The following is a 72089-nucleotide window of genomic DNA, read 5'->3' on the forward strand; positions in this document are numbered from 1 at the left end:
CCCTGCTGGCGCTCTGGGCTTCTCCCCCCTGCTGAATGCCCGCTTGCAATGGGGCCTCTTGTGTGTGCTCGTCCCGAGCCCTGCTCTCTGTGTCCACAGAGAGCATGGCTCAGCCCCACTACCACCCCACTCCCTCCTCACTGGCTGTGATTGATAGCGAGAGCCAATGACTCCTGCTGTTGCATTTCAGCCAATGACCCAGAGACCCAGGAGAGCATCTGCTCTCGTGCACATCGCTGGATGGAGATTGGGATTAGGTAAGAATTACGGGGAGGCTGAGGGGAGAGCTAAACACTGAAGGTTTTTTTTTTTTTTTTGTTCCAAAATGTGAAGTTTTTTTTACCTTCATGCATAGGATACATGTAGGTTAAAAACATTCAGCCTTTAGAACCACTGTAAATTATTATTTTTTCTACATACTGCCACTAGTGCAGTATAGTGTCATCATATGACTGGTGTGGTGGTGATCAGACATACTGACTGGTGACAGTATGTTAAAAAAGAAAATTAATATTTTTTTTAATTCAAATTTTTTAACTTTTTTTTTTTTTCATTTTATTAATATTTTTTTCACAAATCACAATCCCATATTTAGCCACACCCACAAAATCACAGCCCCATTTTTCACACATCCCCAAGCAATTGGTCACAGACTTTTGGAACAAGAGTCAGACATTCAATGTATAAAAACAAACTATACAAAAATACAGTTCCTGCCTTCACACTGCCAAACAGATCTATTTTATCACTCTCATTAACACCCTCTCACACAGTCCCTGTCAACTCTTTTCTACCTTCAACACTCTACTTCATCCTCCATTACTTCCACCCACTAACTTACTCACTGCCCAAGAGATTGCCAATCACTTAAAAAATAAGATTGATACATTTAGTGAAGAGATCTTTACACTACAGATATCTCCCTCACCTTACAAACAAAGTCCTCCTGCACAATCAATACTTCCCTTGTTTAACCCAACTACTGTAGAGGAAGTCACTAAAATTTTTTCTAATGCCCACCTAACTTCCTGCCCCCTGGACCCTGTTCCTTCTCAAATGCTACGGTCACCCTCCTTACTCCCTTTTGCTTCCAAACTCCTTGAGCGTTTAGTCTACAACCACCTGAGCAAGCACCTCATTGAGAATAACCTTCTTGATCCCCTTCAGTCTGGATTTCGCTGGCAGCACTCCACAGAAACTTCTCTCCTAAAACTTACAAATGACTTACTAACAGTTAAAACCAATGGTCACTATTCAGAACTCTTACTCTTGGACCTCTCTGCTGCCTTTGATACTGTTGACCACCCCCTCCTTCTCAAAAAACTCAGTTTGCTCTGTCTCTGTGACTGTGCTCTCCATTGGTCCGAATCTTACCTATCTCACCACACCTTCAGTGTCACTTACAATTCCACTTACTCCCCTGCAACTCCTCTTACCGTTGGGGTCCCCCAAGGTTCCGTCCTTGGACTGCTACTATTCTCAATCTATACCTCCTCCCTGGGTCGGCTAATAGCTAATAGACTCCCATGGCTTCCACCCAAATCTACCTCTCTACCCCTCAGCTCACCCCATCAGTCTCCTCCCGCATCACTGATCTACTAACAGACATATCAGCCTGGATGTCAATCCACTTCCTCAAACTAAATCTATCTAAAACTGAGCTCATAATATTTCCTCCTTCAGGTGCCCCTTCCCCTGAATTCTCTGTCAAGATCAATGGAACAACTATCAGTCCTTCCACACATGCCAGGGTGCTAAGGGTAACCCTGGACTCTGCACTGTCCTTTCAGGCTCACATTAAATCCCTGTCCAAATCATGCCCCCTTTCCTCCACAACATCGCTAGAATACGGCCCTTTTTAACCAACGACAAGACCAAGCTTTTAATTCACGCCCTGGTTATCTCTCGCCTCGACTACTGCAACTCCCTCCTCATTGGATTACCTTTACATAGATTATCCCCCCTTCAATCCATAATTAATGCTGCTGCAAGACTTATCCACCTTACCAACCGTTCAGTGTCCTCCACCCTTATCTGCCGTTCCCTTCATTGGCTTCCACTCACCCAACGTATAAAATTCAAAGTGCTAACAATAGTTTACAATGCCATCCACAACTCTGCCCCCAGCTACATCACTAACCTGATCTCAACATATCAACCAAGCCGCTCTCTTCGGTCCTCCCAAGACCTACTGCTCTCCAGCTCCCTTGTCACCTCTTCCTATGCTCGCGTCTAGGATTTCTCCAGAGCTTCTCCCATTCTTTGGAACTCTCTACCCCAATCTGTCCGACTGTCCCCTAATCTATCCATCTTTAGACAATCCCTGAAAACCCTTCTCTTTAAAGAAGCCTTTCCGACTACTAACTAATACACTGTTTCACTTGCTCCATCAGCTCATCCCCCACAGCTATTACCTTTTGTATCAATTGACCCTCCCTTTTAGATTGTAAGCTCTAACGAGCAGGGCCCTCTGATTCCTCTTGTTCCAAATTGTATTGTAACTGTAATGTCTGCCTTCATTTTGTTAAGCGCTGCACAAACTGTTGGCACTATATAAATCCTGTATAATAATAATAATACAGAATTCAAGTAAGAGGCACCAAAATATGCATACATAGTTAGGAGGGACACTTTGAAAGTATTAAGAAGAAAAAAATGCATAACACGCTGCCAACTAAAATGAATCAGATGTACCCACAACTCACAAAAAACTGTGTGTTTTTTGGGATCAGTAAATCACTTACTGGGGAAGTAAGAATGAGAATGAGAGCCCCAAGATCATATATTCATAAACAATTAACAGTGGTAGCTTCTAAAGTTCTAAGGTGACTACAATTTGGCTGTATATATACTGGAGCTGGATAGAAAAAAAATCTAAGTTTTTGTGTACATAGGTTGCCACCAGAGTTGTATAAAGTACTCGAAACCCATACTTGAGTAAAAGTACAAGCGCTCGATCAAAAAGTGACTTGAGTAGAAGTGCTCAATCAAAAAGTGACTTGAGTAGAAGTACTAAAGTATTCAACATTTTTTGTACTTAAGTATTGCAAGTAGTTTTTTTTAAACATTTTGCTACTCAAGTACTGAAAGTAAAAGTACCAGTAGTTTTGAAAAAAAATTGCTACTCAAGTACTGAAAGTAAAAGTACAAGTACTGTGTTATGTAGTTATTAAAGAAAGAAGTTAAAAGTTTGAACATCATATTGTTTTTTATTATTTCAAATGCAGCTTTAATTTATACATAAAGTAGCATTTATTTTTGTATGTGCTGATAATACACATGTTTTGAGCTTCATGAAACCTGCCATCTACGGTTCTGGCAGTGGTAATTTTTATAATAGTAACGAGTAACTATGCAGCACAAAAAAAAATATATCAGAGTAGAAGTATTGAAATCATCGAAAAAATGTAGTGAAGTAAAAGTGGAAGTAGGAGAAAAAAATTCTACTCCAGGAAAGTACAGATATCGCCTTTCGGTACTTAAGTACAGTAGTGAAGTAGTTCTACTTAGTTACTATACATCTCTGGTTGCCACACCTTTGTTGTCCAAGCAACTCTCCATCTAGAACAGGGGTCTTCAAACTATAGCCCTCCAGTTGTTCAGGAACTACAATTCCCATCATGCCTAGTCATGTCTGTGAATGTCAGAGTTTACAATGCCTCATGGGATGTGTAGTTCCACAACAGCTGGAGGGCCGTAGTTTGAGGATCCCTGATCTAGAGAATCAGAAGTCAAGCAAGTACAAAGTGACACAAAGTTCAGAATACTCAAATTATGTACTGAGCCCTTTGGCAGCAGCTTGGCAAGCATTAAATACACACACAATAAGTCCCTTGTTTTAAAAGTAAAAAGAGAAGTATCGGTCATACTTCTTTAGTGGGCATTCCATTGAGCACTGGAGGGGCAGAGCAAAGAGCAGTGCAAAGACTGACAGTGACATATTAATATATGCTGAAAGCCGTGTGAAGAAAACCTAAATCCTCTCTTGGCACACATTACCTTGGAGATGTTCTGGGTGATCCAGGCCGCAGCCTCAGGGTCTCAGGACTCAATCTGTGGTTGTATCCCAAATAACAGACTCTCCCTCTGCTAGCTGTGCTCGCTGTTTTGGCTCCTCAACATACATGCCCAGCCTTTTTATTGTCCCACTGGAGGTGCCTTACAATTGTCAAAACAGATAATAGTGGTGGCTGCAGGCATAAAGGCAAGGTGTTGGAGAAAGCACATACCTGTGCAAAGGGGAGCAGGAATGGAGTGTAAAGGAGAGAGAGAAATAAATGTACCTGTATGCATGGCATAACAATAGCCCTCTCTGTCACATGCAGTGCCTTATTTCCACCTTATTCTCATTGTATCACCCTTTTTATTAAATGCAACATTTCACAATTCTCAATTACACATAGTGGTCTATGGCTATGTAATACATAGTGTAAACGATAATTTCATAAATAAACCACGCTGCTCTAAACTGTAATAGACAAAATATAAAGCTTGACCATAACAGACATGTTATAGCAATACAAAATAGCATTAAGACTAAGTAATAATATAAACAATAAAATACCGTATTTTCCGGCGTATAAGACGACTGGGCGTATAAGACGACCCCCCTATTACATGATCTACCAGTAATACTTATACTTAGGTTACCTTGGAGATATTATACTCGGCGTATAAGACGACCTCCCATTTTTGGGGGATTTTTTTGAGGTTCAAAAGTAGTCTTATACGCCAGAAAATACAGTAATCCAAGTAAAAAGTCCTAGATAAAAGAGTGCTCCTGCAGATGTAAACAAAACAAGCGCTCCACTTCTCAATGCCTCCAGTGTTCTTATACAGACAGACACTGACCACAAGTTTTTGACCTACTATTGCTTGCTAGTCAGGTCAGTAGCACTTGTATTTGGGGATATACCCCAAAGTTTCCCATGGCTTGTTCCTATGGGTCCTTATCATATAGTGTACCATCATGCATGCAAATAAAATACCAGGGTGGATCTCATAGTGTAAAACCATTCTATTTTTTTTAAACACACCGAAATATTGTAAGCAATTCACATTTGTAGGTACATATAAAAACCGCCAATGGGTATGTATGGCTGTGCATGTGTAGGAAACTAGTGAGTGATCCAACAGGAGGATATAACATCTCCAGAAATGACGTCAGTGCCTAGACCATACCTCAATAGGTTTCGTCCTGATTGGATTTCCAGTCAGGACGAAACCTGTCGAGGTGTGGTCAACGTGCTCATGTCATTTCCAGCAAAGCCATATCCTCCTGTTGGGGCATGTGCGGATTTCATACACATGCACAGCTGCGGCCATTTTTTCCTCCCTATGCAAGCCATACATACCCAGTGTCGGTTCTAATAGGCACCTACAAATGCGAGTGTGAATTTTTTACAAAATTTCTGTGTATTTTAATCAAAATGAGCAGCTTTACACTATGAGATCCTCCTTGGTATTTTATTTGCATGTATGACGGTACCCATAGGAACAAGCCTTTGGAGACTTAGGCTTAATGCACACAGGGCATTAGAAAAAGCAAGCTGCAAAGCCACTACCAACGCCAGGAAAAAGTGGCTGTAAAAACATACCTTTTGTAGCTTTTTGCATTGGCGTTAATGCGCATTTAGCAGTGTTAGCTTTTAACAGCATTTCTCTGCCTCCCTTCAAAATCAATGGTTCCCTACGAGAGCAATCTTAACTGATTTGAATAGAAGTCGCATTCAAGTCGGATCATAATAATCTGATTTTTGGTGCGACTTGTGCTCTGAGGATCTTAAATGGTAACCCCACGCCAAATTAAAAAAAAAAAACAGCGTGGGGTCCCTCCAAGATCAATGTAAGGCCCTTTGAGCCTTTGAGTCTGGTATGGATCTTTAAATGGAACCTCATACCATTTTCTTTTTGCCCCCCCCTCCTGGACCATACCAGGCCACACGCCCTCAACATGGAGGTTATGGGTGCTTTGGAGCAGGGGGGGCTCTGCTCCACCCACCCCAAAGCACCTTGCCCACATGTTGATGAGGACAAGGGCCTCTTCCCGACAACCCTGGGTGGTGATGTGGGGGTCTGTGGGCAGGGGGCTTTAACAAGGGGGCCCCCAGATCCCAGCCCCCCCATGTAAATAAGTATGGGGTACATTTTACCCCTACCCATTCACTCCAAAAAAAGGCAGTGTAGTGTAAATAAAAACAAGAGACGGTTTTGACAAGTCCTTTATTATAAATCTTTCTCTGGTCTTCTGCCTCCGGTCTTCTTCCTTCAGTGTTCTTCTTTAATAGGGTTTCCCCTTAAAATCCATATCAGACCTAAGAGTCTGTTTTTTTGTAATTTTGGCATGGGGTTCCCCTTCAAGATCCTCATAGCACAAGTCGCACCACAAATTGGATCATGATTACCCGACTTGGATGCATTTTCCATTTGAATGAACGGGCCGAAAATCTGATTAGTTAAGATGGCTCTCATAGAGAACCATTGATTTTGACATGTCAAAAAAATGATGATGCGGCTTAACACTGTATCTTAACGTTTACATGCATTTACCAGCAGTTAAAAGCATTTGGCGTTTGAAATGCTGGTAAACTACAGTACTGAACGTGATTTATCTGCTTTCAAAAACACTAGTAAACTCAACTGCCTCTAAACTACTATAAATGACTAATAGTACATGTCCACATAAGTGTAGCACCACCCCCGCAGGAGCTGCTGATTATATTATTGGGTCTACACCCTGCCTAACAACCCAATCAAATTGGCTCGATCCCTCCTCAGGCACAACTGACCCAGAACAGGACTGGACTATCAAATAGATACACAGGTTGGAATACAATACTTCACTATGCAACAATACCTTGTTACCTTCTTGAATAGTAGTCCTTCTGGGTGACACAATGGAACAACGCACAAGATTGTAATTAACCAAACTTAGTTTACTATGTATCAAATTGAATAGGGGAGATACAATACAATACAATACAAGTCCATAAAAGGTTATTTAAAACAGCTTTAAAAAGGTAAAAGAATACCCCCACACTCCTCCTGCATTAAGGCTAGACACAGTACCAGGTAGGTGGGCCTATCTGAGTCCCTCCCCCAGAGTTCTCTTCTTTCTTGTTGATCTTCGCTAGCAAGGTTATTGAATAGAGCTCATTTGTAATCCAGATTAGGAATAAAGATCAAGAGAGAAAAAACAACGAGCTGTTAGTTGTCACCGCAGGGTGTCTGCGTAACTGAGCAATAACTTCTGCAAGAGAGATAAGCCTCTGGCGACTCCTTTACAGACCTTATTGTTTGTCTATGAGTCTCCTGAGAGAGTATGGTGATAAACCCCGGGGTTTTATCACCTCCTGCTGCGCTACCGCTATCTGTAGATAAAACTGTCTCTTCAGCAGATAAAGTCAGTTATTGGGCATGTGCCCTCTCACCAACAGAAGTTTCTCCTTCGCGCGCTTCCACTGCGGTCTCAGTCCTTTGGCTATATGCCAGCCGCGCGGGGTCCTTCTGGCGGATGACTTCCGGTCTCGGCAAACAGCAGTATGACCTCCAGGAATGTGCCTCGTGCTTGAGATGGGACGGTTCCACGTCGTCCCTCCAGGCTAAAAGGCTCTGGCCCAATATCCAGTGTCAGTCCTTCACTCTCGCTCGCTGGTTCCTCAGAGTCCAGCGCAGAAAGGCCCCCCCCCCCTTCGCGCGCTTCTCTCTTCCTTTAAATAACCTCCCCCATAGTGCCGTGCGGTGCAGCCGTGCACCCTGGATCTTGCAAAGCAGCCTGGGAGATGTAGTTTCTTCATCTTGTGAAAAGGAAGTCACAGCCCGGGAAATTCCATGCAGCTACCACTAGAGGGAGCCTAGTTCCTGGATCTTGCAAAGCAGCCTGGGAGATGTAGTTTCTTCATCTTGTGAAAAGGAAGTCACAGCCCGGGAAATTCCATGCAGCTACCACTAGAGGGAGCCTAGTTCCTTCCCACATATCAAACAGTGTCTTTAGGCATGTTTAACCCCGCTACACACACTCCCCCCACTTGAGAAACTTTGGTCCCCAAAGAGGTCAACAGTATGTACCCTAGTGCATAGGTTGGCATTATACAACAAAAACATTAACATTTTGCTGAAATAAGTCAATCTGAATACATCCAATTTTGTATTCTAATAGCAGTGCAACAGTAAAACGATAAAGTGCAATTAATAAACAAATAAGTGATTTCTACAGTGTTAATATAGTGCTGATTTCTAGTGCTTTTATATAGTGCTCCTTTAAAAAGCACATGTGCCTTTGCAATTTCTTAAACACTTACATCTTAAAGTTTGTGTTGAAAAAAAAACATCAAAAGGTGAGAAAGAGAAAAAAACATATAGTGAGGTCAGAGCAACAAAATGTGCGCAAACATTAACTCACAAAGTAAACCAAATTGTGAACATCAAAAACTGTGCTTATTATAATGGCCAAACCCAATATCCTTATGTACAAACTTAAATGCAAACGTTTTCTACTTCAATACTTTGTTCTCATGATCTCTCACAGACCCCCCAAAACTTGGGTGGCTTGTACAGTTGTGCCTGGGGGTGAGCTAGGGTTGTCCCCCACCAAATCTACAGTGGAGGAACTAGGCTGGTCAGGAGATCTTTTGGAGGTAAAAACAGCTTCTTCCGAACATTCACCCAATTGATCATAGGTCAGTCTCTTAGGTGGGTGAATGACTCTCCTTTCCCTCTGTTCCCGTGGAGGCATGCTCTCAGAGGTGCTAGGATCAGGCACTTCTGAGGATTCTTCAATGTCCCCCTCCTCATGTTCCAACACAGAGGAACCTGATGGTTCAAGAGAGGTCAGTTCTTCTTCAGAGAAGGGTGCAACCTCCTCCTCAGGATCTTCATCCTCAGCTGCTTCTTCTGGAAGCATATGAAAGGGTATGAATTCAGGGGCTTCTGCCCGAAGGGCTCCTCTATCAGCCAAGTCAGATGAAGACAGGGAGGCAGGTGTGGGTTCTGGCAACTGAGATGACCACAACCAGTCGGGTACCTCCTCTTCATCTTCCAAATCTTCAGATGGAGAACTTCCCTCTCCCTCATCTGGGAGCGTCGTCTGAGATCTGGTAACTGGTCTGGACCGGCGAGAAGTCGAAGGGGCCTCTGACAAGTCTTCCACAGGGGGCATACGAACCGCTTCAGAGAGAGGCAGCAAATGGTTCCGATGCCAAGCCTTCAATGGACCCACACTTCCTTCAGGCCGAATTTGGTACACAGGAAGGTTTGGCAGTTGCTTGCAGATAACATAAGGTTGGGACTTCCAGCGGTCTGCCAACTTGTGTTTTCCCGGGACACCCAAGTTTCTCAACAAAACCCTGTCCCCTGGTTGCAGGTCATGGATCCGAACTTTTAGGTCGAAATTTTTTTTATTCCGCAGTCCACGTTGATCAGATGTGGCCTGAGCCTTGTCATAGGCCGCTTTCAGACTCTTCCGCAGTCGGTCCACATATCCTCTATGCGATGCTGAAGAGGTATGATCAGGCGAAATGCCAAAGGCCAAATCCACTGGCAACCGAGCCTCCCTTCCAAACATCAGCCGATAAGGGGAATATCCAGTAGCATCACTGACAGTGCTGTTGTAGGCATGCACAATGGCAGCTACGTGCTTGCCCCAATGCTGTTTCTTCTCTGAGCTCAAAGTCCCCAACATATCCAAAAGAGTCCTGTTAAATCGTTCAGGCTGGGCATCCCCCTGTGGATGGTAGGGAGTGGTTCTAGTCTTTTGAATGCCTAACATATCTAACAGTCTCTTGATCAGTCTGCTTTCAAAGTCCCTTCCCTGATCAGAATGGAGGCGTTGTGGTAACCCATAATGTACAAAGAACTTCTCTACAAGAACTTTGGCTACCGTTGAGGCCTTCTGATCCCTTGTTGGGAATGCTTGAGCATATCTGGTAAAATGGTCTGTTACCACAAGGACATTCCCCTGGCCACTCAGATCAGGCTCTAAGCAAAGGAAATCAATGCACACCAGCTCCATGGGTCCCTGACTTTGTAGATGGCCCATTGGGGCTGCTTGACGTGGCAGAGTCTTCCTCTGTATACACCGGACACAAGAATGACAGTATCCTTCAACTTCGGCCCTCATACAAGGCCAGTAGAACCTGTCCCTGACAAGCTGAAAGGTTCTTTCGGGCCCCAGATGGCCATGATTATCATGAAGAGCGGCCAGAACTCCCTCTCTGTATTTAGCTGGTAAGAACAGTTGCCACTTCTCCTCCAGATCTTCAGATGGACCTCTCCGGTAGGCCACTCCTTCTCTGATCTGTAACCGGGTCCACTCTCTATGCAACAGACGGGCCCCCTGAGGGGAGTCAGTTAGAAGCAACTCAGGGCTCTGGATCTCCAGAGCTTCCAAGAGAAGTTTTCCCAAAGGGTCTTCCAACTGCTCCTTCCGCAAGTCCCTTTTGGACAGCCGGGGCAAACCCTCCCCTTCAACTTGGGTCACCTGGCAGTAGCATTTGGGTACTCCGATAGCCGAAACCCCAATCTCTTCTGCTCTTGACCCTCCTCGGGATCGAAATTCAGTTCCCTGATATAGGGCACGCACCCCTTCTGGAGCCAAATGAGTCCATTCTTCCGCAGGTTCCTGTGGAACATGCAACCTTCTGGATAGGGCATCTGCATCCCTATTTCCGATTCCTGGCCGATACTTCAGGCTAAAATTGAAGCTAGAGAGGGCAGCCAACCATCGATGTCCTGTTGCATCCAGCTTGGCCGTAGTCAACAGATAGGTGAGGGGATTATTATCTGTCTTGACAATGAATTCAGCTCCGTACAGGTAGTCTTTCAATTTGTCAACCACTGCCCACTTCAAGGCCAAGAATTCAAGTTTGTGAGTAGGATAATTCCTTTCAGCAGGCAATAGGCTTCTGCTCACATAGGCAACAGGTCGCAGATGACCCTCATGCTCCTGATAAAGTACCCCCCCCAGCCCATCTCGGCTGGCATCAACATGCAGTTCATATGGTTTTGTGGGGTCCGCATAGGCCAACACAGGGGCAGTGGTTAGGGTTTCCTTCAGCTGGACAAAGGCCCCTTCGCATTCCGGGGTCCACTGATCCTGGATGGATTCCTTAGCCTTCCGGGGGCCTATGGTGGACTTCGCCGGCTTTACCAACTCAGGGACATCATCTTCTTCATTCTTCAGGAGCTCATTTAGGGGTCGGGCAATCTGGGCGAACCCCTCCACAAACCTCCTGTAATAGGAGCAAAAGCCCAAGAATGACCGGAGTTCGGTCACATTTGTGGGTCTCGGCCAGGAAGCAACAGCATCCAGCTTGTCCGGGTCAGTGGCCACCCCTTCTTCAGACACGATATGGCCCAGGTAATGGACCGAGGACTGATAGAATTGGCACTTCTCAGGAGAAAGTTTCAGACCTTCTTCATGTAGCCTCTTCAAGACCTTTTCCAACCTCTCCTCATGTTCTTCTAAAGTTCTGCCAAACACGATAACATCATCCAAGTATACCAGTACCTCTATCAAATTCATATCTCCAACGGTCCTCTCCATCAGCCTTTGGAAGGTAGCAGGGGCCCCGGACAACCCCTGAGGCATGCGATTGAACTCAAAGAACCCCACAGGGGTGATGAAGGCTGTTTTCTCCCGATCTTCAGGGTGCATGGGGATCTGATAATACCCACTCTTTAAGTCCATCACACTGAACCACTTCGCCCCTGACAGACTCTGTAGGGCATCTTCGATTCGAGGAGTGGTATACTGGTCTGGGATGGTTCTTCTGTTCAGCGTTTGGTAGTCGATACAAAGCCTCAAAGATCCATTTTTCTTCCGGACTACCACTATCGGGGAAGCATACAGGCTCCTGGATTCTCGGATAATCCCGATCTTTTTGAGCTCTGCCAGCTGTTGACGTAGATCTTCTAAGTCACCTAAGGGGACTCGCCGGACTCTCTCCCTGAAAGGCTTGTCCTCACTCAGGCGGATCTTATGAGTAGCGCTCCTGGCACATCCCACGTCAAACTCGTCCTTAGAGAATATTTCCCTACATCGAGCAAGTTGTGCCTTGGCCCTCTTCACCCATTCCGGCGGGAGGGCAGCGTTTCCAGAGCAAAGCTCCTCTATAACCGCTTCACCCTGTTCCTTTTCTTTGAAATCAATGGGGGCAACTGGGGTAGCCGGGTTGACTTGGCCCAGGAGCACTCTGGCCGGTACCTTCACTGGTGTAATAGAGGTGTTTCTGACACTCACTAAAACCCTTCCACGGTTTTCCTGTAACACCTTCAAAGGGATCACCTCAGGGATCACTTCTATCCCTCTCTGTCTCTCCTTTTGACCTGATTCAAAGATAATGAAGGGACCCGGCTGTTGCCATGTGAGTTTAACAGAAGCCTTAAAACAGGCCACCTCTCCTGGCTGTAAGACCTTTTCTGCTCTATCCAGCTTCCAGAGTCGTCCAACTCCTTCTGCGGGGGTCTCTTGCTCCAACACTAATCGTTGGTAGGCCTGCCGTAGCATGGGATGGATCCTTGGCGCCTGAGCATCTTGTCCCTGGACCAGTTGTATCAGAAGGCGCCTTACCAGGTCAGTGTTTGTTCCTACGATGAGAGAGCTTTTGTTGGCCCCTGGTGGACGAGGACAGACCACCGCTAAGGTGTCGAAGGTTTCCGCTTCACCAGCCACTGATGGATCAAAGGTCAACTTGATTGGCAGATACCCGTCATAGGGAAAACTTTGGGTCCCAATACCCCATATCTCCAGATCTTCCAACTTCTGCAAAGGTAGATGGGTAAGATATTTATCATAGAAGTCTCTATACAAAAGAGTCACCTGGGCCCCTGTGTCAAGGAGGGCTCTTGTGTAAATTCCTTCCACCTGAACCGAGACCACTGGGGAGGGCCCGACCAAGTTAGTTGGGAATTCTCTTGATGTAGCCTGGTTGTCTGATTCAGTTCTCTGTACCCTGGCCCTCTTCTCCTTTTTCTTCCTTGATCTGGGCCCCCGCTGAACCCGGCGTGCATTGACTTTCCTTCCCTCAGTAACCCGGAGTCTAGAACTGGGGGTATTATATTTGGGTCTGACCCCCTGACTCAGTTTCCCTGATCCTGCACCACTTCTGGAGTCCCTTAAGACTGGCGGACACCCGGTTGACTCCTTCACCGGTGTCCTCTGAAGTTTCCCGCTGGCTCGCGAGGTTTCGCGGCAGCATTTCCTGAGCTGGGACATACCCTTCTAACATGCCCAACTCCCCCGCAGTTGAAACAAGTTAACAATCTTGCAGGCCGTGGCTCTGGATCTGTGCTGAGACTAACAGGTTCATCTGGCCTCTCCGATATACTCCCCTTGGGTAGAGTGGATACCTGACCAGTCAGGATGGACACCATTTCTATCAACTGAGACACTTGGGTCTTTAGAAGTTCAACTTGAGAGTCACCCTCTTCCACACTTATCACTCCAACCCGGGCAGTTGAGTCAAACTGCCGACTTTTCTTCTTGTTGTCCAACATAACCTCTTCCTCTCTGACCATTCGAATCAGATCGGGGTATTCTAGAATGCCGCCATCTCGACGAGTTCGTAACAGTATGGCAATGGGATCTAAAGGTTGAGCCCCTTTCAGAACCTGTCGTGCACGAGTCTCATCTATTTTCCGGTGGTCTATTCCTTTCTTTAACAGAATCTGGTGGATAATCCTATCCAGACGTTTAATGAATTCGGACAACTTCTCCCCCTCTTCTTGATAACAGTGGTCCAACTGGTAGAGAAGTTCAGCCGCGTTCTCCGTCCGACCAAACACATCTTGCAGAATGTCCAAATAATCCTGTGCAGTGCAGTTCTTCTTGCTAAGCTTTAGATTACGTACAGCCTCTAATGCAGGTCCCCTTAAACTCTCTGTGATTCTCTGCTTCTTGTGCTGTTCTGGTACCTCCCATTCCTCCAAAGCCTGAGTGGCGGTATCTAACCACTCTTCGAACCCATCTTCTGCTGAAGGCACAGGCTGTTTCCCAGAGAATGTCCGGAGCTTCCTATATCCAGTCATCAAATAGCTCGAGGAGTCCCTACTACATTTTGCCACAATCTCCCCAAGAACAACACACAGTTCTGAGCTAAAAGTCGACAAAGGTGATGACTCAGGATGCCCTTCTTGGACACCTTTTTCTTGGCTGGATACCCCAGGGGTGGTGGATGAGGGACCCGCAATAGGAACTCCTGGATGTATCAGGAAAAGTTCTGTTTGGTCAGTAGTTTTTACACTGTTTCCGTTGAAATAATCAGGGACCCCCTTCCTCCACTCACACAGTGCATACGTGTGTGGGACAGTGGTGTCAGTTTTCATGTCAATCACCCAAAATTTCCTGTCTGTGGATAGTGCCCTCAAAACAGGGAGGAGCTTTTCTTCAGTCCAGGCTTCTCCCTTGATTTCAACCACCAGGCCATTTTCCACTATGACATTCTCTTCCTTGCACCACTCAGCAGCAGCGACAGGATCCATTTCTGCGTGGGAGGGGATTCTATGGCTGAGAGGGTTGTATTGCAGGACTGTAGAAATCCCGGACGAGCCCCCACGTGTAGCACCACCCCCGCAGGAGCTGCTGATTATATTATTGGGTCTACACCCTGCCTAACAACCCAATCAAATTGGCTCGATCCCTCCTCAGGCACAACTGACCCAGAACAGGACTGGACTATCAAATAGATACACAGGTTGGAATACAATACTTCACTATGCAACAATACCTTGTTACCTTCTTGAATAGTAGTCCTTCTGGGTGACACAATGGAACAACGCACAAGATTGTAATTAACCAAACTTAGTTTACTATGTATCAAATTGAATAGGGGAGATACAATACAATACAATACAAGTCCATAAAAGGTTATTTAAAACAGCTTTAAAAAGGTAAAAGAATACCCCCACACTCCTCCTGCATTAAGGCTAGACACAGTACCAGGTAGGTGGGCCTATCTGAGTCCCTCCCCCAGAGTTCTCTTCTTTCTTGTTGATCTTCGCTAGCAAGGTTATTGAAAAGAGCTCATTTGTAATCCAGATTAGGAATAAAGATCAAGAGAGAAAAAACAACGAGCTGTTAGTTGTCACCGCAGGGTGTCTGCGTAACTGAGCAATAACTTCTGCGAGAGAGATAAGCCTCTGGCGACTCCTTTACAGACCTTATTGTTTGTCTATGAGTCTCCTGAGAGAGTATGGTGATAAACCCCGGGGTTTTATCACCTCCTGCTGCGCTACCGCTATCTGTAGATAAAACTGTCTCTTCAGCAGATAAAGTCAGTTATTGGGCATGTGCCCTCTCACCAACAGAAGTTTCTCCTTCGCGCGCTTCCACTGCGGTCTCAGTCCTTTGGCTATATGCCAGCCGCGCGGGGTCCTTCTGGCGGATGACTTCCGGTCTCGGCAAACAGCAGTATGACCTCCAGGAATGTGCCTCGTGCTTGAGATGGGACGGTTCCACGTCGTCCCTCCAGGCTAAAAGGCTCTGGCCCAATATCCAGTGTCAGTCCTTCACTCTCGCTCGCTGGTTCCTCAGAGTCCAGCGCAGAAAGGCCCCCCCCCCTTCGCGCGCTTCTCTCTTCCTTTAAATAACCTCCCCCATAGTGCCGTGCGGTGCAGCCGTGCACCCTGGATCTTGCAAAGCAGCCTGGGAGATGTAGTTTCTTCATCTTGTGAAAAGGGAGTCACAGCCCGGGAAATTCCATGCAGCTACCACTAGAGGGAGCCTAGTTCCTGGATCTTGCAAAGCAGCCTGGGAGATGTAGTTTCTTCATCTTGTGAAAAGGAAGTCACAGCCCGGGAAATTCCATGCAGCTACCACTAGAGGGAGCCTAGTTCCTTCCCACATATCAAACAGTGTCTTTAGGCATGTTTAACCCCGCTACATAAGATAACATTGAGGAGAGTTCAGAGGCTTCTGGGAAAAAAAGCCCAACTGCTCCTAAGAGTGAGTTTAGCAGCTGTAGAGTACAAGAGGCCTTAGGGGTATATCCCCAACACAAGCCCTACTGACCTGACTAGCAATAGTAGGTCAACAACTTGTGGTGAGTGTCTGTATGGGAACACTGGCGGCATTGAGAAGTGGAGAGCCTTTGTTTACATCTGCACAAGCACTCTTTTATCTGGGACTTTTTACTTGGATTCATTCACTGTTTATATGATTACTTAGACTTAATGCTATTTTGTATTGCTATAGCATGTCTGTTATGGCCATGCTTTATATTTTGTCTATAAGGCTGCATTCACATGTCAGCGTATGATCGCGGGCAGAACCGCCGCGGTTCCGCCCGCGATTCGGAGATTTATTGCAAATCGTGGGACACCTAGCATTGCCGTTGATTTGCAATAGCCCCCCAAACGCCGAGCGATGTTGCCGCGATTTACGCCCGCCGAATCGCGGCAACATCGCGCAAACAAAATCGCGGGACGCAATACGCTCCAAAAAAGTACAAGAGCTTCTTTGGAGCGTATTGCGTCCCGCGATTTTGTTTGCGCGATGTTGCCACGATTCGGCGGGCGTAAATCGCGGCAACATCGCTCGGCGTTTGGGGGCTATTGCAAATCAACGGGCAACGCTAGGCGTCCCGCGATTTGCAATAAATCTCCGAATCGCGGGCGGAACCGCGGCGGTTCTGCCCGCGATCATACGCTGACATGTGAATGCAGCCTGAAGGTTTAGAGCAGCACAGTTTATTTATAAAATTATCTTTTCTAATCAGAGTTTTGATTATATAGCACTTAGTCTAATCCACAGCAACCAAATTCACAGGAATAATTTATTTACACATTTTATGCACTTTAACTTATTATTCTCTGGGCGCAATATTTTTTTTTTAGTCTTTCTTGATAATACATAGTGTGCTTCTCTGTTAGATGCTGGGGCACATTTCTGTCTTGCACTTGCAAAAACTAACACGTCTCTTAAACCACCCTCTACCAGCTGTTGAAATTAAATGGTCAATGCATTGATCATTTAGGCCCCTTTCACACTGGCTTTGTGATCAGGCCTGCCTGTCAGTTTTCCTGATCGGACACTCCATGTACCCCTATGGAGCAGCAGATGTCAGCGGTGACATCCCTGCTGACACCCGCTGCTACCCGATCCGATCCTGTCCATGAAACCCAGATGGATAGAAACACTATTTTCCATCCGTCTGGAGGATCAGATCGGATAAGATCGGACAGGCGGTCTGTTTTCATCCGATCTCCCATAGAGGAGAGCGGGGATCCAACAGGTCTGTCTCTGCAAAGTAAGTGGAGACAGACCTGGCATCCACCTGCTCTACTGGGATCGGCGTATCGATTCCCGCTGAGCAAAATGGCAGAAAGCCTGTGTGAAGGGACCCTTATTCTGACAGGCCATTTAAAAATTAGACAGAGGAGGCAATAGGCAAAAGATCACCTATGATTGTGAGTTTATTTTGGGAGATTATAAAGTGTCAGTGACCACCAATGATTGTGGGATTGCTTTGGGGTGGTTTAAAGGGTTTTGGGTTTATCCATGACATCTTGCCATAATACACAATGCAATTTCATCCTCCAGGGAATATTCTTCCACTATCAATAGAATACTTGCACCTGGCTTCAGTAGGTGAACTTCAATGGCTTAACAAACTCCTCTTTTTCACCTATCTGTTACATATAGGGCCTCACATCTTTCCATTATTTGCAGTGTCTGTTACACATAATGATTGGTTGGTAATGATGAATGGTTGATTCACTAACGGCAAATAGTCTGTGTACTTTGCAAAGTGCAGTTGCTCTCAGTAAGTACAGTTGATACAGAGTTTAGTAAATGAGCAGAAGCTCAGCTGACTTCCATCATCCAATCACATGCAAGCAAAAATACTGTTTTTTTTCCTTGCATTTGATTGGGTATTCTTTGCAAAGTGAAGCTTTACCTCATTTACTAAGTTCTGGAGCAACTGCGCTTGTAGAGTGCAACTGCACTTTGCAAAGTGCACCGACTATTTGCCTGCTGCGCCTCTTTCCTTTGTATTACACTGACTCCTTTCTCTAATCAATACCTTACGCTTCCCTGTTTCATTCAGTGCTTCACAATTCTTTTTTTAATGAAGTGTTCACACACTACGGAGCTGTTATGGTGCTGGCACTGTTGTTGTTCACCATGGAGTCCATTACTGCACCACAAAAGGAAAGCCAGTGAAAAAAAAAACTGTATGTTGATATAGATAAAGACCTTGGGAAACTTGTGTTTTTTTCCCCACAGTTCATGGGATAAAGTTTGGTATGGCAGCATCTTACTTTACAGTGGCTGTATGTAAGGGGAAATCTTGCTGTTGATGAGCAAGTAGAGGATCAGGATACACATCTTCACCCTGAGGTCATCCTGGTCAGTTGTCACAAGGTGATGTTACAAAGTTCACTGACTTCTCTCTTCATGCAAAGACATCATTGGTTAAGAAATTAACAAGCTGTGGTAAGGAGTGAATACCATGCTTCTCCCTACCTGAAAGCGATGGCTGTTTTCATCCTGGCAGCTGAATAAAGTTGCGTAATTTGTCTTCATCATTACCAACATTTATACTTGGTTTATGGAACATACAGTAGATGGGGATACCCCGAGGGAACAAAAACTGTATTTTTTTTTCATTACTTCTTATTTTCCTTCATTGTTAGCTTTCCTGCTCAGATGGTCCATATCTGCTCTTGGAAATCCATAACATTCGAAAAATAAATTAGACTTGTTTAGGGCCCGTTTAGGGCCCAACATTGTAGTTGTTGCCCATGGTGTCAAATCAGATTCCCTTTTTATAATGTGGAAATTTAAAACAAGAACTATATTGGTTTTAATAGTCAAAAGCTCTGATTTTGTCCCCCTTTTTTGTTTATTTTTATTTTTTATAAGTAGGCCATGTAGTGTTGTAATTTGTATTATTCTTCATTATCATTAGCCTTAGCAGCCTGATGTGGATGGTACTGATGCTACTATGGTATTGTTGAACCCTTCAAAAAATAAAAACAGAATTTTATTTTGTTCTATTCTATTTCCTTCTTTGTTGTCATCAGTTACCATTGACTGGGGTCTTGGAACTTCTTTTCCTTACTTGTAATTAGGTATCATCACAATCGCTGCCATCTCATTGCTTTCTTTCACATACAGAAAGCCTGAAGTGTGAAACTGGCAGTTCTATGTCCAGCTGAGCAGCTGCAACACTAATCAGATTTAAACTTCATTTAAAAATAAGAAGGAAAGCATAAGAAAGTTAAAGCAAGGATACGAGATGAAGACTTGCCAGGAGGGAGGAGTGGGCGGGGAAATTCAGTCCTCCTCCGTCATTGGTGCACATAGATGACTGATAGAGTAGGGGCCATGAACTCACTCTAGCAAGTATTTTTATTCTGCAGATATACGAAATGTCATCCTAGGGAGAAAGGTCTTTTAGAAGACGCCGGTTCACACTACCGCGACCAGAAAGTCGCCCCGTGACTTTGAAGAGACTTGTTTAGAGACTTGGAAGAGACTTGGAAGAGACTTGTGCACTACTTTGAAGAGACAGGCGACTTTGTCTGTGGGGAATGCCTGGCTAATCTCTTTCTTCTTCCTGGAAAGTCTGATAACAAGTCTCTTCAATTAAGATAAGGAGGCGACTCCCATTGAAGTATATGGGACAAGTCGGATCACAGGTCGCCTCAAAGTAGTACAGGACCCTTTTCTGAAGTCGGAGCGACTTCAGTAGTGCCAATTAAGACGGCACTGATTGATTAACATTGCTTTTGTTATGTCAAGCGACCTGGGGCGACACAAGTCGCCTCACAAGTCGTGCTAGTGTGAATGGGCTCTCAGGATTCTGGATGAACAACATGCTTTTCCTGGGCTGATCTTTAATAACAGAGACATCCGCACAGTTTAAAAAAAAAGTTGACTTCATCTAGGACTATGACAGCATTAACTTTGGAGCAATTATTTGTACTTGTCTAAGAATAAATGACTAAGGTAAAATTATTTGGAAGACTGAACCTGATTGAGGCTACATAAAACAGAGAGCCAGACAGAAACACACCAGACTCTGTGTAATAAATTACTGCATAGAGAAGGGTTTCTCAACAAGGGTTCCATAGAACTCTAGCCACTTTAGGACCGGAGGTCCTAAATGACCAGGCCACTTTTTGCAACTTGGCACTGTGCGACTTTAACTGACAATTGCGCGGTCATGTAATGCCGTACCTAAACAAAATTTACGTCCTTTATTTCCCACAAACAGAGCTTTCTTTTGGTGGTATTTGATCATCTCTGTGCTTTTCATTTTTTGCTATATTAATAAAAAAAGCACAAAAATTGACATTTTCTACTTTGACAGTTAAAAAATATCCAATATATTAAATTTTTGTCATATTTTTAGGCCAAAATGTATTTAGCTACATGTCTTTGACAAAAAAACTCTCAATGAGCGTATTTTTAACCACTTTAAGACCGGAAGATTTTACCCCATTCCTGACCAGGCTATATTTTGCGATTCCGCACTGCATTACTTTAACGGACAATTGCGCAGTCATGCGACGCTGTGCCTAAATTAAATTGATGTCCTTTATTTTCCCTCACAAATAGAGCTTTCTTTTGGTGGTATTTGATCACCTGGAAAAATTTTCCATTTAATTTTCATTTAAGCTTCATTTAAAGTCCCGCCCTCCCCCCTTCTATATCCCATTCAGGGATGGAGAGACATGACTTTGACTGACAGGTCTATATACTTTTGTTTCACTGTGCATTGACCGCACATGTTGGCTTACACCCTTTAGCCCAATGTGCTGTGTCAATATAGATTCCCTCCGGACCAGCTGGGGGTTTCTTTGCACTTTAGTTACATGTATTGGGATGTGCCATATATTTATACTTTTACATATTTTTCATACTCCACACATGCAATCATTGGATACATATTTGACTTTGTCTGCTGGCTGATATGTTGTTATATATTACACTATCCAGTTTGCTCTCATATTGCTAGCTGGTTGTTGTGGCTTTTCCCCTTGTTTTCCTCGGGAGCTGCGATTTGTGAAGGGTGCCCTCCCCTTCCCCCTATGCTCCCATCGAGCACGGTGGATCGGGTGGGCGGTCCCGCAGCACATCGAAGTCACGCCCTGCGCCGACGTGTGGCATCAATTGGCGCCACACGCCGATGGCTGTTGTACCATCTGGTGCATAAGAGGAAGTCCGCAAGACGGTGTGGCATCTTGCCTCCGTTCTGCGGCTCCGTGTCTGTGCATCTCGTGATGCTGGGTACTTGATGGTCGGCGGTCCATGGCGAATCTGTGCCACACCTTCTTCCTCCTCTTAGATCCATTCTCCTTTAGGTAACTTCCCATTCACCTCCAATATTGTATTTTCTTCCTTAGTCACCATTACACTGGTAATATTTTAGGCACAGTTGTCAGTCGGGTGTATCCGACTTCACTTATTCTTTTTAATCTCACTCACATTTTCATCAGTTTACCCTTACATTACCTTATCTTTACTCACAGCTCATCTTATGATCACATTCCAATCCCTTACTCCACTCCACTCATTTCCCAGCCTTTACATCACCTTGTCACCTTCCCTTTACCACGACAATTTTGAAAAAAAAAAAACAATATTTTTCACATTCTGATATATAACATTCCCCCAAAAAAATTCCCCTATAAATATGCACTGTTACTGTAATAATGACACTGGCAGGGAAGGGGTAATAACTACAGCGGTGTAGGAATGAGCTAAGGCTTCCGCTAATCTCTGATTAAAAAATGCTTCAAAAAGCTTAAAGCTATGTACTACTCACAGGGCAACAGGGCTGGAACGCTCTTAGCTAACCAACTTAGAGCTCGGCAGTTGCGAGCACATTTATCTTCCCACAACAAAAATCGAAAGCCTACCGCCCTAAAAAGAGCTAAAGGCTTTATAAAATTTTATAAACCCCTGTATAACTTACAGAACAATCCAAATACACCTCAGGCTACTGATGAGGTTATCTCTGAAATTGTTGGTAAGTTGAACCTTCCCAAAATAGATACTCACCTTTTGGATTATTATTAAATGCTGCAATAATTGATACAGAAGTAAGGTGTGTGATCAAGTCCCTTACTAATAATAAACCTTGTTTCCGCTGATTATAATATGAGCTTCTTAGATGAGCTGAAGCCCTCTCTGTAGCCTTGTTTAATAAAGCTGTGTCCTCCAGTTTTTTTCCCACAAAAAATGCTGAAGGCTGTAATTGTGATCCTGCCCAAACTGGAGAAGGAGCCTTACTGTCCTCAAAATGTTCACCCCATATCATTTCTTAACATCTGCAGATCTATGCAAAGATTCTAGCCAATAGGTTAGCAGAAGTTACACCTTCCCTTTAACAAAGTAGATCAAGCAGGCTTTGTCAAAAGCAGACAAGCTACTGATGGCCCTAGAAGAATGTTTAACCTCATAAAATTTGTAGAGTCACGTAAATCACCCACAATTTCTTTGACCTTGAATGCTGAAAGAACATTCAACAGGGTACATTGGGAATATTTGCATGCCACCTTACGTAAATTCGGTTCGTACACTCGGCCATATTCGCTTTATACACTGAAGATGCACGCACTCAGACCGTATTTATACTTCTAATGTACTGTCTGATCAATTTAAAAATAATAACGGTACCCACCAGGGCTGCTCCTCTTCCTCTCCTATTTTTCTTATATTTTTTATGGAACCCTTGGCAGAGGCAATTAGAACCCATTCTTTGGTTTAAGGATATGATATAGTCAACAATATGATTCTTACATTATCAAACCCAGCACCTTCCCTGAGTGTGGTACAGATGGTGATTGATCTTTTTGGAAAAGTGTCTTATTACAAGGTGATTGTATCAAAACCTTCCATTCCATTAGCATTAGCATTGACCGTAATATGATGAAGTCTTTGAAAAGGGAACATCCTTATGAATGGGGATGTCGCAGTAGTTCTTGTTTCGGTATCTACCTTACTGCCCCCTCTGCCAGAACATATGATGCCAATTTTCCTGCACTATTGCACAATATTAAATACATATTAGATAAAATTATTATTAAATAATATATACTCTATATAATAATATTAGATACAACAGTTAGAGACATTTAATATATCCTCTGTGGGTCGTATAGCAGCATTTAAATTTGTTACTCTTACCTACAATGCAATATTACTTCTTAACTATACCTATTATTATACCTTTACATTTTTTCATGATATAGATGCCTCTCCAACATTTCATTTGGCAGGGGAAAAAAACTAAAATCTACTACTCGATCCTTAAAAAGCATAGATCTTCTGGAGGCTTAGGACTTCCGGTAATAAAGAATATCTATAGAGATGCATTACTGGACCAAGCGAAAGCAAGGTTTACAGCAGAACCACAAAGATTTATGGGTTACTATAAAAAAAAAAAAAGCGATATTCACCAACTGGAACCTCCTATCGCCTAAAGCCTGTTTTTCTTCCTTCATTCTATACAAACTACAGTGTTAGCCTGGCAATCCCTGCTTAATTTTAAATCATCTGATAGACCCCTGGTATCTGGATATACAATATATAACGGCTTATTAATTTCTTATCCCATCACTGAAATGTTCTTTTTGGCACCTTAGGGGATACCATACTGTTGATGACATACTGTACCTCCTCATCCATCCAGGGAATATTCTTATAATCTTTTACGAATACGTTATTTTCAACAATGTTTTTCCAATATGCCTAAGTTAATGCCTCATTTTGCAAATTCCTAACTTCTTTCCCTTCTCCTAAGGGAGGGATTTTTATAATTAGCTTCAATATAATTTTCCATTTCCTTATCACTATACTATGATTAAATGGGAAAAAGACCTTGGCAGAGAATCTTTACCGAATGAGTTGCAAACAGCAATTCTTTATAATCAAAACACTACCCATTGTGCCAATCATTGGAGTAATCCCTTAACAAAACCTTCATAGAGGGTATATGACTACCTTTTGAGTTTCTAAAATATTCCCAGAATCATCATCACTATGCTGATGTCAATGAGGGAAGGTGGGCACTATTTTCCATATACTTTGGGATTGTAAAATTTGTGTCAGGTCGAGCGCATTCCACTGGTTAAAATGGTAGTCTGGGCCAGATTTTACAGAAAAGAAGCACACTGATGATTCAGGTGTGTGCTGCATTCATGTTAGCACAAGAGTTATAGGACCCCCCAAATGTTCAGCATAGGCGGCTCTCTAATTAGGCAAATTAGGCAGTCGCCTAAGGCCTCACACCTACAGGGGCCTCGCGGCCAGTGGTGGAGCAACAACATTTATAAGGGCGCAGTCAGGGAAATCTCCCAAGTAAAAGATTGTCTTAAATCCTCGGATATAAAAGTTGCAGCAGTGTGTTGCAGTCCCTTCACTGCGGCTGCCAGGTGTCTGTTGTCTACTGACACTTACCCCGCCTTCTCTGCCTGGGGATTGGCCGTCTGATCATGTAATCCTAAGATGTGGAGGAATCGGTGGGCCTGTACCTGCATCAGTAGGAAGTGACTGCCCGGTCAGCTCACTCTGCTATCATCGGCTGTTGTTCTGGGAGGAGAGCTCTGCCCTGGCCCAGGAACATACAGGTAACCAGGCCCCGACTTGTCACTCTGCAGGCTGGTCATAGATTTGTGCTGTCTACTACGCAAAGGGGGTGAGTAGCCCCAGGGAAGTTGGAAGAGTCCTAAAATGGTTGGTGGAGGAGGAGGAGAAGAAGGCGCTGGGTGGCTGGGGGAGGAGAGGGTGGCTGGAAGAGAAGGAGAGGGTCCGTGGGTGGCTAGGGGAAAAGGAGAGGGTCCGTGGGTGGCTAGGGGAAAAGGAGAGGGTCCCTGGGTGGCTAGGGGAAAAGAAGAGGGTCCCTGGGTGGCTAGGGGAAAAGGAGAGGGCCCCTGGGTGGCTAGGGGAAAAGGAGAGGGCCTCTGGGTGGCTAGGGAAAAAGGAGAGGGCCCTTGGGTGGTTAGGGAAAAAGGAGAGGGCCCCTGGGTGGCTAGGGAAAAAGGAGAGGGCCCCTGGGTGGCTAGGGGAAAAGGAGAGGGCCCCTGGGTGGCTAAGGGGAAAAAGAGAGGGCCCCTGGGTGACTAGGGGAAGAGGAGAGGGCCTCTGGGTGGCTGAAGGAGAAGGAGAGGTCACCTGGGTGGCTAGAGGGGGGCCCTGAGTGGCTGAAGGAGAAGTAGAGGGCCCCTGGGTGGCTGAGGGAGAAGGAGAAGGCCCCTGGGTGGCCGAGGGAGAAGGAGATGGCCCCTGTGTGGCTTGGGGAGAAGGAGATGGCCCCTGGGTGGTTGGGGGAGAAGGAGATGGCCCCTGGGTGGCTGGGGGAGAAGGAGAGGGCCCCTGGGTGGCTGGGGGAGAAGGAGAGAGCCCCTGGGTGGCAGGGTGGCTGGGGGAGAAGGAGAGGGCCCCTGGGTGGCTGGGGGAGAAGGAGAGGGCCCCTGGGTGGCTGGGGTTGAAATAGAGGGCCCCTGGGTGGCTGGAGGAGAAGAAGAGGGCCCCTGGGTGGCTGGAAGAGAAGGAGGAGAGGGACCCTGGGTGGCTGGAGGAGAAGGAGTAGAGGGATCCTGGGTGGCTAGGGGAAAAGGAGAGGGCCCCTGGGTGGCTAGGGGAAAAGGAGAGGGCCCCTGGGTGGCTAGGGGAAAAGGAGAGGGCCCCTAGGTAGCTAGGGGAAAAGGAGAGGGTCCATTGGTGGCTAGGGGAAAAAGAGAGGGCCCCTGAGTGGCTGAGGGAGAAAGAGAGGGCCTGGGTGGCTGGGGGAGGAGGAGAGGGCCCCTTGGTGGATAGGGGATAATGAGAGGGCCCCTAGGTGGCTGGGGGAGAAGGGGAGGGCCCTTGGGTGGCTGGAGGAGAAGGAGAGGGCTCCTGAGTGGCTGGGGGAGAAGGAGAGGGACCCTTGGTGGCTAGGGGAAAAGGAGAGGGCCCCTGGGTGGCTGGGGGAGAAGGAGAGGGCCCCTGGGTGGCTGGGGTTGAAGGAAAGGGACCCTGGGTGGCTGGGGAGAGGGCCCCTGGGTGGCTGGGGGAGAGGGAGAGGGCCCCTGGGTGGCTGGTGGAGAGGGCCCCTGGGTGGCTGGGGGGGAGAAAGAGAGGGCCCATGGGTATCTGGGGGAGAAGGAGAGGGCCCCTTGGTGGCTGGGGGAGAAGGAGAGGGCCCCTTGGTGGCTGAGGGAGAAGGGCCCTGGGTGGCTGGGGGAGAAGGACAGGGCCCCTGGGTGGCTGGAGGAGAAGGAGAGGGCCCCTGGGTGGCTGAAGGAGGAGAAGGAGAGGGACCCTGGGTGGCTGGAGGAGGAGAGGGAACCTGGGTGGCTGGAGGAGGAGAAGGAGAGGGCCCCTGGGTGGCTGGAGGAAAAGGAGAGGGGCCCCTGGGTGGCTGAGGAAGAAGGAGAGGGGCCCCTGGGTGGCTGGGGAAGAAGGAGAGGGCCCCTGGGTGGCTGGGGGAGAAGGAGAGGGCCCCTGGCTGGCTGGGGGAGGAGGAGAGGCCCCCCATGACGCCAGAGTCATTTGCCAGGAAAGAGAGTGGAGCTGAGCCAGTCCTGCATATCTGACATCAAAGCCAAACATGGTGGAGTTGGAGCCCTTTGCCCTACACAATGACAGCACCCAAGGTGGAAGGTGAGGGGTAGTGGGGCTTTGACATTATATAGCATATGGACTCTGTACATTATTGGTAGTTTTGTTTGGAGTTGTCCTTTAGATGTTTAACTCCAACTCTAACTTTTTTCCCCCCAGCTGTGAGGGACTGAGGAATGACAGCCCCCTATGCTGGGACTTATAGTGCCCTAGAATGTGGAGGACTGAGGAATCCTCAGTCCCACACAGAGGGCACTACAAGTTCCAGAATAGCAGGCTGCCATTCCTTAGTCCCCACAGAGGGCACTACAAGTCTTAGCATAGCAGGCAGTAGTTCCTCAGTACCCCTACAGAGAGCAGTACAAGTCCAAGCATAGCAGGCTTCCATTCCTCAGGGAGGAATGGCAGTGCACTATACTGGAATTTATAGTGCCCTTTGTGGGGACTCAGGTATGGGAGCCTTCTGCAGTGGGACTTGTCGTGCCCTAGACTGTGGTGGACTGAGGAAGGGAAGTGTAAGGGGGTCTCTGGAAACTCTGATGCAAAGGGGAGCTTTGGTGACCACAGAGTTCCCTTTTACACCAGCGTCCACAGCTTTCCCCCTCAAATCAGGGTTCCCAGAACTCTCCTTACATCAGAGTCTCTAGCATTCCCCCTCAAATCGGGGTTCCCAGAACTCCTCTTATATCAGAGTCTTTAGAGTTCCCTCTTACAGTGTAAGAGGGAAAATCTGGAGACTCTGATGTAAAGGGGGCTCTGTGAAATTTGATTTAAGAGGGGGACTCTAATTTAAAGAAGAATTCTGTGGACTGTGATGTAAGGAGGAGATGCTGGGGGGAATCTGATTTAAAGGAGAACTCCTATGTAAGGGGGGACACTGAACTCTGATGTAAGGAGGGACTCAGGGAATCATGACCTATAGGGAAATGCTGGGGACTGTGATGTAAGAGCAGACATATATATATATATATATATATACATACATACCCAATGTTTAATGATCTTTGATTAAAGAAGAATTGGTTAGAGAAAATTCTAGAAACTGTGAATTCATAGTGCAAAGGTTAAGGCTCTTAATATATGCAATTTATACAGTTAATTTTTATCGCTTGAATTATTTTTCCCATTATGGGCATGAGTGGGGCCTCATGTCCAAGTTTTGCCTTAGGCCTCACAAAGCCTAGAGCCGCCTCTGATTCAGTCTTTGAAAGGAACTGTGAGGTGCACATTGCACCACATTGTCCAAGTAAGGACAGACAAAGGCCTGAGTCTGTAAAGATAATGCAGCTTGGAGCTGCAGGAAAAACAGTCAAGCTGACAATGGTACAGCGTTTTGTGAACAAGCAATGGGACTGTGTGTGTTTGACAATCTGGAGGACCAAGGCATGAGGCCTGAGCAGTGAAGCTGCATAAAGAGTCACAAGGCTGAATTCTTTGTTGTATTGCATTGATGGTGAGAAGTTTGACAACCATCAATGCAACATATGCTTCTGCTGAAATTCGAATTGAAAATTTAATGGAACAGAACAGAAAAAAATAGAATAGAATAAATAAATAGAAAAAAATAGAATTAAAAAAACAATAGAATAGAATAGAAAGAATATAACCATTTCCCCAAATTCAAATAGAATCAATTAAATTTTGAATAGAATGGAAAATAATAGATTAGAATAGAATAGAAAAAAACTGAATAGTATGGGAAAAACAACGGAATAGAATAGAAAAGAATAGAATAGAAAGAATAGAAAGAATCTATTATAGTATATTCTATTATTTTTTTCCTATTATTTTCTTATGTATTCTAATTAAAAAATTTTCTATTTGAAATTCGTATTTCAGAAGATGGTTATATTCTATTTTATTCTATTTTTTATTCTATTCTATTCTATATTTTTATATTCCAATCCTTTACTTTTTATTCTATTTTATTCTCTTTGGAGATTGGAGAGCAAATTGAAAATTATTTGAATGCGAAAAGTTTTCTAATTTGAAAAGTTTTTGAATTCGAAATGTTTTTGAGTTTGAAAACTTTTTGAATTTGAAACCTCTGCGAGTTCGAATTTGAAAACTATTTGAATTCAAAATTTATTTGAAAACTATTCAAATCAATTCAAATTCAAATTTCGGGCGAATTTTTATTGTTATTTTTTGGATTTGTTTAAATTCGGTACTATTTAGAAAATTCGGATACATCTGAATTTCCGAAAAGGGGAAATTTGTCTGAATTTCAATACAGAACAAAATGAACTGCACATGTCTATTAAATAACCAATGGTCTAAATTCCCCATCTACAAAGTATACAATTGAGGACACAGCACCCTAGTGAACTTAGTAAAGCCTGCATTTGCAGCCTATTTAGGACTTATTCTATTGGGAAGAACATTCACACCAATGCCAGTGATACTGGTTATCCAAGTCTGTGTAAATATACAGTATATACACTGAACAAAACTATAAATGCAACACTTTTGTTTTGCCCCCATCTTTCATGAGCTGAACTCAAAGATCTAATAGCTCGGATAGCAGCGGGTGTCAGCGGACATGTCACCTCTGACATCCGCTGCTCCATAGGGAACATTGAGCATCCAATCAGGTCTGCCTGAAAAACTGACAGGCGGACCTGATAGAAAAGCCCATGTGAAAGGGGCCTTAGATTGGCCTTTTATTGTGGCCAGCCTAAGACACACCTGTGCAGTAATCATTCTGTCTAATCAGCATCTTGATATGACACACCTGTGAGGTGGATGGATTATCTCGGCAAAGGAGAAGTGCTCACTAACACAGATTTAGACAGATTTGTGAACAATATTTGAGAGAAATAGGCCTTTTGTATACATAGAAAAAGTTTTAGAACTTTGAGTTCAGCTCATGAAAAATGGGGTCAAAAACAAAAGGGTTGCATTTATAATTTTGTTCAGTGTATGTTAACTAATACATGCAAATTGACGCACATAAAGGATATCCATTTTGATGGGTGAAATTTTTTTAACTCTATGTCTTATTGTTTTTGTGTTTTTTGGTATGTTTTAGAAAAGCATCAGTAAAGGAACTTTGTAACCTTACCTGTTTAGAAATGCCTCATCCCTGGTAATACATCAATTCAACTAATGTTTATGGTACAGGAAAGGATGTTGAGTCAAAATCCAATTTTATCTATTGATTTTTTTGATTCACATATTTTATTTGCAGCAAAGCTAATGTTCACCAATGGATAGAAGGAAACCTCTGTTCCTAATATCTTGGAGGTTATACACAGAGTGAACATTTAATGTAGTTACATGAAATTCAATAACAAAGGTACCCATAACTTTCAATCTAAATGGTCTGCATGGCTGCAACTACACTATAACCCCAATATGTAATAGTTGATGCAGCTTTATGTCAAATTATATGATGTGCTTGTCCAGAATTATAGGTACATATTTGTTTTCTTTATTTAGTTTCAGTTGTACTTGTATATCTTCTTTATCAACTTAATTCCTTTTGTATTTTCACATTTGCCTTACAAGATTGGATGGCACTTTTTAGTCTTGTACTGGAATATTATAGCTGTTATTGTGTAAAGCTGTCCACATGTAAGCAATAATATTTATTGATATATAACTATAGCACTGGTATTACAAACATTAAAAATTCAGAGCTAATTGGCAATTACTGTATGCACAATAGTTATTAATTTACCGTACTTAGGAAGGATATTTATTTCCAATGCACCCTAAAGCAATGTTACAATCCTGGCATATCTGGTCTTATGGCAATGCACTTTAATGGATACAGACCATTCTAACTAACTAGTTGGTATAATTAGAGCATACATTATTTTTATGAACAGTTATAATGTTTAGCATCTGTTCTCATGACATTTGTAAACTGCTACTGTTTATAAAGCAATAAATATTGGAGACGGGGGTCAATTATCTTGATGTATATTAGATATAACTTGACGAATATTGCTATGTTGTGTTTTAAAGTCAAATTTTATAATCCTAACTATAGTGCTTTCCAATTCTTAGTTTTTTAATCTAGCAGCATATAAATGATGTTGTGTTAGACAGAAGGTTCACCGGTTAAAGCATTTGCATTCACAGAGCTGAATTTTGAAGAGATTTGTGTTCACCTCCAAGTGCTTTAAATCTTATGTTTAATTCAACATTGACACAACCTCATATTCCCTGTTTCTGTGCGTGTTTAAAATTGAATTTTATCCTTCTGAAACAGCCTTTTTTCTCTTTCATATATAGACATCATTTTTATAACTGTCTGACTGTTTTTTTAATGGCTGTGTTATTTAATTGCTTTGGGTATAGCTTTTCTCCAGCAAAAATGCTATCAAACAGAGCAGAAGAAAAATTGGTCTGATCTATTTTTTTTACCCAGTAAAAATCTAATTGCTTGCACTGCAAACTAGAATGATTTCTTGATTCATTTTCTGATTCAGTAGTATGGAAAATCTACTTATTACTCATGTCTGCTATTTATTCCAGAGATGCTTAATTCTGAAGGGGTTTTTTTTTTTAGATTTATTTTTACCAGTTTTCAGTTTATTATGTGACTCTAGCACCAAATATTTGATCAACTGTTTTTTAAACTTATAAATTCATTTAAAAAAAATAATAATAATTTGAGTGTACACAACACAATATAATTACAATGTTTTGGTATGCAAATTAAAAAGACAAGATTTAAAGATTTGTGAGTTTTGAGTAAATAGACCTACAAAATGTCAAGCCTTAAAATTGTGCCTATGAAATGGGATAAATAAAGCTACTTAAACGGCTGACACTTTTTAAACCTTTTCAGCATATCATTTTAGAGTTAGACAAGTTAATGGAGCTAGAAATATTCCTCACACTAACCTGTGTGCACATTGATACCTAATTTGTGTTACCAGATGGCTGTTTACATATAAATGTATGTCCTAGTTGCACATGCAAACGCATTTGTGCATCCTTGGTGGGGTCGAGGGTCTTTTAAGGGTTTTATTTATTTTTGTTAGATTTTTTTTTTTACTTTTCTTTTAAAGTTAAAAGACACAAATGAATGCACCTCAGTGATCATGATCAAAAAAGTATAATTTAAATGCAAGCAGTGTAGCTACCTGAATTGGAATTGGTGTTAGCCCTTTTGCAGCCAGCCATGATATGACAGCCATAAACCTAGAAGTGCTCAAAGCAGAAACACTTCTGGGATCACAGCACAGAGGGAAGATCAGTGAATGAATGTTCACCAATCCTCTTCCATTTGTTATCTGGTACCATTTAAAGAGATTGTACAGAGGCGCATGCGTGGTGACTTCCGGGATGGACGCGTAACCTGGAGGCTCCGTCCCGCTCCGGCCGTTTAACCACCCGATCCGCTGATTACAGCACCCCCTAGCCACAGGACTCCCCCACACTCAATCCGGCTCCAGCGGCGATCGTCATCGGAGCCCTGGATGCACGGTTAACAGGCCAGGAGAGATCTGTCCCGCCAGCTTCTTGTGGAGGCCTCCCGCTCCGGCTCCCCTAAGATGGCGTCAACCATCCATCACAGCGCGGGCCCTGGCAGGGAGGGTGACATTGCAGACATTTCTACGACACCTTCTCAGGCAAGGTCAGTACCAGACAGCCCTGTCACAGCTCCAGGACAAGCAGCCATCCTCTCCCCTGCTTCTACAGTGTCCCTCTTAGAACGGACACTGGATGAACTACTTCAGTCCCCGGCTGAGGCCTATACGGACCATCCAAACCTACCACAGGGTACCCACCCTTCATTCCCAACTAATCAGCAGGACTTCTCTTTTTTTATGTCCACATTTTCCAAGATGCTAGCTAAAGGACTAGCACAAACTGCTAATCAAATCACTTCTGCCATACACACTGATTTACAAAATATCGGTTCCAGAATTGAGGCAATTGAAATAAAATCTGATCAAACAGTACTAAGGGTTAATCAAAACTCTGCAAGGCTACAAGACCTCCAGGACCAACTTGATACAGCTTTAACCAAAATGAATGAATTGGAGAACAGATCTCGCAGATACAATTTCAGGGTGAGAGGACTTACCAAATCTGTCAAAGATATTGAGAAAGCCATCATCTCCTTTATTCAGGACTTGATACCAGACATTCCTCCGCACCGCCTCGAGCTAGATAGAGCTCACAGGGCACTTAGACCTCCTAACCCTGATGGCACCCAAGGGACGTCATTGTAAAGCCTCACTTCTACTAGGTTAAGGAGGACATCATGAAATTGACACGGAATGCAGATCAGCTGAGCAACCAGGGTCATCCGATACAGATTTTCGCTGATCTCTCGCCCACTACCATTCAAAAACGGCGCTCACTGAAACCTCTGGTTCAAATTCTTCTACACAATTCTATTAAGTTATGGTGGTCCTTCCCCTTCCGCCTCAGCTTTCTCCATAAACAAAGAACATATGGTTTCACTTCTCTTCCTGACGAGGAACGCCTGCTGCTCCGTCTGGGTCTGATTGCTTAGGAACTACCAGCCTCTTCCACAATCAGACCTTCGGGTGCTTCCAAACAACCCTCCCCTCGCAGCCCTTTGGTTCCACATTGGCAGAAACAACAGATAAAATGGGCCAAAGACGCCGGACCCCCTTGAAAAGTGGACTTCTACATCCTTCCTGAGTTCATTCTTTGCTGATGCTGATGCTGATTATTTGACTTGCACTCCTGCGGTTTTAGGGTGCCCTGTATGAAAACTTTGTCCACCGCTGTCCTACAAGCGATTTTAACAGCTTTACTACTCTACTTGGTCCCTAGTGGGCCTATGTGTGATCCCCTCCCCACCCCCTCCCTCCTTTGGGGGGGGGGTGGGGACCCACACAATGACTCCCCCCCCCCCCACTTGTCCTGAGTTCGGTTAATATTATAGTCTCATTTTCAAGTTTAATTTTTCTATGGTATTTATCTATTTACTATGTACTCAATATCTGCGGGTCGGGGGCCTGAGCGGGATTTCTGCTGCTGCTCGACCCTTCTCTACATGGGAATTTTGAGCCTATGTAGACCGGGTCAGGTGCCCTTCCATTTTTTTGGGCATCAGGGGTCTAGGGAGGTTGGAGGGAAGAGGCCCTCCCCCTTCTTTTGGGATTGGGTTTGATATCCTGTTTGCTTATGTGATATGTTCTTTATTCATGGCTTTCTTTTGTTTTTCTCTTTCTCTCTCTTTCCTCTTTTTCCCACGTCTTCTTCTTTTGGTCACCGGGGGCACTCTTCCTTCTTCTCTTCCCTCGCAGGACTCTCGTCTTTGTTATTCCCAGCTCTGGAGGCTCCGACCCTGGACACGGGACCAACCATTTATGAAGTACGCTTTCTTCAGCTTGTACTCCTGACCGAGTCGGAATGACCTCTCATCCGGGCCCACCTCACCCCCTGAGGATAACTTCACATAATGTCCAGGGACTGAATTCGCCAGTGAAAAGATGAAAGTTGTTTAATCTTTACCACTCTCAACACACTGATATTATTCTAGTTCAAGAAACACACTTTCCAAATTCCTTTAGACCAGTGTTTGTCCACCACAAATTCCCCCAATTTTATCTGGCGAACGCTCCAAACAAGACTAAGGGAGTGGCAATCTTTTTTGCGAGACATATCTCCTTCACTCTCACGAGAAAGATTGAAGACCCTGAAGGCCGGTACCTTCTATTAGTGGGCGTCATTGACGGGAAGACCTACTCCCTATTGTCTTTCTACGCCCCTAGCCTGAATCAGGATACATTTTTCCTACGACTGCTCACGGAAGTCCTTCCGCTCACAGAGGGGACCTTGATCATGGGTGGTGACTCTAATATTGCTCTAGACCAGAGCCTTGACAAGACCCCAATGGGAGCTTCTCGCCTCCGACGCCCCCCCAAGTGGAGCACCCGTATAGCATGTATGTTCTTTTCGGAAGGGCTAGTGTAAATTTGGAGGGAACTGAACCCCAGGACGAGGAATTACACACACTTCTCAGCCCCACACAACAGCCACGCCAGGATAGACCACATATTTATTTCTGCTCACGCTATCCCCTTGTCCTTACGATCCCATATCCGGGAATCGCCCTTTTCAGATCATGCTATGGTCGATCTCTCGCTTAAAAGAACCCAAACCCCCTGTATTGAATTTAAATGGCGACTCAATGAGTCTATTTTAAGCAATCCCACACATTGTTCTATGTTCGCCAAGGATATTGAGGCCTATTTCTCGGCCAACGACACCCCCGATATCTCACCTGAAACCTTATGGGCAGCCCATAAAGCTGTCATGAGGGGCAGGATTATCCAATTTTCCTCCAATCTTAAAAGACAGAGGAAAGCGGACGTCCTCAAATTAGAACGTGATTTCACCGCCCTTAGTAAACAGCATAAGAAATACCCTTCCTCCTCCTCTAAGGCGCAATTGGAAGATGCCAGGCTAAAATTAAACTTGGCTCTGACAACGGAAGCTAAAAAGCAACTGCATTGTTCCGGCGTCAGGTACTACGCTTCCAGGGATAAAATTGGTTCCGCCCTAGCTGCTCGATTATCCCCAAAAGCACGCACTTACACTCTCCCTAAGTTACGATCCTGTACGGGCACTCTTACACAGAACCCACAGACTATATTGAATACATTCCAAGAGTTTTACTCTAAACTATATGATAACGACAACTCCCAACTTTCGCGGCCAGATACAGATTTTCTACAACAGATACCCCTTCCCAAGCTACGCAAAGACCACCGTACACAACTGGATGAACCTATTTCCGATTTGGAAATTCTAAAATTAGAATTCAAAATTCAAAAATGTGAAAAAGGGCTCGGCTCCTGGCCCAGATGGATTCTCTACTGGATATTACAGCACCTTTCCTCCAATCCTTGCTCCTTATATGACTAGATTCTTTAACTCCTTACAGGATGGCACTTGTCTTGAAAGGACCTCTAATTTAGCGTACGTGTCGGTCATTCCTAAACCTGGCAAAGACCACAGCGATGTCAATAATTACAGACCGATATCCCTAATTAATGTTGACTTAAAGATTTTGACCAAGGTTCTTTCGAACAGACTTGCTCACTTTATAGGAGACTATGTCCACAAGGACCAATCGGGCTTTATTCCGGGGAGGCAAGGGCCTGGCCAGGTCAGGGGAGCGATCGATGTTATTTCCCTGTTACGGTCTAGATGGGACGGGAGCCCCCCCCAGGAGGGTTTCCTACTCTCCATTTACTTGCACAAAGCTTTTGACTCTATCTCCTGGCCCTATCTATTCGACACCCTGGAAAGGTGGGGCTTTGGTTCTAAATTTCTCAACACCCTTCGAGCCCTTTACTCCACGCCCACTGCCCAAATTCGCATGTTGGGACACTTTTCTAAACCCTTCTCCATCTAACGGGGCACCCGTAAGGGATCCCCTCTTTCGCCTTTCATTTTTGCGATGGCTATCAAAACCCTTGCAATTGCCATTCGCCAACACCCTGATATCAGGGGTATTAGATACGGACCCATGGAACACAAATGCGCCCTTTTTGCAGATGATCTATTACTTTTTATCACCTCCCCGATTATTACTGTCCCCAATGTTTGCGACCTCCTTCGCAATTTCTCCTGAGCATCTGGTTTAACGGTAAATTTCTCCAAATCCACGGCCCTTAATATCACAGTTCCAGACTCTACCTATGACGCTCTTAAATCCTACTTCCCATTTCCTTGGCGCACTGATGTGATCCCCTATTTAGGGGTTGCTCTGACCCCTTCTATTGCCACCCTCTATCAAGCTAACTATCCCCCCATGTTTCAAAAACTGAAATCAGAACTATCTACCTGGACTCTACATAACCTCTCCTGGCTGGGCAGGATACATTCAGTCAAGATGACGTTGCTTCCCCGTATTCTCTACCTTTCCATCCACCTCCTTCCTGCCACCTCCTTCCTGCTTCTCCCCTGCTCGGTCCGGCGGTCGCCTGCGCAGTAAGGGAATGGAGCTTGGTTCCTCGCTCACACATGTGCAGTTTGGCGCGATCGGAATCGAGGCCTGGTCCGTGCATGCGCAGGCGCGATCGCAGCCAGGTCACCGCTGACGTCATCCTGGCGCAAAATTTAAACAGCTGTCAGCCACAGTGCTATTGGGAAGTACTCTGGACGTAGTGACAGCTTCCCTGAGCCTCTGCCTTGAGTGATCCAGGTATGTGAGGATTGGTTTGCTGGGTGCTGCATGATGCTGGCGGTGTGGAGGGTGGGGGGATGGATGGATGGATGGGAGGGACACTACATGGCTCACTGTGCTGCTTGTTCCTGACCCCTTGTATTCTCCCTTGTCAGTTGTGGTTTTGCCTTAAGCATTCATCCTGCGTCACCTCCCTCATGTGGCCAGCCCACTCACAACAGGTGGGTGCTGGTACATTCATAGGGGGGCGTAAAGGGGGGGATGCTGGCTCATGATTCATGGCTAAATCCTGTGTCTCCTTGGATTTCTCTTTCTCCCCAGCTCTTCAAGGTCTGGTGCTCATCAAGTAAGAGACCCTGTCAGGCCACGAAGAGACTCATCTTCCAGGTCCAGACGCCATGAGCCTCCAACAGGGAGCAGGCTTCAGAGAAGACGCTCAAATTCCTCCTCCAGACACCGTACACACCGTCACAGTAGCCATACGGCCCAGAGAGCCTGTTGGGGTTGTGGGGTGCATGTTCCGGAGGACAAATCCCTTTGCGAGCCCTGTTTTGCTCGCGCAGCTGGTGAGAGGGAGACTGAAGACCAGAGGTTGGAGTCTCTGGTGAAGCGGGTAGTTCAACAATCCCTGAAAGAATGAGCACTAGTCCCGCACTTGGTCCTGCTACAACCAGCTCTCCTGCTGAGGCCCCTGAAGACCAAAGCCCCTCTCAGCTGAGCTTTGCCTCCGGAAGATCTTCAGAGAGTGACTCGAAAGAGGAAGGTGTAGTTGGGGGCTTTGATTTTGCCTTTGTTTCACCTCTTATCAGAGCGATCAACGAAGCTCTGAAATGGGAAGATCCTGTAACCAGACGAAACAGCGGAAATTTTTAAAACACTTGGGAAAAGAGCGTTTGAACTTCCCACTCCTTACGGAGTTAAAGGATGTCATAATGGACGAATGGAGCAAAGGGGACGGCAAATCCTCCCTATCTTCTAAACTGGCAAAGCTTTACACTTTTAAGTCAGAGGATGTCAGTCATTTGGAGTCGGCTCCTCTGGTTGATGCCGCAGTCACCAGACTAGTGAAGCATGATACTCTGCCGCTGGACGACACAGTCTCTTTCAAAGATCCCCTAGATAGGAAGATGGATCTAGATTTGAAGCAAATTTATATCACGGCTGGTGCGGCCTGTAAACCTGTGTTGGCACTGGCAGCCATGTCCAAGGCCATGGAAACTTGGGTTTCCGACGTGGAGTTGAAACTAGGGAATATCTCAGATGATGCGGTTGAAAGCTCTTCCATTCAAGAGCTTAAGCTAGCTTTAGTCTTTCTTGGAGAAGCCTCTATTGATGTCCTCTGTCTACTGTAAAGGGCAATGCTATCCTCTGTTACAGATAAACGGGCCCTGTGGTTGCGCCCCTGGCTGGCGGATCCAGCCTCTAAACAAACCTGGTGCAAAATCCCTTATGAAGGCTCTTCCCTCTTCAGGAATAAATTGGATAGCGCCATAACACGAGCTACTGGTGGAAAATCAGATTTTCTCCCTCAGGATAGGCGCCTTTTTGGTCCAAAGAAGTCGCAACCGAGAAAACAATATTCCGAGCGCTCAAGAGATGCCCGCTCTTACAGACCCGGTCGAGATTTTAGTCAGGAATTCAGCTCCTTCTGGGCAGGAAGCCTCAAAGTCTTTTTGAGATTGGGCCCATTCAGACATGCCCAGGTTTATACCCACCCGCGTGCCTTGCAAGGATGAGAAGAGAGAAGTTTTTCTTGTCTATGTAAGCACTTTGGTGGCCCAGTTGTTCCTGTGCCCGATCGAGAAAGGTTTCAGGGCATATATTCACCCCTCTTTCTTTCTGGTACAGAAGAAGAATGGATCCTGGAGGCCCGTCCTAGACCTCACCTATCTAAACAAATTCATAAAGAACGAGAGGTTCAAGATGAAAACTTTATCTTCCATTCAGAAGGCACTGCTTCCAGGCGATTGGCTAGCGTCAATAGATCTCAAAGACGCATACTTCCATGTACCTGTGGCAGTAAACTTCCACAAATATCTTCGCTTCGCGTTCGAGCATCTTCCAATTTACCTGCCTCCCTTTCGGTCTGTCCACATCCCCAAGGGTGTTTTCCAAGATCCTCCTGGCTGTAGTAGCTCATATCAGAACAAAAGGCGTACGTCTACATCACTACCTCGATGACCTTCTCCAGTTGTCTCAAGACAAAGACCAACTTTTGACCCACAGGGATCAGGTCATTTCAACTCTCACGGAGTTCGGCTGGTTGTTGAATCTACAGAAAAGCCACCTAGAACCTACTCAACACCTAGTCTATCTAGGGGATCAATTCAACACCGTCCGAGGTACAATTTCTTTAACTCTGGAAAAAATAACAGTAGTACGAGAGAGGATTCTTCCAGCTCTCTCCTCCTTCTTCCTGAGGGCCTCCCAGTGCCTCATCATCGGCACTATGGTCTCAACAACCCCTATGGTCAAATGGACGTTATGGCGGACGCAGCCTTTTAAAAGGGGCTTTCTTCTTCAGTGGAATCCGGAGGAGCACGAGCACCATATCTATATTTCCCACAACATGAGAAACAGCCTTTTATGGTGGCATCAGCGCAAGAACCTGCTCAACTGCCATTCCTTAGTTCCCGTCTCCTGGACCATCATTACAACAGACACCAGCAACTCTGGTTGGGGAGCCCATTGCATGGCAGATGTGGCTCAAGGGAAGTGGTCTCCACAAACTCACACCCTTGTCTCCAATATCCCCGAGCTCCATGTGGCCTTTCTGGCTCTTCAAGCTTTCCATCATCTAGTAGAAGGGAAATCCGTACTGCTTAGAATGGACAACACCACAGCGGTGGCTAACGTGAAGAGACAGGGTGGAACCCGCAGTCTCTACCTTCTGCAAGAGTTAGACCCAATCATGACATGGGCTCAGGTCCATCTGACCAACATCTCGGCAGGCTACATTCCCGGGCCACAGAATGTCCAGGCAGACTTTCTCTCCAGAGTCCAGTTGAATCACAAGGAATGGTCTCTCCACACAGACACATTCAAATGGATTCTGTCACTAGGGGTTTCACCTGAAGTAGACCTGTTTGCATTTCCTTGCAACCACAAATTAGAGAAGTACTTCACACACAGCAGGTGTCACCAAGCCTGCGGGACAGATGCTCTGACCAACAGATGGGAATTCACTGGAGCATATGCCTTTCCTCCGATTCCTATCATTCTCAAGTTTCTGCAAATACTCCAAGCAGAAGATGTGGAGATCGTCATGGTGGCCCCCACATTGGCCGAAAAAGGCCATGTTTCCCACTTCTCCTGCAGCTCAGCTATCGGAGCCCGGTTCCCCTTCCTCTCAGATTGGACCTTCTCTCGCAGGGAACGACACTACACTCCTGTCCTGCTCTGCTCCGGCTGATGATCTGGTTCTTGAGAGGGAGAGGCTGGAATCCCTCGGATGTCCTCCTGGGGTCATCCCCACCTTGATGAATTCTAGAAGACCAAGCACGAATAAGGTTTACTGCAGAGTCTGGGCCAGATTCTTAGAATTCACATACCTGGAGGGAAATTCATCCTCAGAGTTTGGAGTACAGGAAGTACTGAAGTTCCTTCATGCAGGTCTGGATAAATCTCTATCAGTAGGCACTCTCAGGGTTCAAATATCAGCCTTGTCTGTGTTCCTTGGGCCAAACATTCACTTGTCCAACAATTTTTCAAAGGAGCGGTCAGGCTTAGGCCTCAAAGGAAACCAAGATTTCCGAAATGGGACCTTCTTCTTGTTCTTAACGTCTTCTTGGTGGCAATCACTTCAGCCAAAAGGGTCTCTGAGATCAGTTCCCTTGGTCACAAACAACCATTCCTTACCTTCTTCCCGGATCGAGTAGTCATCATTCCGATGCTCAATTCGAATCCGAAAGTGACATAAATTTTTCATGAAAACCAAGAGATTGTTATTCCTACGTTTCGGTCCCCTGATGATCCTGAACCTCATCCCCTGGATGTGGGTAAAACTGTAAGGGATTACCTTTAGACAACAGCTCCTTCAGGCAATCAGACATCCTTTTCATCCTCTTTTCTGGCAGGAATAGAGGGAAGTGGGCCTCGTCGAGGTCTATCGCAGCCTGGATTGTGACTGCTATACAGCAGGCATACAGTGTAGAGGGTTTGGCTCCTCCAGAGGCGGTGACAGCCCACTCAACGAGAAGCATCTTGACATCCTGGGCGGCTTCACATCACGTTGCTCCAGAAGTAGTCTGCAGAGCAGCTTCCTGGTCAATACCTTTATGACCCATTACTGTGTGGAGCCAGCCTCCTTGTCTTCAGTTCATTTTGGCATGACTGTCTTGTCTGCTAATAATTTGTATTGAAATTTTCTTTGTTTTAAGACATTTAAGACGTGTGGCTTGGACTAGTTATTTCCCACACATAGGCTGCCATGCAGACTGTCAGGAAAACGGAAAATTCCTATCAGATACTTACCGTCATTTTCCTTTCCTGATGGTCTCCATGGCAGCCGGAGTTCCTACCCTCTGGTCTTGGATTCGGCTAAGTAATGGAACACTGGCTGTACCTGCAAGCTGAAATTTATGGGAGGGGGGTCCTATACCATTGGAGAGGAGGCGGGGTTAACCCACATGTAGGCTGCCATGGAGACCATCAGGAAAGGAAAATTACGGTAAGTATCTGATAGGAATTTTCTGTTTTATAGTGATCACATTCAGGGCCGCTGATAAGGCACTATAGCCAGCCCTCCTGTACTGGGCCCAGGCCTCAGCAGTTCAAAAGGGGGGCCCGGGCACCTGTCGAGCAGGAGGGCCAGCAGTACTGCCTTATTGCTGGCACTTATGACTATTGTGCAGTGCTGCCAGCTTCTTCTTGTCTTTTTTTTCCTTTGGCTACACTGCAGGGGGATTGATTCTAGTATCTATGCCCCCTTCCCCCTGCTGTCTTGGACCAATGTGTGCCCTTTTCCCCCCTCAGTGCTGATGTTGTCCCTCCTCTCCCGCCTACAGCTGCTGAGGGCACACAGGTGGGTTATTTCTGGATGGTGAGAGGGGGTGGGGGGGGATTCATCACCCTAAATGAACACATCACATTGAATGAACATAGTGAGCGATCGGTACTAATCACTCACTGTGGGGTGCAGATGTTGCCTTTGTGCTACTATTCACTTGAATAAAACTTGTTCAATGGGGGTATAATCTCTGCCATGTCTGCAAAGCATAGCATCACAGCATTGCATTTTGGCAAAAATATCAGTTGATATTCTTGAAAGAGGGGGACCCTGTGAGGTGGGCTGTACGGGGCCCTTTGATTTCTATCAGCAGCCCTGATCACATTCCCTCTGTTTTCAGCTGCATAAGAGCTGGGAGGAGGGGAAGCAGCAGTACACTGAGCCTCCCATTGAATGGCTGTGCAGCAGGGGCATGTCAGGACAAGTCTGATCATTGGAGGAGAGCAGGCTGAATTTCCAGCAAAGCTAGATAAATGACCACAATGTGCTCTCCTGCTTAGTGTGGTCAGTTGCTAATAGGAAAGCAGATGGACTGGCAGGAACACTAGGGATCTCACATAAAGGAAGCAATAGAAAAAGAACAGAATATTTTCACAAGCAGGTACATAACAGGAATATGAAGTGGTTGGGGTAACAAACGCTTTAAGTCCCAATGGTGTAAACCCAATGCATTACCTGGGCTTGAAATTCTATGTAAAAATAGTCAACCATTTTTACCTATTATTCCGAGCCATGCTTGGTGTCAGTGCTAAAGAGGTTTAGGCCCCTTTCACACTTGTGCAACCTAAAAGTCGCAATTTTTTTGCCACGATTTTGACTGAACTTGAAAAAAATGCCTATGTTTATGGACCTCAAAATGCATTTAAATCAGACCAAAGTAGTGCAGGGACTACTTTGAAGTTGTTGCAATTTGAAGGCGCACAGATATGAATGAAAATCATGGAGTAAGACTTGTCATGCGACTTTGCAGTGCCAAATCGCAGGACAAGTTGCACAAGTGTAATAGGGGCCTAAATAGGATTATTTAAAAAACAAAAATGCTTAAGTATTAACTTAAGGATAATCATGCACCAATATTTTTAATTCTTTTACTCTTTTTTTTTTTAAGATTTTGTCAAATAAGACAAAAAATTAAAAAAAAAAAGAGCTATGCAGATGTTCATAGTAGGACTAGGAAGAACTACCATAAGAAATGTCAGGCTGGATTATTTTACCTTTATTGTAATGCCAAGTTCAGCAGGCTCAGTTGTAGCACCTGTCAATTTTTTTTTCCGAAAACAAGCACAATGAATTCTCACATGTGGTTAAGACAAAAGATGTGGAACACAAAGCAACCCATCAGTATTCTCTTCACACTAGTGTTTCTGGCAAAGGCCAATGTTGTCACACTGTCAGCCAGAACTGATCTCTCCTATATTTCTGTCTATCCCCACAGATATTAGCTTTAACTTAGTTTCCTTTTTTCATGTACTTTCCAACTTTAGAATTGAAATGTTAGAGTTTTCATCCACCTGGGTATTTTGTTAAACTGCAACCTACTGAAAGTGAATCAAAAATGCAGTGTTTACTTCATAATATTTTCAATATATTAAAAACGTATTTCTTTGTTTTAAAAGAAAACCTTAACCACTTAAGCCCCGGAAGATTTTACCCCCTTCCTGACCAGGGGGTATTTTGCGATTCGGCACTGCGTGACTTTAACGGTCAATTGCGCGGTCGTGCGACGCTGTACCTAAACGAATTTGACGTCCTTTTTTTCCCACAAACAGAGCTTTCTTTTGGTGGTATTTGATCACCTGTGCGATTTTTTGATCATGCGCTATAAACAAAAAAAGAGCGTCAATTTTGCAAAAATAACAATATTTTTCACATTTTTTATATGAAATTCCCCAAAAAAATGTAAAAATCAAAATTTTTTAACATTTTCGGCCAATTTGTTTTATGCTACATATGTTTGGTAAAAAAAATTCGCAAAAAGCGTATTTTGATTGGTTTGCGCAAAAGTTATCACGTTTACTAACAAAGGGAAAGATTTTTGTCATTTTTGTTGTTTTTTTTTTTAACGCGTAATGGCGGCGATCTGCGATTTTTTTTTTGCGCTACTGCGACATTGCGGCAGACAGATCGGACCCTTGACTGACATTTTTGACACTTTTGGGGTTACCAGTGACATTTCTACAGTAATCAGTGCTATACATATGCACTGTTACGGCCAATTTGTTTTATGCTACATATGTTTGGTAAAAAAAATCGCAAAAAGCGTATTTTGATTGGTTTGCGCAAAAGTTATCGCGTTTACTAACAAAGGGAAAGATTTTTGTCATTTTTGTTGTTTTTTTTTTAACGCGTAATGGTGGCGATCTGCAATTTTTTTTGCGGTACTGCGACATTGCGGCAGACAGATCGGACCCTTGACTGACATTTTTGACACTTTTGGGGTTACCAGTGACATTTCTACAGTAATCAGTGCTATACATATGCACTGTTACTGTAAAAATACACTGGCAGTGAAGGGGTTAACTTTATTTGAGAGGGAGGGGTGGTGTGTGTCCCTAGGGGTGTGATTCTTACTGTGATTGGCTGTGGCTTGAGCTGTAGGAACGGTGATCAACGGTCCTACATAGTAGAACCGTATGATCACTGTTTCTACACAGGGGAGAATGACAGGCGGCTTGTTTACATCAGCCGCCTGCCTTTCTCCCGCTGTCACAGATGATCGTGAGTGAGCGGCGGACATCGGGTTCGCCGCTCACACGCGCGGGGGGGTCCGTGACCGAGCGGGAGCGCGCCTCCGGCGGCGCACACTCGCTCCCCAGAGCCTCACAGGCTAGTGACGTACTGGTACGTCACTTTGCCTGTAAGGGGCTGACCGCCGCAGTATATGTACTGCGGCGGTCGGCAAGTGGTTAAAGTGTTTGTTGCATGACTTTCTATAACCCTCTTTGTTTCCTAAGCCCGTATACCTCTATCTATGTGTTTTATAAAAAAAAAATGCTGTGAGTACCTGATCGCTGCTCGATGATCACGTGACCAGCCGACTCATTCCTCTCTCCATCTGACAGCTGTAAAGGGCAGGGTCGAGTTTTCCCTGCTGATGTCACTTGGGAGGAGAGGAAGGGAGAGAGAGAGAGACGGCCGGTCACATGATCGCCGAGCAGCACACTGAAATCAGGTATTCACAGCATTTTTTTTTATAAAACACATAGACAGAATTACACAGACTTAGGAAACAAAGAGGGAAGCTAGTAACTGACGGTTCAAAACACCTATAAGCAAAACACTTAAAAACACGAGTTACCATGTTTAGACGTGTTTGCACGCTGTTACAAGCATTTGGCATTTTGAATGCCAATAAACTTCCGTCTGAATGCATTTTCTTGCTTTAAAAAAATGACACTAAACTCAACTTTCTCTAAACGACTAAAAACAACTCAGTGTACATGGACAGATAAGATAGCATAGAGGAGAGTTCAGGGGCTGCTAAAAAAAAAAACGCCCAACTGCTCCTAAACGTCCAATTATCAGCAGCAGTGTACATGAGGGCTAACAGTTATTTTAGCAGGAAAAGGGGGCGGGCGGGCCGTGACACGGAGCTTACAGGCAGGGAGGGGAGAGGGAGGAGGACACAGGAGAGCAGAGAGCAGGACTGCGGATGCGGAAGCACGTAAACTGACCATGGTGTCAGGGCTCAGCAGCCATGATACACTGTGGTCAGTTTACAGAGGGGAGGATAGAAACTGGCAGGATCAGGCAGGTTTTTTAGGTTATACAGGGGGCCAAATAACACAGCACAAGCACTGTGCTGTATAACATGCTTTAAGTGAACAGGATCTATTGTTTTTTAGGGTAACAAACAGGGATTCCACCAGCCTGGGTGGAGGTCAATTCCCACCTTCAGTTGCCATTTCTACTGACTCAAGTTGACAGTCATCAAGGTCCCAGCTGTAGCAGAGTTGGAGAGCCTACACCTGAATCATCTATGATCCCTCAAGATTTGGTCTGAACATGCTTAATAAAAGGCATCTGGAGGAAGGTAAGAGTGTGCAGCTATTCTATGGCTAGAGTACTAACTGTAATAAAAGATCCTGCTGGAGGTGTAGTATAAGGATATCAGTGCCAATGTAGCTCTCTCAGGGGGGGCTGCCAACACAAGATCTGGCCTTTCTTTTGTCTCTCGAGGCAAACTGTATACTGAAGCTCAGCAGAGAAATCGTCTCAGGGAAGCTTAGTTCAGAGAAGAGTGTGCTCTTGCTTTTAAAATGTATAGCCTGGAGTGTCCCCTCTCCCACTGTTCAAGGTATCAGCAATAAATCTCTAAAAGACATTCCCCATGACTGCATTCTTGTGTTATTGTGCTTGGAATTGGTGCTCTAGTGTGCTGGCAGCCTCTGTGGGAAAGAATCCAAGTCCAAATCCTTTCCAAATCGAGAACAATAATTTCTTGTATTAAGAGGGGTATAGACTCCAGAGAGAGAGATATCATTTTATCACTGTACAAATCATTGGTAAGACCTCATCTGGAATATGCAGTTCAGTTTTGGGCACCAGTTCTCAAAAAGGATATCTGGGAACTGGAGAAAGTGCAGAGAAGGGCAACCAAACTGATAAGAGGCATGAAGGAGCTCACTTAAAAGTCACACCCAAAAGACCTAAAAGTCGCACGATTTTGCTGAGATTTTTTTCTGCGATATAGCCGCGATTTTGACTGGACTTAAAGTAATGCCTGTGTAATCTTGAGGTCTATGGACCTTAAAACACATCAAAGTCAGACCAAAGTAATGCAGGGACTACTTTGAAGTCATTGCGACTTGAGGTGGTGCAGATATGAACAGTGCTCATTGCAGTCCCAAGTTGCGGGACGAGTCACACAAGTGTGAAAGAAGCCTTAAAGTGATTGTAAAGTCTGTTTTTTTTCCTATAAAAATAAAAAAAATGTTATACTTACCTTCTCTGTTGCAGTAGATTTTCCTAGAGCAGCCCAGATCCTCCTCTTCTGGGGTCCCTCTTCTGTGCTCCTGGCCCCTCCCTTCTGTTGAGTGCCTCCACAGCAACCATCTTGCTAAGGGGGTACCCGAACCGAGTCACAGCTCCCTGTGTCCAATCAGACATGGTGCCCAGACCCGGCCCCGCCCCCTCTATCTCCTGATTGGCTAGCTGACTTTGATGGACAGTAACGGCAGCCAATGGCACCGCTGCTGTGTCTCAGCCAATCAGGAGAGAGAATCTCAGAGGGCTGAGACATTTGTCAACATCAAGTCCTATCCCAGTGGAAGTCTCGTCAGAGGAAAAGCGTCGGAGAGGAGGCGTGTTGCGCCTTCACTCGTGCCATCCATTCGTCCGTGCTGCAGCCGGACATGGGACATCAATAGGCTCTGTTTGGTACACCCTAGGAACAAGATCTATTCCATGTAAGTACAATTGCCTATGTATACAAAATAAACCGGGGGTAATACACTAATGTCGGCCTTATTTGTATTCATTACATGCGACCTGTGGAAGCAATAAGAAGACCCAACATCACTTGGTCTGTGGGGATTAGACCACCTACGCAGCTACCAGTTACGTTCTGGCCGGGGGAGAGTACATTCCTAATGCCCAATTCATCTTACATCTGGTAAGAGGCTCATAAGTGTGTTTCACACGCAGGGTGGATGTGCATGACTATCTGCACATAGTGGCTTTTGGAATACTCACGATATATATATATATCTGGTAAGAAGAACAGCCTGCTGGTGGTGAGGATCTTTTTCACGTGGATGTCACATTGTTTGGGTCGTATTTCCAGCACCCCTATATTATCACAACAGTTTCACGAGAAACACTTAGCATTTACTATCACATTGTGGATATATTTTGATGGACATTCATTTTGGACTTTTAACACAAAAGATTTGTTACTTTGTTTGCACTGTGTTCCATTATTTATATTGAGTTGATTTATTGGAATCACACCTATATGTTTAGCGCACCAATTAATTTCAACATATTTACACTTGGCACAGTATCTTGGTAGCAGCTTTACTTCTATTTATTTTATCAGAGCACCCTTTACTTTTCAAGATAGCCACACTTCCCTTTTTACCTATGCAAGCCATTTCCTGAGTACATAATGTAACACTAAAATTAAGCCTGAAGTAGTACCTCCATCTTAGTTCCATAAAACATTGCAAATACATTTAAATGATTAACACTAATACAAGTCTAATTCATACTCTTCATACTTTTTCTTGACCTGCTTCACCTTCCTAGATGTCATTTTTGAAATCGTACACATAACAAATTTGATAACAAAGTATACAAAATGAAACAAAAGAAGTGCCATTACAATAAGCATGCTTGCTTCCTTAAACTAAGAAAAAATTCAACCGAAGAAATCTCCCACCCCACCTAATCCTTTAACCACTTTACGACCAGTCACTGTGCCTCTACTGCGGCACAGTGGCTCGTTATCGTCCAGCGACGTAGACCTACGTCGCAGCACTCCTCCCCTTGTGGCTCGCTCCCGCTGTATTCATTCAAAGTCGGGAGTCGGGCCAGGGGAGGAGCGGCAGTGATCGCCGCTGCTCTTCCCCGATCGTCGGGGAATCGAGTTTGGAGATCCGCCCGCTTGTGTAAACAAAGCGGGCGGATCTCCTAAGTGACAGGCAGGGTCAGATTGCAGGGTTCAGCATAGCTGAACATGCGATCTGTCCCTGTGTCACTCAGTCACCTCCCCCCACACATGTTAGTAAGCACCAGGCATACATTAACCCCTCCCTCTCCAATAAAATTAACCCCTTCCCTGCCAGTGTCATTTTTACAGTAACAGTGCATATTTATAGCACTGATTACTGTAGTAATGTCACTGGTACCCCCAAAAGTGTCAAAAATGTCAGTCAAGGGTCCAATCTGTCCGCCGCAATGTCGCAGTCCCGCAAAAAAAATCGCAGATCGCCGCCATTACTCGTTAAAAAAAAAAACACCAAAAATGACAGAAATCTTTCCCTTAGTTAGTAAACGCAATAACTTTTGCGCAAACCAATCAAAATACGCCTTTTGTGATTTTTTTTTACCAAACATAGGTAGCAGAAAACAAATTGGCCAAAAATTTTAAAAAATTTAAATTTTTACATTTTTTTGGGGGGAATTTCATATAAAAAAATGTGAAAAATATTGTTATTTTTTCAAAATTTTTTGTTTATAGCGCAAAAAGTAAAACTTGCACAGGTGATCAAATACCACCAAAAGAAAGCTCTGTTTGTGGGGAAAAAAAGGACGTAAATTTTGTTTGGGTACGGCGTCGCACGACCGCGCAATTGTTAGTTAAAGTCGTACAGTGCCGAATCGCAAAAAGTGGCCCAGACGTAAGACAGCAAAATCCTCCGGTGGTAAAGTGGTTAAAAGTGTTCCACCCTTCTTGTGCAATGTTTCTTGCCTTAGCTTGAAGTGTGATACCTCACTCCTATGCTTCTCAATCACATCATAATAGTCTGGAATGTCTACACTGGTATTATATATACAAGTACAACATTCATAATTCTCAATGACCACACTTACAGTGTTACATTTAGCATAGGAGTAATATTCAATGGAACTGCTACTAAGGGAATTCTAATTGGACCAAGATGCAACAGACTACACACCCAACACTTATCATAACCTGATGCTTGAGCATATTTATATTTTAGCCAAAACAAGTAAGTTTTCTCATTCCCTTGTTCTCTTGACACATAACTCCTCTTTTTAAGTGTATGATATGAATTCTGTTTCAGGGAACATAGGAATGTAAGGTCTTATAGATGATAATAACATGTAGTTATTATCCATATTGGGAGAAACACAGTCAGACAGATGAATCCCAGCAAGAGGAAGAGCTTTCAAGATGTCTGGGGACTGATAATTGATATCTTGTATCTTGATGTGTGATTTAGAGTCATGGTTTGTTTCTTTTCCCTGGACATTAGTTTGGGAGCCTTCATCACCTGCTTCACTCCCTACCTCGTGTTCAGGATTACCTGTGTCATCCTCTTTGCCTTTGGCCTTGTCTGTGTCTTTGTCCTGTGTCCTAGGATCCTCTGGAATCTTCCTCACCCTTGATGCTTGGATCCAAGCTTGGGAATCAGCCATCAGCGCTGCTGTTCTGGTCACCGCTGTTACCACTGTCGGCTCCCCGTATGGTGGATTAGTAGTTTTATGCCTGTGGAGCTCCTTCACTACTCGATCCCCTGGTGCAAATGGATGTGTTGGCTCCTGGGATGGAATTGGGAAAGACAGAGACACATAACCATAGACGCCATTCAATGTCTTAATATGGTTCATTACATACTCCGTCTGAATCAACTCTCAATCACCAGGCATTATGACAGTGTGACCAATGGTCCATGGTGTGGAAAAAGGTCTTCCCATGAAAATCTCAAAAGGTGACAATCTGGATGTTTTACTTGAAGTCAATCTTATTTATCTCTGCTAGTACAGCAGGTAAGTATGCCTCATATTTTACAAAAGTTCCACCTGTAGCTTTCCTCAATTTCTCTTTTTTCCTCCTGTTTATTCTGTCCACCATCCCTGAACTATGAGGATGATAAGGAATGTGAAATTCCCACTGAATTTCAATCAGCCTTAAAACTGTCTGTTTGACCTTTGAGGTGAAAGCTAGACCTTTGTCTGAATCTATGATTCGAGGACAACCCCATCTTGGAATAATTTCTTTACACAAAAACTTAGCTACTTTTCTGGCGTCTTGTTTTTGTGTCACTGTTACTTCCAGCCACCTTAAAAATCTGTCTATGACGCCTAAAGAAAATGTACCTACCCTTAATTTTGGCATGTGAGTAAAATCTACCTGTAATTACTGAAATGGGCCCTGTGGAGATGGTAAATGTTCATATTGACCATGTTTATTCCCAGTAGTGTTGTTCCTAAGGCAAGTGATGCATCTTGCTAACTGATCCTGAACTCTATCCTTAAGATTTTGTATGCAAAATCACTTCTTGAGCTCCTGCAATGTCAACTGATGTCCTCTTTGCCCTATACCATGAAACTGAGCAATAAGTATTGAAGCACTATGTTGCGGTATGCCTATTATCTCCCCTTTTGTCATTAGGCCATGTGGGTCTAATGACAAAACTTTTTTTTGCCAATATTCAATGTCAGCCTGTGTGACAGTGTTTTGAAGTTCCTGTAAAATCTGATGTTCTGGAATCATAGGGGGTTCTAACATGCCCATAGAAACACTAGCTTGAGGTCCTAATGGCAGTTGAGCATCTTTTTTAGCTTCACCAATGCATTACCAAGAGCTACAGGATCATCTGAAGTGGTATGCACCTTGCATTTTCTAACTTGCATTTTATAAAAGACTTGGAAAGGGTATTAGTCAGCCAAGTCCTGGATAAAGAGCCAAGACTCAGTTGAAACAGTTCTTAAAGCAGTTAAATGACAATTAGCAATGACAGGTAAATGATACCAATGTATACAATAACAGACAGTACATAAGTGGATCTCTCAAGATAGCAATTGATTACTGTGCTTAAGACTACTGCTAAAGAGGAAACCCAGGCCGGCCTATACTACCTCTATCCCAATGAGAGATGAAGTAATATAAATACTAGTAGCGTGTCCCCTTTAAGAGCAACAAAATAGCAGTATTCAGAATGCAAGGCCTTGCAATTATCTTCACCGGCAGTTGAAGCTCAAAGAAACCAATAATTCTTAGATATGGCACAGTGATAGGCAATCAATGCAGGGCAGCTTGTTCTAACAAGTGTTAATCCTCTTAGCAATCCAGGTATATGATGTCTGTATGCAGTGTTAAGAGTGATGTATTAGTGGCTGGTAACTGAATTTTGGGCAAGTGCCCTCTCACCAATCCTGAGGACCTTTAATTGCTTCTTGAATAGTCAAAGTTGCCTCTCCGTATTGCAAGCGGGCTGGGATGGCTGTAGTCTGCCGATTCAGTGGATCGCCCAACTCCAATGTGATCAGCGATGCTGTGGGGTTACCTTGTGTAGTGAGCGGCATCTGTCTCGCCTGGGCTGGAGCTGCAGAAGGCTGTGTCGCGTGAAAGGCAGCAAACCTATCACACAGCGGTGCACTGGTGCACACTTGATGGATCCCGGGAAGCAAGAGAGCGTGGGCCTGGTCAGCAGATTCCCTTATAGTTTCTCCTACAATTCTCACCTGGAGCAGATGGCTTGCTAGGTGTAGTTCATGGATAGCTCTGCAGTTCAGTGTTCAGAAGACTAAAGTTCCCACAATGCTCTATTCCAGGCTAAGGAGTATGATGCATGCAATCCGAGCCCAGCATTAGGGGAATATAGAGACAGTCTGGGAAGGTAGAGAACAAGTCTGCTCCCGGCTACACCAGAGTTCCCCTTTACATCAGAGTCTGCAGAGTGAATACATGAATAAGGTAAAGGGGGTTCACTTCTGTAAGAGGGGAATAAGGACACTGATATAAGGGGGAACCTTTATAGAAGTGTATCCCTTACCTTAGGGTCTCCACTTACCCCTTACATCAGTGACCCCCCCCTATTGAGTGATTGACTGGCTGCCCCACAGTCACTGTGTCGCCTGGGGCTGTCACAAACTGACTTCCTGAAATTGCCTGTAGCCTTTGGTCCTACTCACCCCCCTGCGCCCCGTCCTTGCAGTAGCTTTTAAAATTTGTGGAAAGGCAGCAAGTGCTATGTCACAGTTCACCTGACCAGCGGCCTGCCAGACCCCCCCCCCCCCCCCCCACTCTAGCCAAGCCAAGCTGAGCTCAGCCAATATTACTAATCGGACAGTTTTAGAACTGTGCATATCACCAAGAAAAGAAAAAGTGCAGCCTTTGCACCCATAGTAGTTCCGCCACTGCCTGCCAGGATGTTTAGAGTTGCCTGGAACAGTGTTGGGCATGTCCTCTGACCAAAGGATATTTTAGCTTGAGCTTTTGTGCAAAAGAGCTGTTAAACTTCCTGAAGGCCTTGCTTGTTGCTGATCCCTAACTATTCTCTTGCTGTTCTGTACCAGCTTCCCCCTTGGCAATCCTAAAGGGATGCAACCTGGTGACTGCTTCCAACAAAGAAAACTAGGACCACTAGGATTTCTGGCCCATCTCCACCGTCAGGAACTCCGTGAAGACCAGCTGTCACTTAGATCACTGACTTTACACTTTGGGTGAGCCCCTGTCACCTGTAAGCAAATGTACTGTTCCTTTTGGTCAAATTATTGAGTATTACTTTACTTATCACTCTTTTTATATTATCTGTTGAAAGTAACTTTTTTGTACTATTAAAAGCATATCTTAGTATATACATTTTACAATGATCTAATTGTTATCGGATAGTTGTATAATTTGCAGAGACCACTTTATTCTGTAGGGCACAGCAGGAAATACTCAAGAAATAAAATCAATAACAAGCTATACGGGGCTGTTTAGAAGCATACATGTTTTGTACAGGAATTAATATCTCATTACTTAAAGCTAATGATGCCTCAAATCTACTATTTATCCATAATTATGCTGCTAACAATAGGCATAACGATGATGATGATGATGGTGATATTATGCAGGCCTGCATTCCACAACAAATTTAACCTAATTTTCCTCTATTATTCTTAGCCATAATATACAAAATGAATGTAAGTTGTAATTTAAACGCAGTGACTGTCAATGTAGTAGGCAATCTATTTGTTGAGATTTCCGAGGTAGGGAGAAAATATGGTTTTAATTTTGTATATTCTATACACAATGACAGAGAATGGTGTCCTGGGGACTTGAACAGCATGGGCTAGGATTTAGATTGTATGCCTGCCAGTTAAATGATTATCTTTAGTTGATATACTGCAGAACTTAGTGCTCCTAGTGAGAAATGTCCATGCTGTGGGGTAAAAGATGCTGACATCAATTTGTGTGACTCAATGCCCTTTTCCTATTTATAGAACATACTCTATAACCTTTTTTATTAATTACATGATAATCTTTTTAATACTACTATTATCAATAATAATAATACAATTTTTTGTGAAACTCTGCGCTTTGTTGCTGTTGGAGAAAACAACAGTGTCACTTGATTGAGATTATTTAAAAAACAGTACACTGATAAAAGAAAAATTACAGCAACCCATGGTAATCTATCTGAATTAACTTTAAAGCGGACTGTGCACCAAATGCAAGGTCTAGTAAATAAATAGTAGCCCACCTTCTCTTGTAAAACACTACTTTCATCTATAAAAAAAAAATCACCTGTGGAAAAAATGTTTAATGCTGGACTCCAAGTATGGATTTTTTGCTTACTTACATGTACCCATTTATTGCAGTTAAGTACTAATTTACAAAATATTCTAATAGTATCTTCATCTATCTTTATATCATTTATATCATTTACTTTTATTTATTTGTATTATAATATCAAAAAGTGCATTATCAAGTCAAGTCATCATTCCTGGCTACCACGTAGGGTTTCTCCAGAATGATCTGTTTTCTGCTTTGGTCTTAAAGTGGACCTTTCCCTTTTTAACTGAAAATCACATCGGTGTGCATCTCTGTGTCTAATGTATTTTGACCTCCTTGTTCACTGAGGCAGTGGTAACATCAATCCAGTCTCCAGTCTACAGATTGCATCCTGGGAAGGCTACGTCACCAGCACCTTTAAGGGAGATATTATTTGTAAACGTTGAGCTCCTAAAAGGCATTTTCTCCCTTGGTGTTGTTGAAATGTTGTCATGGCTTCAGCAATGATATAGTGTTGGGTGGCACAATGCTTTATTCTTTGCCATGGCTAAAGCAACATATAAGCATTAACAATAGGGCCACATCTTATACAGGTGCATGCTTGAGATCTAGTGATAACATCATCAGTGGATCAGCCAAGAAAGAACATAATGACATCCAATTACATCTTAGAATGCCGTGGACAGCAGGACATTGAAAGAGCAGAAGCTGTCTACTGTTTCTGTCTTTACTATCAACTTTAAAGTTAGCTGTTTTTTCCCTTTGCATAACACTGGTCTTCTTGAAATTTAGAAAGTGTCCCATCTTTTAACTGTGTTCTTTAACTTTCTCTGTAAGGCTCTTGAGGTTCTCGGTTTATTCAGCTATGACCACAGCGTCATTAGAAGGCAGTGGCGGCTGGCCGATAGGGGGCGCAGGGGCCCCGCCCCCCCCCCCCAAAAAAAGAAGAAAGAAAAAGATTAAATTAAAAAAAATGTGTCTATTTTTCGCCCACTAGGGGCGCCGGACTTAGTGCTGGGTATGGGGGGGGGTGGGATTTTTGACCCCACCTTCGGCTGGCAGAGGCGCCGCTCTGCGCTCCGGCACTCCCCACTTTTCTGATGTCCGGGCTGTGATTGGTCCAGACTCCAGCCTGGACCAATCACAGGAGGACATGGACCTGGTGACGTGACGCGTGGGGGCGGTGCACCGCCCCGGAGTCACGATCACCTTCCAGCTTCCGTTCCCACAGAGAGAAAGAGAGAGGAGAGGAGTCGCGTCGGACAGGAGTCCAGGAGTCGCCTTCCACGGCCCGGTAACCCAGCGATTCACCGCAGCAGCCCCATACTCCAGTCCACAAGCAGGAAGACACCTGAAGGCATCCGGTCCGGACTCGGAGCCAGACGACTCACTGATTTCTTCATGATGAAGCCGACAGCCCTCCACACACTGCCACTCAAGATGGCGCCGACGAACTCCCTCATCCCTCCACACCGCAGCTCAGCACTCATGATCCGCTCTGCAACCCGACCTCGGATATGGAGGACACGGCACAGGACTCCCCCACTAACAGCACGGAGAGAGGTAAGAGGGCTGCAGCTTCCCCAACCACTTCACTGCTGCATTGGGGGCATGTATGCTGGTCACTAGGGATGATCGAACGGTTTGGATCGACCATCGGTTCGACCCGAACATTGGCTGTTCGAGGTTCGGCCGAATTTAGAACTTTTTGCCCAAAAAGTTCGGAATTCGGCAACCAAAACCGACCAAAATGCAATGGTTCAGGAAATGGGCTTTAAAAGCCCGTGATTGGACCAGAACCATCAGTAAAAGCCAATTGAGGGGGCAGGAGAATGCTAGGAATGTGATTGGAGTGACTAGGGGGTCCATAGTCAAATCATTAGGGAATACGCCCCCCAGTATATAAGTAGTGATGTACCGAACGGTTCGCCGGCGAATGGTTCCCGGCAAACTTCGTACGTTCTCATTCGCCGCTGCGGGCGAACATATGCGATGTTCGGTCCGCCTCCTATACATCATCATTGAGGCAAACTTTGACCCTGAACATCACAGTCAGCAGACACATTCCAGGCCAATCAGCATACCTCCCTCCCACACCCTCCCACCTCCTATAAATAAGCAAGGGCAGCATCCATCTTAGATCATTTCTGTGTTACTGAGAGCAGGGAAAGTGCTGGTGCTGCTGTTATAGCTAGGGACAGTTCCCGGACTTGTTAGCCAGTGTTCTTGGTACACTCCTGCTGTAAGGACAGCACCCCAAAAAGCCCTTCCTAGGGCTGGTATTTGAGGTTTTTTTTGGATATATATATATATATATATCTATTGTCCCCAAAAGCCCTTTTGAGGGCTGGTATTTGTGTAATTTTTTTTGTTCTGTGATATATATATATATATCTATTGTCCCCAAAAGCCCTTTTGAGGTCTGGTATTTGAGTATTTTTTATATATATATATATATATATATATATATATATATATATATATATAAATATATATCTATTGTGCACTGCAGTTACCTGCCCGCTGTGTGTGAGAGGCCACAGACCCACCACAGACTGTACTGTGTGCACACCACACTCATTTCGGGTGGCACAGGCACAGTACCTTGCATTTTAAGAAATATTTTTTTTTTCCTCTGTCATAATTGCAGTGAGTGCTGTGTCAGGTCCACAGAGTGTACTGTACCCACTGCAGTGCACTGCCCACCACTGATATATATACGGTGGCACAGGATCTTGTCGCAATTGCAAATTGAAAAAAAATATATATTTTTTATTATTGCAGTTGCCTGGGCTGCCAGTGACTGTCAGGTCCACAGAGTGTACTGTGCCCACTGCAGTGCCACTGCGTGCCCACCCACCACTGATATATATACGGTGGCACAGCAGCTTGCAAATTAAAAATATATATTTTTTTTATAATTGCAGTTGCCTGGGTGCCAGTGACTGTCAGGTCCACAGAGTGTACTGTGCCCACTGCAGTGCCACTGCGTGCCCACCCACCACTGATATATATACGGTGGCACAGCAGCTTGCAAATTAAAAATACATATATTTTTTTATAATTGCAGTTGCCTGGGTGCCAGTGTGACTGTCAGGTCCACAGAGTGTACTGTGCCCACTGCAGTGCCACTCCGTTCCCACCCACCACTGATATATACGGTGGCACAGCAGCTTGCAAATTAAAAATATATATATTTTTTTATAATTGCAGTTGCCTGGGTGCCAGTGTGACTGTCAGGTCTACAGAGTGTACTGTGCCCACTGCAGTGCCACTCCGTGCCCACCCACCACTGATATATACGGTGGCACAGCAGCTTGCAAATTAAAAATATATATATTTTTTTTATAATTGCAGTTGCCTGGGTGCCAGTGTGACTGTCAGGTCCACAGAGTGTACTGTGCCCACTGCGTGCCCACCCACCACTGATATATACGGTGGCACAGCAGCTTGCAAATTAAATATATATATATTTTTTTTATAATTGCAGTTGCCTGGGCTGCCAGTGACTGTCAGGTCCACAGAGTGTACTGTGCCCACTGCAGTGCCACTGCGTGCCCACCCACCACTGATATATACGGTGGCACAGCAGCTTGCAAATTAAATATATATATTTTTTTTATAATTGCAGTTGCCTGGGCTGCCAGTGACTGTCAGGTCCACAGAGTGTACTGTACCCACTGCCCAACACTCCTATAGGGTGGCACAGCACCTTGCACTCATAGTACAACACATTAAAAAAAAAATGACAGGCAGAGGCAGGCCACCCCGCAAGGGCCGTCGTGGTCGTGGTGCTGTGATTTCCTTTGGCCCTAGAATAATGCCCAGTGTTCAGAGGCCACAGACCCTGAACTCAAAAAATTCTGAGGACATAGTTGACTGGCTTACACAGGACACCCAATCGTCTATAGCTTCTGCTCGGAACCCTAATGCACCATCCTCCTCCAGCTCAGCTCCGGGCACCTCTCAAGTTACCTCTTGCCCGCCCGCCGGCACCACCACCAACACTAGCACCACAGCCGCTTCACCAGTGTTAATTTTGGCAGCAAATTTCAATTTAGTTTTAGTCTAAGTCTTAAGTCTTAGTCCCATTTTAGTCTTCTGCAAGTGTTTTCGTTTTAGTCGTATTTAGTCGACTAAAACTCCAGTACATTTTAGTCGACTAAAACTCCAGTACATTTTAGTAGACTAAAACTCCAGTACATTTTAGTCTACTAAAACTCCAGTACATTTTAGTCGACTATAACTCATTTTAGTCATCTATATGGGTGTAGTTCAATTGTAATTTGTAATGCATTATTTAAGCATTTCTCTACAATTTCCAAACTCATTATATACTACTGCTGGTCCTGGAGTGAAAAATCTAATATGTTATTATTTATGGTATTAAGCTTTGAGCATGCACCAGTGTTAATTTTGGCAGCAAATTTCGATTTAGTTTTAGTTATAGTCTTTTGACTAAAATACTATTTTAGTTTTAGTCGTATTTTAGTCATCTGAATTGTTTTAGTTTTAGTCGTATTTTAGTCGACTAAAATTGTGTTAATTTAGTTGACGAAAACGTTTTAGTCGGTTTTAGTCGACGAAATTAACACTGCACTTCACTTGATCTGTCAGAGGAGTTATTTACACATGAGTTGGAAGAAATAAGTGATGCGCAACCATTAGTGGCAGAGGATGTAGATAACGGGGATATGTCTCAGTCAGGCAGCATTATACACATGGACGTACATTGTGATGATGATGATGTTGTACCTGCTGCTGCTGCCTTTGCTGAGTTGTCAAGTGAAGCGGCTGATGATGACGATGTGTCCGTGGATGTAACCTGGGTGCCTGCTCGAAGAAGAGCAGAAGAAGAGGGGGAAAGTTCAGATGGGGAGACAGAGAGGAGGAGTAGACGACGAGTTGGAAGCAGGGGGAGGTCATCGCAAGGAGCTAGTGGCACAGTCAGACAGCATGATGTAGATTCGGCACCCGGGGTCAGCCAGACAGCACGCCAATCAACGCAAGCTGTTGCCACCACCAGAATGCCGTCATTGCAAAGCTCAGCAGTGTGGCATTTTTTTTGTGTGTCTGCCTCTGATATCAGCGATGCCATTTGTAACCTGTGCCAAAAGAAACTGAGTCGTGGGAACTCCAACACCCACCTAGGTACAACTGCTTTGCGAAGGCACATGATCTCACATCACAAACGCCTATGGGATCAACACATGAGTAAAAGCAGCACACAAACTCAAAGCCACCATCCTCCTCCTGGTCCAGCATCTTCAGCCACGTCAACCACTGCTGTCCTCCTTGCCCCCTATCAACAACCCACCCCTCCGCCTCTCACCTTCAGCAGTTCCTGCTCACCTGCCCACAGTCAGGTGTCTGTCAAGGAAATGTTTGAGCGTAAGAAGCCAATCTCACAGAGTCACCCCCTTGCCCGGCGTCTGACAGCTGGCTTGTCGGAACTCTTAGCCTGCCAGCTTTTACCATACAAGCTGGTGGAGTCTGAGGCCTTCAAAAAATTTGTCGCTATTGGGACACCGCAGTGGAAGGTACCCGGCCGAAATTATTTTTCACAAAAGGCAATCCCCAACCTCTGTACTCTATTGTGGAAAAGGAAGTCATGTCATGTCTGGCACACAGTGTTGGGGCAAGGGTCCATCTGACCACTGATAGCTGGTCTGCAAAGCACGGTCAGGGCAGGTATATCACTTACACTGCGCATTGGGTAAACCTGTTGGCGGCTGCCAAGCATGGAATGCGTGGCTCTGTTGCAGAGGAGTTGGTGACACCGTCATGACTTGCAGGCAGGCCTGCTGCCACCTCCTCTACTCCTCCTACTCCATCCTCTTTGCTAACCTCCTCGGCTGAGTCCTCTTCTGCTGTTGCGTCTTGCTCCACACCAACTGCACCCCCCCAGCTCCCCAGGGGCTATTCCACATGCCGGATACGACAGTGTCACGCTGTCTTGGGGTTGACTTGCCTGAAAGCAGAGAGTCACACCGGACCAGCACTACTGTCCGCCCTGAACGCACAGGTGGATCAGTGGCTGACCCCACACCAACTGGAGATCGGCAAAGTGGTGTGTGACAACAGAAGCAATTTGTTGGCGGCATTGAATTTGGGCAAGTTGACACATGTGCCGTGCATGGCACATGTGTTGTATCTGATTGTACAACGCTTTGTGCAGAAGTACCCAGGCTTACAGGACGTCCTCAAGCAGGCCAGGAAGGTGTGTGGCCATTTCAGGCGTTCCTACACGGCCATGGTGCACTTTTTAGATATTCAGCGGCGAAACAACATGCCTGTGAGGCGCTTGATTTGCGACAGCCCGACACGTTGGAATTCAACGCTGCTAATGTTCGACCGCCTACTCCAACAAGAAAAAGCGGTCAAAGAGTATTTGTATGACCGGGGTGCTAGGACAGCCTCTGCGGAGCTGGGTATTTTTTTGCCACGTTACTGGACACTCATGCGCAATGCCTGTAGGCTCATGCATCCCTTTGAGGAGGTGACAAAGCTAGTCAGTCGCACCGAAGGCATCATCAGCGACATCATCCCATATGTTTTCTTCCTAGAGCGTGCCCTGCGAAGAGTGCTGGATCAGGCCGTAGATGAGCGTGAAGAGGAAGAGTTGTGGTCACCATCACCACCACCAGAAACAGCCTTACCATCGCTTGCTGGACCTGCGGCAACACTGGAAGAGGAGTCTGAGGAAGAGGAGTCAGAGGAGGAATGTGGCTTTGAGGAGGAGGAACACCAACCACAGCAGGCATCCCAGGGTGCTCGTTGTCACCTATCTGGTACCCGTGGTGTTGTACGTGGCTGGGGGGAAGAACACACCTTCAATGACATCAGTGAGGACGAGGAATTGGACATGAGTAGCTCGGCATCCAACCTTGTGCAAATGGGGTCTTTCATGCTGTCATGCCTATTGAGGGACCCTCGTATAAAAAGGCTGAAGGAGAACGACCTGTACTGGGTGGCCACGCTACTAGACCCCCGGTACATGCAGAAAGTCTCTGATATGTTACCTAATTACCGGCAGTCGCAAAGGATGCAGCAGCTACAAAATAAGTTGAAAAGTATGCTTCACACTGCATATAAGGGTGATGTCACAGCACAACGGGAATCCAACAGGGGAAGAGGTGAAAGTAATCCTCCTCCTACCACCACAACCACGCCGGCAAGGACAGGACGCTTTACAGACGTCTTGTTGATGGAGGACATGCGGAGCTTTTTTAGTCCTACGCATCGCCACAGCCCTTCGGGGTCCACCCTCAGAGAATGACTCGACCGACAGGTAGCAGACTACCTTGCCTTAACTGCAGATATCGACACTCTGAGGAGCGATGAACCCCTTGACTACTGGGTGTGCAGGCTTGACCTGTGGCCTGAGCTATCCCAATTTGCCATTGAACTTCTGGCCTGCCCCGCTTCAAGTGTCCTGTCAGAAAGGACCTTCAGCGCAGCAGGAGGTATCGTCACTGAGAAGAGAAGTCGCCTAGGTCAAAAAAGTCTCGATTACCTCACCTTTATTAACATGAATGAGGCATGGATCCCGAAGGGACTGACAGTGGGGATGCATTTGACTAAAAAAGGCCTGATGAGATGCCTTCGGCTAAAAATGGTCCACACGCTGCTGTATTTAATCTCTGCATGCCGGATGACTTACGTGACGTCTCCGCCACCAACTACGATTCAAGCCGCAATGTTTTAGTGCACTTTCTGCCTTGAAAACCTCAATTTTTCCGGTCGCTGCTACAGCAGCGGCTGCAACAATACCTAATTTTTCCATGCATGTGTACATGCCTAATTTTTCTGGCCTCTGGTGCTACACTACACTGTGGCTGCAAAAAAAAAAAAAAAAGGCACATACATGTGTCAATTCCCCTTCATGATCGTTACCTTGTTGTGGTGAAGGGGCTTGCGTATCACAATGAAGCGATCATCTCTAGGAGTGTGTTGGCAATGTTGGCACACCCCAGATGATAAGGTTGTTGCTTCATTGTGAACAGACCAAAAGCGATCAGCGTGATAATTTTTCATAGAAAAAACATTAATTTTCTTTAATTTAAAAAAAAGAGGACAGCCTCTGCGGAGCTGGGTATTTTTTGGCCGCTTTACTAAATGCTCATGCACAATGGCTGTAGGCTCATGCGTCCTTTTGCGGAGGTGACAAACCTGGTCGGTCGAACCCAAGGCAACATCATCGACCTCATCCCATATGCGTTTTTTCTGGAGCGTGCCCTGCGAAGAGTGCTGGATCAGGCCGTAGATGAGCATGAAGAGGAAGAGTTGTGGTCCCCATCACCACCAGAAGCAGCATTGTCGTTGTCGATTGCTGGACCTGTGGCAACGCAGAGAGAGGAGTCTGAAGAAGAGAAGTCAGAGGAGGAAGGTGGCTTTGAGGAGGTGGAAGACCAACCACAGCAGGCGTCCCAGGGGGCTTGTTGCCACCTTTCGGGGACCCTTGGTGTTGTATGTGGCTGGCTGGGTGGAGGAAGAGACCTTCAATGATGTCAGTGAGGACAAGGAACGGGACATGGCTAGGTTAGGCTAACACTAAACCTTAACCCTAGCCCTAACCCTAATCCTAACCCTAACCCTAACCCTAGCCCTAACCCTAGCCCTAACCCTAATTCGTAATTTTTTTCTGGTTCCGGACATGCTACAGAGCTGAAACTTCACAGGTACACCTTTTAGACCCCACAGACGCTAAATCCAAAGAAATTTTTAATTTTTTTTTATTTTTATTTTATTTTTTAATTTTTCAAATAATTGGCTCTCTATCAAAAACTGCAAATTTTTAAGAACTTTTTTTGTGTGATTCAGTGTCTGGGGGTCTAAAAAGTGTACCTGTGAAGTTTCAGCTCTGTAGCATGTCCAGAACCAGAAAAAAAATTAGAATTAGGGTTAGGGCTAGGGTTAGGGTTAGGGCTAGGGTTATTTTTAGTGCTTAGGGTTAGACGGTTAGGGTTAGAGGAGTAGGGTTACTAACTCTAACCCTAAGTATCTAACCGTAACCCTAACCCTAGCCCCTAACACTAAACCTAACCCTACCTAACCCTTAAAGCCCAGTTCCTGTCCCATTTTGGTCGGTTCTGGTCTGTTTGCGGTTGTTTGCGGTGCGTTAAACGGGGAGTTTGGTCTGTCTCTGTGAAGCGGGCGTAACCCTTACACTACCTGATCAATACAACATCATACCTGATCGTATACACACACTGGATGTTTTAAAGCACGTTATTCCAAACAATTTAGGAATGTTAGGTGATTTATGCCCTTTATGGAATAAAACCCGACTCTGCGTCAACTACGTAATTTTCCATGGGAGTTTTGCCATGGATCCCCCTACGGCATGCCACAGTCCAGGCGTTTGTCCCCTTGAAACAACTTTTCCATCACTATTGTGGCCAGAAAGAGTCCCTGTGGGTTTTAAAATTTGCCTGCTTATTAAAGTCTAAGGCGGTTCGCAATGTTCGCCGGTTCGCGAACATTCGCCGATGTTCGCGTTCGCCGTTCGCGAATGGCAAATTTTATGTTCGCGACATCACTATATATAAGATAGCCCCCGCCAAATTCCTAGCATTCTTATACAGGGACATGGAAGAGAGTGGAAGCTGTTCTGTTACTTCTGTTACAAAGTGTCATTTAGCAATTTTTAGTGTGAGGAAAGGGATATCTAGTGTAGTTAGGGTGCTCTTTTTCACTATAGTTAGCTTTAATTTATTCAGTTTCTGTAGGGAAAGTGTTAAGTGTAAGGGGACCGTAGTGTAGTGTAGGGTTAACTGACTGTGACTGCTATGGAAGGGTGACAAAACCCTTCCATATCAGGGTGACCGCTATAGAGAAAAGATCGTTTCTCTTGTGTCACTTTCAGAGCAGGGATATGGCTCCGCTCCTGTCAGCATTCTTTTTGCTGCAGGCGTTGCTAGTGCTTTTTTGAGGACATGTTTGGAGTCAGGCATGACATCTGAACATGTCTATAGGGGTATATATACACACACACATGTCTGTATATATACACCTGCACATATATAGGTGTGAAAGGAGCAGAATACTATACTTTCGCTAATTAAATAATTTGCACTTATATTGCTCCGCTCCTAACACACCTATATATGTGTAAGTGTAAAATACATATAAGTGTGTGTGTATATATATACCCCTATACAGAAGTTCAGATGTTTTGCCTGCCTCCAAAGAACCCAAAAAAATGCCCAAAAAAACGCCTGCAAGAACAAACCTGGGCATTTTTATTTTGGCCCTGGCATTTTTTTGGGTTCTTTGGAGGCAGGCAAAACATCTGAACTTCTGTATAGGGGTATATATACACACACACTTATATGTATATATACCCATACACATATATACAGTAGGTGTGAAAGGAGCAGAACACTATACTTTTGCTAATGAAATAATTTGCACTAATATGGCTCCGCTCCCAACACACCTATATATGTGTAAGTGTAAAATACATATAAGTGTGTGTATATATATACCCCTATACAGAAGTTCAGATGTTTTGCCTGCCTCCAAAGAACCCAAAAAAATGCCTGCAAGAACAAACCTGGGTATTTTTTTTTGGCGCTGGCATTTTTTTGGGTTCTTTGGAGGCAGGCAAAACATCTGAACTTCTGTATAGGGGTATATATATATACACACACACTTATATGTATTTTAGACTTACACATATATAGGTGTGCTGGGAGCGGAGCCTTATTAGTGCAAATTATTTCATTAGCAAAAGTATAGTGTTCTGCTCCTTTCACACCTATATATGTGTATGGGTATATATACATATAAGTGTGTGTTTTTATATACCCCTATACAGAAATTCAGATGTTTTGCCTGCCTCCAAAGAACCCCAAAAAAATGCCAGCGCCAAAAAAATGCCCAGGTTTGTTCTTGCAGGCATTTTTTGGGCATTTTTTGGGGTTCTTTGGAGGCAGGCAAAACATCTGAACTTCTGTATAGGGGTACATATATATGTATATATATACACACACACTTATATGTATTTTACATTTACACATATATAGGTGTGTTGGGAGCGGAGCCATATTAGTGCAAATTGTTTCATTAGCAAAAGTATAGTGTTCTGCTACTTTCACACCTATATATGTGTATGGGTATATATACATATAAGTGTGTATGTACAGTATATATACCCCTACACAGAAGTTCTGATGTTTTGCCTGCCTCCAATAACCCCTAAAAAATGCCCAAAAAAATACTTAATACTAAACCGGCAAGGTGTGAAAAGAGCGGAGCCATATCCCTGTTCTATAAGTGACAAAATACAAACTATCTCTTTTTTTATGGTTCTGGACATGCTACAGAGCTGAAACTTCACAGATACACATTTTAGACCACCCAGACACTAAATCCAAAGTCAAAATCAAAAAAATCTCTTTTTTTTTTTTTTCAATAATTGGCTCTCTATCAAAAATGACAATTTTTAAGAACTTTTTTTGTGTGATTAATAGTCCCTGTGGCATGACCCAGAACCCTAGGCACTTTTTAGGGGAATTTATTGGGTTTTAGGGCTTCAAAATGGTGTTTTTTGATTACCGAAGTTCGGGTCCCATTGTTTTCAATGGGGTTCTGAAATCCGGGCCGAACTTTCGGGAAGTTCGGATGTTCTGGCCGAACCGAACTTTTGAAAAGTTCGATCATCCCTACTGGTCACTGCATTGGGGGCATGTATACTGATCACTGCATTGGGGGCATGTATACTGGTCACTGCATTGGGGGCATGTATGCTGGTCACTGCATTGGGGGCATGTATGCTGTTCACTGCATTGGGGGCATGTATGCTGGTCACTGCATTGGGGGCATGTATGCTGGTCACTACATTGAAAGGGGCATGTATACTGGTCACTACATTGAAAGGGGCATGTATACTGGTCACTACATTGAAAGGGGCATGTATACTGGTCACTACATTGAAAGGGGGCATTTATACTGGTCACTACATTGAAAGGGGGCATGTATGCTGGTCACTACATTGAAAGGGGGCCTGTACTGTGGGGTTTGTGCTAGGGGGCCTGTACTGTGGGATTAGTGCTAGGGGGTCTGTACTGTGGAGTTTGTGCTAGGGGGTCTGTACTGTGGGATTAGTGCTAAGGGGCCTGTACTGTGGGGTTTGTGCTAGGGGGTCTGTACTGTGCGGTTTGTGCTAGGGGGCCTGTACTGTGGGGTTTGTGCTAGGGGGCCTGTACTGTGGGATTAGGGCTAGGGGGCCTGTACTGTGGGGTTTGTGCTAGGGGGTTTGTGCTTGAGGGGTTTGTGCAGGTTTTGTGCTTGAGGGGTTTGTGCTGGGGGGGGCGGGGGTCAGAGGAGTCAGTATACCTGGCAGTTGACATTAATGATTTTCTCTCTGATCCCACAGGCCTTGGTACATGCTGGGATACTGTATAAATGCCAAGGGCACATGTGCTTGTGGTCTTTTAGCTGGAGAGCAGAGCCTTGGAGGGAGGGGGCGGCTGCCTCCTTCTCTGTAGAAGTTGCCATGCAGCCTCAGGTGGTTGACCTGAGGGCCTAAGAGTTAGAAAGCAACAGAACCCAGAGGTCCTGCAGAGCTGACTGGAAGGGAGACACTGTGAAGGATCTGATTCTGCATACAGTGAGTACAGATCTGTGTCAAGGGGCCTGTCCTGAGGGGGGCCATCCCTTCAGCTCGAAGAGTCAGTGGATGGGTGTTAATAAAGGGGATGCTAGAGAGTGTCCTGAAGATAATGTCGTTTATCAAGTCTGTTCGCAGAGAGAGAGCAAGAAGACTTAACCCTTTCCATACAAGTGGCAGTATGGTTAAAGCAGTGTGACCGTTTTCACATGTAATGAGCCATTGGGAGTAAGGATGGATGTGTGAACTGTCCTTAAATGAGGAGGAGGCCCAACAAGTCATCACACAGCAAGCCCTACAAGGACAGTGCTACATTTGGGGGTATTGACTTGGATTTCCTCTGGTCACAACAGTGGTCTCTACAGGCAACGGCTGGGTATTTGCCCAAGTAATGCTATGTCTTGTCAAGTAAAGTGCTGGAGTGTCGTTGGAGAGAGGATGTGTGATATTGTAGGAGTAAGTCGTGACTGCTTTACAGTAACCTGTGCAAGTGTGCTTTCAAGTTAACGTAAAAAAAGCAGTGACCCAGGATGCAGGGATCAGCGTGTCAGGGGTTGTGTCAGTACATGTGCTGTGGAAGAATGTCTGCCGTAAAATCGGTAACAGCAGGACAATTTCTAACAGCAGTGAGGGAGTTCGGTAGGCTTGTAAATGGAGAAGTAAAAGTGTAGCTCAAGTACAGACAGAAGAGGCAGATGTACAGTATGTGTATCTGTGGCAGGGAATGCAATCTGCATTGCAGTACAATTCGTGCAGGCTAGGGGGCGTTATGGCAATGGCTAAGGGGTTACTGCACCATGCGGCAGAGAGCGCGCCAAATAGATCTGCCTTGCAGGAGCAGCCACCGCTGGAGAGTCAGCTAGTCTAGGGCCGTGGGTGGAGTCGCCACTTCTGTTGTCGGGTGTAACTGATGTGCAGACACGTGTGGAGGAGCAAGATGGTGGATGCCAGAGTGAGCCGGAGCACAGGGGCTATCACACGAGTAGGTGGAGAACCTGCAGAGCGGACTGAATCACAGAATCTGACCCTGTTGGACAGAGGGGTCCGATTGATGCCTAAGGGAAGTCTAGCCTTGTGCAGCAGAGGGGACACAGAACACCTTGGACTAGTATATGGCAGATGCCTGAATGTGTCTATGTGGCTTCAAGTGTGGGGCCAGTGTGGGCACTGCAGTGACATGGTGCTGAAGCTAGAGCAGAGTGATTGTCAGCCTAGAAGATTGTTTGTGAACTGCTAAGTAGGAACCACTTCATAACTGCTGACACCTATAGTGGCTATCCCTTTTGGGAGTAGAGGGGGAGTGCCGAGAGTACCGTTGGTACCGGGACCAGTGATGCAAACCCGCAAACCATCTACTAAACCAGGGAGACCCACATCTCAGACGTGCAATGCACACAAGTTGTAAGAGCCAAGCAGTGGTCGCAAGGTGCATTGGTGGCAGATTCAGCAGCAAGCAGTTCGGCTCTTAAAGAGGCAGAGAGGAGTCAATGGGCCCAGAAGTTGAAGTCCTCCAGTTCGTCCAGTGAGGGGGTGGCAGGGGCCATTGATGTGGGGTCACCCAGTTTCCAGTATCACTATGGATCCCTGGAAAAGGAAATCCATTACTGGGGATCAGAAGTGGAGACTGAGTGGGACTGGGGAACTGAAGGAAGAAGTCCTGCAAGTTTCAGTTCACTCAGTGAAGAGACAGAGGCAGCGGTTGTTCGAATGAAGTTCACAAGGAATTTGGAGTTCTGGGAGGCCTATGCCACTAGGGTCCCAGATCTAGCCCCACCTCGCACTTATACCCGGGCTCAGGCACAGAATGACGCCTACTCCAACTTGATCAAGAAAGTGGAGACTCCTTACACCCCACCTGGGAGAGGAGACAGGCAAAAACTCCCCAGGTTCTCACATTGACAATGCCTTGTCCAAAGGAAGGGGCCATAGAGTACAGATACGATTATCCATATGCTCCCCGGGACATAATGGCGGAAATGGAGAGTAAAAGAGTGGCTTGGTGTGAAGAAGCTGTTTGTGATTTCCTATATGTCCTTAAGCCACATCGGAACCAATCCATGCCTTCATTGTGGGACACCTTCCTGTCCATCAAGGCGAATTGGAATCTGAGGCGGTCCATCTACATTGATCGAGTAGAGGTCAACTGCCCAGATCGAAAAGGCCAAGCCAGGTTCATTGGTATCCTGAGTCCTAAAGGCAAGCCTCATCCTGACCATTCCTACTGAGGTATGCCGAGTTCTTGCCTCAGCTATGAAAATCTGAACTACCTAGAGGCTAGTGAGCCTGAAGAATTTGTTGTTGCTGTTGGAAAAGTTTTGAATTACAAAAAGGGCTAGTGTGCCTGAAGAGTTCCTTTTGTTACTATGTTGTTGATAGGGCTGGGAGCCCTTTTCCCAAATCCCCTTGCCCATCTATCCTTGGAAAAGATGGGGATCAGTGAAACTGCCATAGTTTCTTCACCTGGGAGAAAGCACTTTTGCCACAAAGGACTTCTCCTGTTTAAAGCCAGGGGCTGCTACCTGAAGGATGTAAACCTCCAGTTCACAGAGACACCCTGCTAAAGGACACTCTGTGAAGATCTTTTTGGCCATGCGCCACCACTGTTGCTAAGAGATGTAAAGAGAGAAAGAACACTTTGCGAAGATACTTTGTTTAAAGGGCACTTTGTGAAGATATTTTGTTTAAAGGTTACTCTGTGAAGATACTTTGTTTAAAGGACACTTTGTGAAGATTCCTTTGGGCCAGTGGGCCAGAGTGATGTTGGAGAAAACTGTGCGAGTTGCTACTTTGTGTAAGAAGGGTAGCAGCTCATTGCCTCTTCAGAGAGAGGGATGCCAGAGTGAAGGATCCTTTAAAGGGTTCTTTTAGACACTCACAAGTAAGGCAAGCTTAGCTAAGGCTCCAGCAATATTAGCCTGCCACCAGGAGAAGATGTGCTGCCTCGGTGTTACAGAGAGAAGGACACTGTGAACACCAGTCGGGTGGACTCCGCACTTCTTCATCCTAACTTGTGGATCTGACAAGGATAGAAAAGAGTCAGTGCCTTGGCGATTGAGAGGGACTGTGCCTATTGCTAGGTCATATAGTTCCCAAATGGAACAAGTACAGATGTGTTTAGTTAGTTAGCTTGCTAGGATTGTTCTGTTTGTCTATTAAAGGTACACAACAAGACGATGAGTCAAGCGCGCCCTTAGGGGGCCGGATGAATCAGAAGTCTCTATGAGAATGTTAATACAAGAGATTTTGCAACTGAGAAAGTTGCCTCTGAAGAGAGGGTGGTCTCACTGTGAGTATGTAGGATAGTTACTATGTGCTCACCCATTTCCTTTACAGGCTTGAAGAGGATCCTCATGCCTTTGAAAGTTCATCCCTCACCTATTTTGTGTATATATGTACAAATGTTATCCGTAGCATAGTTAGTCAGGATATTTAACCTATTCCTGTCAGAAAGATTTTTGATTGGCAGGGGGTGCATTAATCTAATGGACCTGGTAAAATCCTATGGGTAAATTTGTAAATATTGTACAGCAGAGATCTATATTTTTTCACGTAATTTATTGTATCTACTAGCCACATATGGGGTATGCCCCATTGCCCTGTACATATGTTGTTTCCCTTTCCCCCCTTTCCAAGTTTGTGGGATACTCCATGTAAATTTTTGTACAGGTATTTTTGTAGGGGTGAATGCCTAGAGGCAGTGAGGACATGGCTCAGTTTGGCAGGGGGTGGATGTATCACCCTCCCAGGTAGGTGCTAGAGAGAGAGAGTATAGTTTTGAATCTTTTCTGCTTACCAGAAAGATTGCCAGGTAAATTTATATTGTTCTCTAAAATCATATAGGATACCCGCACTAAAATATATAGATTACAAATAAGCAGCTGCTTAAGCAATCTTTGACACTAGATGCAAGAGTTGTGATAAATGTTTGAAGCAGCGCTAAAAAATTGAACTCAATGTTGTGAAAACTTAAAAAATGAATCAATATAATGACATCAAAATTATTAGGTGAAAAACGTATATAAAGAAATCACACCAAATATAGTAAATAGTGTCCATAAGGGCAGTGGGCACATACACAAGGGTTCAAAGAAAAAAATATATGTGAAACAAGAAAGTCCAAAGGAAACAAATTGTCCACAATTTACTTGCTCCAACAGTGTCCCCACAATCACAATTCGTAGGGCTTCCACCACCAGGTGACAAGTATTAAAACCTCTTACTGCATCCTGTCGACCATCACATAGTATGGACAAATGCACGTGTTACATCTCCTTATAAAGAGAAACTCCAAAGAGCCAAACGTGATCCAGTCAGGGTTGGTTCATCAGCAGGATGAAAAATAAAAAGCATATACACCCATAGTGTAACCCATGTTAAACATTTTTTCAAAAAATAACAAGTGAAACTTGCAAAGGGAATCACACTGAGCAAATCCTTGGGCAATAGGTTTAAAAAAGTTGCATATAGCAATAAAAACAGATACAATTGCTCTCCCAAAAAGCAGCAGGCTGTGTGGCTACAACAGACTCCTCCGCCAGTCAACAAGCGTGCGTAATGACGAAGCGTAGTAGCCACGCCCAACTGGTTTTGTCAAAGATATGACGTTGTCGGGGAACTAGCTTACACATCGTATACCACGTTAGATGTTTTTAAATGCCTGCTGCTAACCAGGCAACCAACACAGACTGTGAAGTGCTTGTTATTGTAACGCAGCACATCTGAGAGAAGGGAAACAAAGGGAATCATTGTAAAAGCCACCTTGTAGTGTGAAAGTACTCAATGGCAGAAGAACTCCATCTAGTGGAAAAGCAACATATTACACTGAAAAAAACTTTTTATTCAAAATTAAATAATTAATAGATATGTTATCAGATAATCAGCCTGCTGCTACTATTTGAGCAAAACTACATATGAACATGAGCACAAAAATAAAAACTGATGATTGTAACCAAAAAAGATTATACAGTAAAACACATCCATAGACCTAAAAACCACCCATTCCTCACCCAATGCATATACAGAATAATTATTAATACGATCAAGGGAAAAAAAAAGTTGGTAGGTCAGCTATTATTTATAAAACAGTTCATGTCTCAATCAACGTCCAGACGTATACTCCAGATGATGTCCATGTAGACGAAACGCGTCGGGTTGTACTGAGCTTGCTCTATGTCATTGTGCCTGTTTGGATTCTAATTGGGATCACATATTCATTGCTTCCATTTTGAATTGCCTGTAACTTCAGATTGGATGTAAGTTGTTTTTTTTTCTCCTTTTTAATAAAGCTTTTATAGCATGGTTTTACACTATGTGGAGACGTTTTGTCTATTATATTTATTCAAGTTCATGATCCACTAGAAGGGACCTGATGAGGAATAAAAGGTTGATGTCAGCTTACCAGCGATTATCATCATAATCTATGCTTCAGTTTCATGCTTGATTGACTCTTTGCCACTGTCAGTTGAGTCCACTAATTCTGGTAAGAGTATGGACTCTCCCTCTTGGGTGGAGGATGCACAAATCCTGGTGACTCCCTCTTTGGATTATGGCACATTCTGTTTGAAGTGGACTTCATTTCTAACTTTT

The sequence above is a fragment of the Pelophylax lessonae genome (assembly GCF_965119305.1).
Source record: "Pelophylax lessonae genome assembly, chromosome: 2".
NCBI classification, from domain to species: Eukaryota; Metazoa; Chordata; class Amphibia; order Anura; family Ranidae; genus Pelophylax; species Pelophylax lessonae.